Raw genomic sequence first — 72,089 nt, 5'->3', positions numbered from 1 at the left:
AAGATCAACTTCCTAAAACTTTATGCACATTGACAATGAAGACATTGGATATCCAGTAAAGCTCTCTCTTCCCAATGAAAAGGGATCGACCATAGTCAACTCGGTTGACCAAATGGTAAAGAGAAATACTAAGTCTGTGATAGTCCCATGTACCATTATTAAAGAGCCCATATTTAAAATTGCCAAAAGAAGGGGCATTGGTTACGAAGCTGCCAAACTTACCTAAGGATGGTAAAGTCTATCGGTTTGACTTTATTTCAGGTAATGTCCGTTCTCTAACTCTGTTAAGTTTCTACTATGAGATTCTTATTACATGAGGTGACTGGGTCATATAGTGATGTTTTAAGAATCAAAGAAAAAGTGGAGAAGGAAGTATATGTTGATTCTGTTCGCGAAGATGGATTTCGATCGCGTGGTTAATGATCATAATTTTGAGCAGGTGCTTAAGAGTTGTGATAAATTGCTTAGGAATAAATAACAACAAGTTTTCATATACATTTGCATTGTAAGGATTAGTTTTTCCGCAAAGTTTTAAAAATAAAAGGAAAATTTCTAATTTTATTTATTTTAAAATATCCTTACAATGGCATCTGTGAAAATTTTTGTTGCTTATAAGATTCCATTAATAACAAGACTGGAAATACGAAATTGATTCTTTTATTTGTGGTAATGTATATATTTACCAAATAAGGAAAGATTCTCATCACCCAAGTTTCAATTGGACCGGAACTTGGAATCATGCAAGTTGTATACTATGATGAATGAGAACTTTCAAGCATTGGAAAATTAAGACTAATTACTTGTTCACATGGATGTGTGAGTCAAGTAAAGGACTAAGGGATCGAGTACACATTCTTGTGCACTGATCAAGCCCACCACAAATAATCGATAAGACTATTCATCATGATTTACTAAAGCTTAGTAAATATGGTTATACTTACAGGCTTAAGCGTAATTCTGATACATTGGAAAATTTTCGATATATGGCAGAAAGAATGAGAAGAATCAAATTAGGCAGAAGGATAAAAGTTTCTCAAATCTGAAAAGATGGGAGAGTACTTTAGTATCATGTTATATGATCATCTTAATGATTAAGAGACCTTATCACAGTTCATCCTCTAAGTGCATTTTGATAGCTAAGAAGAGGAGCTATTTGAAGTGGTCAAATCAAGAAGATGAGTCATACTTCATTCCAAAACAAGTCTTAGAGTCATAGTCCAAGACTGTAAGTTGAGTGACATATCCAAAAGAAAGGTTTTAAACACTTGTCAAATGTAAGAGTAAAAGTGTCCTACTCTTGTACATTTGAAATTGGCAAGTTGTGCTATTTTGGAGAAAACAAAGACCAACTTAGGCCAATTGTGTCAAGTGTTTGTCTTGATAAAGAATCCGCACTATATCTTGAATATTTGGCAAGATAGTCTTATATGTCAAGAGGATAGTGGGAGTCTTAAAGATCCTAAAACGAATTTCAAGATCTAATCAAGAATAAAAAACCTATCGTGTTCACATATTCTGTGCCCATTCCAGTTAAAGTTGGCTTTGCATACGAGTTCTTAGAGTCCTCAATTGGTTGCACAGCTACTTGGAAGCTATGGCAGGCCCTCGTGCTGCCAAATGGCAAGAACTTAAGATTACACAAGTTCAATCCATATGAGTTTGGATTTGTCACTAACCTCGTCTTGTAATTATGGTTTTGACAAATTCATATGGGTAGGAACTCATACACCATAAAAATCTAGGTGTCATAATGTTTCTCTCCGATTCATGAAAATGATGGTGAGGAAAGACTTTCACTAAGTAGATTTTTAAGTAGATAGTAATCTTTGCATTCTCAAAGTTGTTAGTAGGCACACTAACATGGACTTATGAGAAATAGAAAAGGTCTAACCAATTGAGACTATGATTACAACATTCCTTTTCATAGTTCTGAAATTGTTTAGACACACATGTGAGCTATCTAAGATAAGGTGTATGATTTTGATAAAGTCTTATCAAAGCAATCTTGTATCAAATATCTGAACTTTGGTAAAAAAGTCAATAGCTGATTTCTGAGTACATGTCAAAGCTAGTGGGAGCATAAGTGTTATGCTAATAATCATCATGTTAGTGGGAGCATGATAATTATGATAAGTATTGCAAGTTAGCAATGTTAATTATAGAAAACAAAAGTTTCAATTCGTGAGGTTGCTGGGGTTGAAAAAGTTGTTTTGTTATAATTAAGGGAGAGGAAATTATACTTCATTTCAATTATGAAAAGCTTAGATTGAGTTTATAATCATTCTAAAGAGCTTATATTGAGATTTTAATCACCTTTAGTCAAGAATATATATGTGAATTTCATGTTGGATTGGTTCAATTTAAGAAAATTCTATATATTGCGTTCTCAAAATTCGATTATGATTACGACATCCCTTTTCATAGTAAAATTTTGAGAATATGGAAAATAAAAAATTATTATGGCAAAAGACTGGTCTAGAACCATGTCTTTATGTGAAACATCATGAATCGTGTCCCATTTACTTTGGGTACACGATCGATTACTTGTGTTATAATATTTATTCTTTTTGAAATTTCAAAATGCCTTGGGGAATTAAGGAGGGAAATGTCTAGAATTGGATATGACTAAAGTGATTAAGCAATTGTCGAGGACAATCTAAGGTTTAACAAAGATTGGTTGCTCAAGGACAGTTGGAAGTATAGTGTGAATTTTGGAAGGGCCATATTGACATAGTCTGAAAAGAGGCAACTCTTGTTGAGAAGTAGTATTCAAAATGGGAATATAGAGTTGTCTCTATAGATAGAAGCAATCTGTGTAAGATTAGATAGAACTTAGTGAAAGAAGCATGTTCAAAGCAATGCGTACTTTGAACATAAGGCTTTGTGTCCATGGAGTAGGTCTTCATTGGAATACCCTGTAATGGTTGTTGACAAGTCTTTGTGACTTTATACGCATTCATTGCAAGAGGGTAGTGCATTTAAGTTTAAATCCTAACAAGATTTCGATTTGGGAGTGTGAAATTAGAATCATTGAAAGTTTGGTCAATGGGTTTATTTCACAAAGTAAGGATCACAGATAAACATAGAGTGCATACTTAGTGTATGGCAAAGCTATTGTTTAGGAAAACATAGTGTACATGCTTGGAGCATGGGATACCTAGTGTTATAATTCAAGTATTAAGTTGATAAAACTGAAACAATGAATAATGAGTAATCAGTATGGTGATAAATAGAAGTGGTCTATTTATATTCATAGGGTTTGATACCATATTTGATTCATTTATTCTTGTGTTTCACTTTGCATGTTTTGACTTCCATAATAACTAGGTTATTCTTCCGGAATGACTAAGTTATTTAAACCATCCACAGTTGGTCATATGTTGGAAGTAGATATGAATCAAGACTGTCATGGGTTGGCTTGTAGAGGTCCAAGATGGTGGACAAAGTTGTGCTACAACGCTCATGAGTGCTCATTAGTTCTGAGTAATGGATTCAACCCGCACTCATTTGAATCACTTCATGGACTTTATCACGAGTGATCAAGAGACGATAATATCTTATATTCTTCAAACCTAGATATATGAGTTGTTACTATGAGTTGATTATACATTGATTGCACGAAACCGCATTGGTAACTCGATGTTATAAAACGTGTCTTTGTGTATGATTCAACAAGTAGCAGAACAAGCCATATGAGTCGAAGTTTATCCATTCCTTTTACCTTCCAGATAAAAGCGATATCTGTGGGCCCCTCGATGATTTAGCGATGACACATGTGAGTGCTTGGCGAAGACAGGACTGATTTGATTTGTTCAATTAGTCAGTCGTCATAAATCGGAAATCGGGAAACAACAAATGGACAGAGAGAATGATTTATAATCCATGTCTCAGTCCATATGATATCTAGAATGGAGGAATATATGATCCCTTATCTAATGGACAAGTCATTGATAAAGGTCAGAGATCATCGACAAGGTCAGAGTTCGACGGAAGCTTTTGAGAGCTACGATTGCCAGTTGGTTCATGAAGTCATACGCAATAATAGTTTCAGACTTATCCAAGTGGGAGACTGTTGGATTAATTTCTAAGTCCATAACTATAATTGGTAAGACTTGACCTGACCCGGCAAGATCCATTTGGGTTGCATGGCATCATGCATTTGGATAGACTATAATGAGAGAAATAACACTTAAGGTTTGTTAATATATTATAAGTTATAATATATTAATAAGATTATTTAATTAGTAGTGATCAAGAATTAATCTAGAATTAATTAAGTGATCAAAAGAAGACTAGTTAAATATATGGGTTGATTGTGTAAATCATCCATACTTGTATAGTGGGCTAATGCTCCATGGATTAGCAAGTTGGGCTAAAACCCATATGATGCTCCATGGATGCTCCATGGTGTATTTGAACCCATGGATACAAGGAAATGGAAATCCATGACAATTAGGGTTTACCCTAACTGTAACAACTATATAAAGATCATACTCTTGGAAAAATTGGCACTAAGTGATGAAGAGAAGGGCTAGCCGATTTTAGACGTGTTCAAGTTTCTCTCAAGTTATTCCAAGTGCATTTGGTGTTGTGTGAACCATTTGAGGTGTCATACTTGGGGCACTAGGCACTCAAGCTTCATAAGGACATTATACATCATAGAGGTATGTATTCTATCTTGTTATATTCATTGTTTTGTATGCTAGATTAGGATAATACCTTGGATGTTCATACTTGCATGTATAATAGAGAAAACATAGATCCAAGGTATTTAGGGTCGTATGTACACTTAGGAGTGATAGAATGCTCAAAACCCAACACACCCATCCTAAACCAGGATGAAACCTAGCATGGCAATAACAAAGCAACCATCCTAAATCAGGATGGAAATCATAAAGGGCTGGCCTTGGTGTCGTAGACCCTGTCAATATAGTGAGGATAACTCACCTCGCAGATGTCGATTGAAATGCAAACTCCTACTATCAGATCACTTGACACCGGCTCCACCACCTATAACCATAACACAATATACTCATAAGTTCTTACTCTTATGAGACACCCCATAACCCCTTAGTAATTCCTGATCAAGGTCAGAGTCCTTAGTCAAGGTCAACAGTCCATGTTGACCTCAACTCGCCGAGTGCACTCGGCCACTCGTCGAGTCCATGGAGCACATTCCAACTCGCCGAGTCATCGTAGTGACTCATCGAGTTCCTTCGAATCCCAATCAATCCTTAATGGCCATCCGTCGAGTTTCCTCCTTGCAACTCGACAGGTACACACACATGCCTATCCAAGGGAAAAGCCATCCGACTCGCCGGGTTGTTCTTCAACTCGTCGAGTTTTATGGTGATCTTCATCGGACTCGCCGAGTTGTTCATCCAACTCGTCGAGTTTAGTGAGCATCTTCATGTGACTCGCCGAGTCATCCTTGAGACTCGCCGAGTCCATCTAGTTCTCTTTCCATACAGACTTGTTTTGAGCCATGCAGCGGCTCCAAATCACAGATCCAAGCCTCTAGGGCACACTTACCACGTAAAGTTGCAAACTTTACGTGTATGCATGGCTATAAAGGCTCCAAATGTGTATTTTAAGTTCTTAATGGAGCTTCTAGTCCAAGAGGGACTCCAACCACAACCAATACAACAACTTTATGATTCAAGCATCCAAGGAGGGTCCAGATTTGATAATACAACTTCAGATCTAGCCCATAGCTCAACATCCCAACTTGAAAATACATAAAAAGCCCTAGAATCAACCAAAGGGAAGAAAAGGAAGTATGAATGGTACTTTGATACCTTCAAACGATGCTAGATGAGGCAAAACCCGCTTCCTACTCCTTTCTTGCTTCAATTTCCTTTGCACTCTTAGCTTCCTTCCTCCAAGATCCTCTTTTCCAAGCTTCAAACCCACACCAAGGCACACACACACGAATTAGGGTTTCAAGGGCTCTCAAAGACTGTTAGGAGTCCCAAAGGAGGCTGAGGCTCCTTTAAATAGGGGTGCAAACCCCGGGATTTAGGGTTTCATCTGCCAGCTCCTACTCGCTGAGTCCCAATAACGGACTACCGAGTAGGTCACTAGACACGCGTTCTTACCCCGCTGCTACTCGACGAGTAGGTCGACCAACTCGTCGAGTAGAGCTTTATCCCGAAATTCTTAATTAATTAATATCTGAGGATCGGGGCATTACAATTCTCCCCCACTTGAACTAGACTTCGTTCTCGAAGTCCGTTGAAGAAAACAACGTCAGGTAATGCTCGCGCATTACCGCTTCCGGCTCCCACATCCACTCGGATCCCCTCCGGTGTTTCCCACTACACCTTTACTAAGGGTAATTCCTTGTTCCACAGAATCTTCTTCTTCTTTTCCAAGATAGCTACAGGCCTCTCCACATAGTTTAGGCGCTCATCGACCTGAATGTCATTCAATGATACCACTGCCTCCTGGTCCATGACGCACTTTCGCAATTGCGAAACATGAAATGTGTTGTGGATCCGACTAAGTTCATCCAGAAGCTCTAGCCTATAAGCCACCTTGCCAACCCTGGCAACAATCCTAAACGGACCGATGAATCGGGGACCCAATTTTCCCCTCTTCCTGAAACAGACCTTCAGGATAACCATGTCACCCACCTGAAATTCCAACTCAGATAGGCATCGATCAACATAACTCTTCTGTCGACTCTGAGCGGTCTTCAGCCGCTGTCTAATCTGCTATATCATCTCGGTAGTTTGCAGAACTACCTCTGTCCGACCCATCACCCTGTGCCCAACCTCACACCAACAGACTAGGGTCCTACACTTCTGCCCATACAACAGCTCGAAAGGCGGGGCGCCAATACTGGAATGGTAGCTGTTGTTGTAGGCGAACTCTACAAGCGGTAGGTGGGAATCCTAACTCCCACCGCAATCAATGACGCACGCCCTCAACATATCTTCGAAGGTCTTAATGGTCTGCTCACTCTGCCCATCAGTCTGCGGATGGAACGCTGTACTAAAGTGCAACCTCGTTCCTAGTTCCTCGTGGAACTTCTGCCAAAAACGGGAATTAAATCGAACATCCCGATCGGAAACTATGGAAACTGGTACCCTATGGTGAGACACAACCTCGTGGACGTATATGTAAGCCAACTTCTCCGCCGACGAACTCTCCCGTATAGCTAAGAAATGGGCGCTCTTGGTCAATCGATCCACGATGACCCATATTGATGGGTTTTGAGCATTCTAACACTTCCTAAGTGTACATGCAACCCTAATAACCTTGGATCTATGTTTGTCTAATTATCATGCAAAGTTGAATTTCCAAGGTTATATTCCTATCTAGCATACATGGGGAACAATTTTAACTTGAATGAAAGATAGAATAACTTACCTTGTTGTTGCTTATGTTCCTTGAAACCTTGTGAGCCTAGCACCCCAAGTGTGATGCCTCAAATGCTTCATACAACACCAAATGCTCTTGGAAAGACTCTTGAGATATTACACACCTCTTCAAATCGGCCAAGCCCTCTAGTTTCTTATGTCTAACCGATTTTGGTGGAGAATGGGACTCTTATATAGTGTTGACACATCTAGGGTTACACCATGTAAACCCTAATGTGTCATGACTCTTCATTTCCATGACCCATGGGTTTGTAACTCCCATGGAGCATCCATGGATCATCCTATGGGTAGAACCCAACTTGATAATCCATGGAGCCTCTTAGCCCACTATACAACATATGAATGATTTACATAATCAACCCATATATTTAATTAGTTATTCTTTGATCACTTAATTAATTCCAAATTAATTCTTTGATCAAACTAATCAAATAATATTATTAATATATTAGAACTTATAATATATTAATAATCTCCAAGTGTTATTTGTCTCATTTAGTCTATCCAATTGCATGGTGCCATGCAACCCAAATGGACCATGTCGGGTCGCGTCACGTACACACCCGAATTAGTTATGGACTTAGACACTTTATCCAACAGTCTCCCACTTGGATAAGTCTAATAACTATAACTCTAGTACTTCAGGAACCGACCGGCAATCGTAGCTCTTTCAATGTCTCTCGAAACTGAGAAGATGATGGTATACCATTTAAGATAAGGGATCATATAATCCTCCGTTCTAGATATCAACCGGACAAATACATGGAACAATGTCGTACTTATTGTCCAGCAGTTTGTTTCTCGATTTCCGATTTTTTTTTGACAAAGAACTTAATTGAACACATCAACTTAGTTCTGACCGGGCCCGGTACATAGGTCAAAACAAAATCATCGAGGGGCCCAGATATCAGCTTCTAAGCCAAGAAGGAACAGATAAACTTCGACTCATATGTTTGTTCTACCACTCGTTGAATTACACACAAAAGCACGTTTTATAACATCGAGTTACCAATGCGTTTTCGTACAATCAATGCATAACCAACTTGTAAGTAACAAATCATATCTCTAGGTTTGAAGACTTATATGATATTATCGTCTCACGATCACTCGAGATAGAATTCCATGAAATGATTCCAGTGAGCGTGGGTTGAGTCCAATACTAAGAACTTATGAGCACTCATGATTGTTGTAGCCTTGTCCAACACCTTAGACCTCTACAACCCATCATGACAGTCTTGATTCATAACTACTTCCGACATATGACCGATTGTGGAGGTTTGAATAATATGTTATACCAAAAAAAATTATTCTGGAAGTCAAAACATGCAAAAGAAATATAGTAAACGATCGACAAGAGATAGCAACACTTTACTCATAATTAAAACACCTTTTATTCGTCATCTAATGTCAATTACACTTTACAAATTTCAGGGTTATCTACCTACTAAATCTAATATCATCCTTCAGCCCTATGCTCCGAGCATGTTGGAGATGCTTAACCCGAGTTAGTCCCTTCGTGAGGGGATCTGCTGGGTTCTCATCCGATGATACCCTCTTTGCCACGAGGAGTCCTTCTTCTATCCGATGTCTGATAAAATGGTATTTTCTGTCGATGTGTCTGGATCTCCCGTGATCCCTTGGTTCCTTGGCTAAGGCAACATCACTTTCACTATGACATAAAATCTCCATTGGCTCTTTGATAGCTGGTACAACTCCAAGGTCTCCAATGAAGTTCTTCAGCCATATCGCCTCCTTTGCCGCCACGCTAGCTGCAATATACTCTGATTCACAAGTTGAATCAGCCACTGTCTCTTGCATGGAACTCTTCAAAGAAATTGCTCCTCCATTTAGGGTAAAGACCCAGCCCAGCTGAGAGCGGAAATTATCCCTATCAGTCTGGAAGCTAGCATCACTATACCCTACAACTCTCAAGTCATCACTCCCACCGAGGGTAAGGACCCAATCCTTAGTCCTCCATAGGTACTTGAGGATATTCTTTACCGCAGTCCAGTGTGCCTTGCCAAGGTTCGCCTGATACCTGCTAACCATGCTCAGGGCAAAGGCTACATCAGGTCGAGTACACATCATAGCATACATGATCGATCCTACAGCCGAAGCATAAGGTATTCGACTCATTTTTGCTATCTCAGCCTCAGTGCTAGAACTTTGTGTCTTACTTAATCTGGTGTTACTCTGGATGGGTAACTCTGCTTTCTTGGAATCCTGCATGCTGAATCTCTTCAACACCTTATCCAAGTATGTACTCTGACTAAGTCCAATTAGTCTTTTACCACGATCTCTCAAGATCCTTCTCCCTAGAATATAGGTAGCTTCTCCAAGATCCTTCATAGAGAAACACTCCTATGAGTAGTATGTCATCCACATACAACACCAAAAAGCTAACTATACTCCCACTAGCCTTGACATACACGCAAGACTCATCTTTACTCCTAGAAAAGCCAAATTCCTTGACCTTTTCATCAAAGCAAAGATTCCATCTACGAGGTGCTTGCTTCAATCCATAAATGGATTTCTCAAGCTTACACACTCTATTAGGGTACTCGTTGCTGACAAAACCCTCTGGCTGACTCATGTAAACATCTTCAGCCAACTTTCCATTAAGGAAAGCGGTTTTGACATCCATTTGCCATATTTCATAGTCATGAAATGCAGCTATGGCCAACAGAAACCGAATAGACTTAATCTTGGCTACTGGAGAAAAGGTCTCATCATAGTCCACTCCAGGAATTTGAGAGAAACCCTTTGCAACCAGTCTAGCCTTATATGTGTGTACATTACCATCCATGTCGGTCTTCTTCTTGAAGACCCATTTGCACCATACTGTCTTACGACCTGGTACATTCTCAACCAAGTTCCAAACTTGATTGTCATACATGGACTGTATTTCACTGTCCATTGCCTCTTTCCACTTGGCTGACTCAGGGCCTGCTATGGCTTCCGCGTAACTGTTAGGTTCATCCAGACCTATAAGTGTCTCATCACTGATAAGTGTATCTCCTTCTGCAGTAATATGGAATCCATAGTAATGCTCAGGAGCATTCCTAATCCTTGTGGAACGCCTCAGAGGTACAGACTTGTCAATTGGTTCAACAGGAGTTTCCTCCTCAAGTTGAGTGCTAGGGTTTGAAGTTCCTTCACTGCTTGACTCTTGAATTTCTTCAAGATCAACTTGCCTCCCACTGTTTCCTTGGCTTATGAACTCTCTTTCTCTAAAGAAAGCCCTCCTAGCTACAAAGACCACATTTTCACTAGGTCTGTAGAAGAGGTAACCAAAGGATTGTTGTGGGTAGCCGATGAAAATACACCTCTCGCTTCGGGGTTCGAGCTTATCATGAGTCTTGCGTCTCACGAAAGCCTCGCAACCCCAAATCATGATGTGGTCTAGTTTGGGTACCTTACCAGTCCACATCTCGTGAGGAGTTTTGGCAACTTTCTTTGTAGGGACCAGATTAAGAATATGGGCGGCAGTCTCTATGGCATACCCCCAAAATGAGATTGGTAGCGAAGCTCGACTCATCATGGAACGAACCATATCCAACAAGGTTCGATTACGCCTCTCAACTACACCATTCAACTGTGGTGTCCTGGGAGGTGTCAATTGTGAGACAATCCCACATTCCCTAAGATAGTCGAGGAACTCTGAACTAAGATACTCACCACCACGATCGGATCGAAGCATCTTAATGTTCCTGCCCAATTGATTCTCGACTTCCTGTTTAAATTCCTTAAACTTCTCGAAAGTCTCTGACTTATGCTTGATCAAGTAGACATATCCATATCTACTATAATCATCGGTGAAAGTCAAATAATAACGATTAGCATCCCTTGTGGCATGTTTGAATGGTCCACACACATCCGTGTGTACAAGGTCCAACAAACCTTCACCCCTCTCACACGAACCTGTGAAGGGTGACTTTGTCATTTTTCCAAGTAAGCATGATTCGCAACTATCATCAGACTTTAGGTCAAATGACTCCAAGACTCCATCCTTTTGGAGTTGGCCTATGCGTTTCTTGCTTATATGTCCAAGACGACAATGCCATAATGATGCTTTATCCAAGTTATTATTATTAATAGAATCAATACACAAAACATTATTTCCTAAGTTATCTATAACAGATACAGCTTCATACACACCATCACAAGGTAATGCTTTAAAATAAAGAACATTATTAAAGAAAGCATCAATCGAACCAACTTCATTATTAAATGAAAAGGTAAACCCTTTTTTGTACAAAGCATGAAAGGAAATAATATTTCTTGCCATTCCTGGCGAATAACAACATTTATTCAAATCTAAATTAAACCCACTACTTAGCGATAAAGTATAAACTCCAATGTTGGTAACAGGTAAAGCTTTCCTATTCCCAATGACTAAGTTTATTCTTCCTCGCTCCACATTCTCACTTCTTCTTAGTCCCTGCAAGTCACAACAAATATGAATACCACAACCGGTATCAAGGACCCAAGATTTAGAATGGGGTGAGTTATTAGAAATGATAGTGTAAATACCTGCATGGTTGGGTTTAACTTTCCCATCCTTCACATCTTGCTGGTATTTTGGGCAGTTCCGCTTCCAATGTGATTTTTCATGGCAATAGAAGCATTCAGCCTCTTTTGGGTCTGGAGAAGGAGTGATGAAACCTTTCTTGGTTCCACTTGAAGAAGAGCCATCAAGGGTCCGAGACTTGGTACCCTTCGAAGAGCTCTTTCTTTTCTTCACTCGACTTTTCCCGATTGCCAAAACCAGAGTAGAGTTTTGAGTAGGAGTATTAACAACCGACTTCCCCTTAAGACCTGTTTCTGTGGTCTTGAGAAGTCCCTAAAGTTTGCTGAGTGTGACCTCTTCCTTATTCATGTGATATGTCATGCGGAATTGATCATAGCACGATGGTAAGGAGTGCAAAATGATATCTATTGCAAGCTCCTCCGGGAAGTTCACATTAAGCTTCAGCAAACGATCCACATACCTTTGCATTTTCTGCATGTGGCTCGTGACGGATTCCCCGTCCTTCATCATGGTTGTTATCATGGAGCAGATAATTTCATACCTCTCTTGTCGTGCACTTTGATGGTATCTTTCCATCAAATCTTGGTGCATTTCATAAGGGTAGAAATCCTCATAAGACTTTTGGAGTTCCGCTGTCATCGTGGCCATCATGATGCATGCCACTTTCGTAGCATCCCTTTCATGTGCCTGAAAGTCAGCGATCTCCTGAGGAGTTGCAGTGGTCTAATCAATCTCCTTAAGCTCCTTGTCAAGGACATATTCTTTGTCCTCGTAGCGGGTAATCTTCCTGATGTTTCTGATCCACTCATTGAAGTTGGACCCATCAAAAGTGACTTTCCCACACAAGTTCATAAGGGTAAAGGAGCTATTAGGGTTAGAGCCAGAAGCAGCATTGTTTGAAGATATCTGAAGGAAGAGGACAAGATTAGTTTAGATATTAAGAGAGTCCTTAATAAAACACCCAAATGTAATATTAAGGCTAGGATCCAATCACAATATATTATAACTTGGAAGAGGTATGCCGTAATCCAAGCTATAACATATTTGAAAGGTAGGTGAATGACGATTCACCAATTTCCACCACGAAAAACGAAATATTAAATATTAGGTTTTTGATTGGTTCTTAGAAATTCCTAGATTCTTTGAGATTCAATGAACTTTTCAAAGGCATGTTTCAATCTCGAGTGTGCCCTCCAAGTTTTGTGACTGGGATACCGAGGATCACAAAACGAGGTGTAAAGTAACCATGCAAATCACTTGGTACCCTTAAAATTTATCACTCAATCGATGTGCCGGTAAACCACACACGCTCCATCGATATTATAATAAACCTTAAGTCACCCTTTACCTACCTTGTTAAGTCCATGTTAGTGTGCCGGTTAACCACACATGCTCCACCAACGACTTAAACAAAGTGTAAAGTGTAATTTCATGGATTAGCACCTTATTCACATTTTTCCTAAAGTAACTAAGATTGGGAATTTAATAAAAACATTTAGTTACTTTATAATATTCATCATACTTTTAATGAGAATTTATAAGTCCTTGTCTTACCCGTTCGGCTAACGACCCTCCACCGATCAAGCAAGCGGTGGGTGAGAGTGGACACCCATTAAGTTGCCATTTTATAGGCAACAACCTTATACCCACCTTATAGACCGGTTTCGTGAATGAGGCGTACTAGCGGTAAGACGACTTTGTTCTTATACACACATATATATATATATATATATATATATATATATATATATATATATATATATTAAATCATAATAATATAAGTATAAGGATTGAATTTTAACTTTTAAAATTCTAAGGGTTGGAACTAAAGTGTTAACTTGACTTTACTTGTTCCAAAACTTGAGGGCAAATTTTGTAAACTTTCAAAACTTTTCATTTCTTGTAACTTATGAGTTTAATAGAGTAATAAAATGAAGACTCTTCATTTTGCTAACTCTTGTGTTCTTTTAATGGTTTTTAACTCAAGTGACTTTTGGTTTTCCATAACTTGAGGACAAGTTATGGACTCCATTAAAAGACATTATGATCAAGAATTAAACTACCACATAGGTTACAAATAATTCCTATGATCATCTAAACATCATAAGATGAAGAACATGAACATAAGCACTTTCATGAATCAAAACAACACTTAAAACTTTGTAATTTTGATAACTAGTTGTTGTAAATGAATTAGCAAGACATTACACCATCTAAAACAAGTTTTCAACTACCAAAACAGTTTAGGGTAATGTTTCTAATCTATTTCCAGCAACTAAAGTCGAAAATCTGCACTCTGTCGACCATACTCGCCGAGTGCATGAACCTACTCGCCGAGTAGGTTGAAGATACAAGTAAACTCGACGAGTCCCCCCATGGACTCGCCGAGTCCAGCAGTCAGAAAACAAGTTTTTCGACTTTCTTTAACTTTTAAGCACAAATAACAAACAAACAAACCTAGCTCTGATACCACTGATGGGTTTTGAGCATTCTAACACTTCCTAAGTGTACATGCAACCCTAATAACCTTGGATCTATGTTTGTCTATTTATCATGCAAAGTTGAATTTCCAAGGTTATATTCCTATCTAGCATACATGGGGAACAATTTTAACTTGAATGAAAGATAGAATAACTTACCTTGTTTTTGCTTATGTTCCTTGAAACCTTGTGAGCCTAGCACCCTAAGTGTGATGCCTCAAATGCTTCACACAACACCAAATGCTCTTGGAAAGACTCTTGAGATAATACACACTTCTTCAAATCGGCCAAGCCCTCTAGTTTCTTATGTCTAACCGATTTTGGTGGAGAATGGGACTCTTATATAGTGTTGACACATCTAGGGTAACACCATGTAAACCCTAATGTGTCATGACTCTTCATTTCCATGACCCATGGGTTTGTAACTCCCATGGAGCATCCATGGAGCATCCTATGGGTAGAACCCAACTTGATAATCCATGGATCCTCTTAGCCCACTATACAAGATATGAATGATTTACATAATCAACCCATATATTTAATTAGTTATTCTTTGATCACTTAATTAATTCCAAATTAATTCTTTGATCAAACTAATCAAATAACATTATTAATATATTAGAACTTATAATATATTAATAATCTCCAAGTGTTATTTCTCTCATTTAGTCTATCCAATTGCATGGTGCCATGCAACCCAAATGGACCATGGCAGGTCGGGTCAAGTACACACCCGAATTAGTTATGGACTTAGACACCTTATCCAACAGTCTCCCACTTGGATAAGTCTAATAACTATAACTCTAGTAATTCAGGAACCGACCGGCAATCGTAGCTTTTTCATGGTCTCTCGAAACTAAGAAGATGATGGTATGCCATTTAAGATAAGGGATCATATAATCCTCCGTTCTAGATATCAGCCGGACAAATACATGGAACAATGTCTTACTTATTGTCCAGCAGTTTGTTTCTCAATTTCCGATTTTTTTTGACAAAGAACTTAATTGAACACATCAACTTAGTTCTGACCGGGCCCGGTACATAGGTCAAAACAAAATCATCGAGGGGCCCAAATATCAGCTTCTAATCCAAGAAGGAACAGATAAACTTCGACTCATATGTTTGTTCTACCACTCATTGAATTACACACAAAAGCACATTTTATAACATCGAGTTACCAATGCGTTTTCGTACAATCAATGCATAACCAACTTGTAAGTAACAAATCATATCTCTAGGTTTGAAGAATTATATGATATTACCGTCTCACGATCACTCGAGATAGAATTCCATGAAGTGATTCCAGTGAGCGTGGGTTGAGTCCAATACTCAGAACTTATGAGCACTCATGATTGTTGTAGCCGTGTCCAACACCTTAGACCTTTACAACCCATCATGGCAGTCTTGATTCATACCTACTTCCGACATATGACCGACTGTGGAGGTTTGAATAATATGTTATACCAAACAAAATTATTCTGGAAGTCAAAACATGCAAAAGAAATATAGTAAACGATCGACAAGAGATAGCAACACTTTACTCATAAATAAAACACCTTTTATTCATCATCTAATGTCAATTACACTTTACAAATTTCTGGGTTATCTAACTACTAAATCTAATATCATCCTTCAGCCCTATGCTCCGAGCATGTTGGAGATGCTTAACCCGAGTCAGTCCCTTCGTGAGGGGATTTGCTGGGTTCTCATCCGATGATACCCTCTTTGCCACGAGGAGTCCTTCTTCTATCCGATGTCTGATAAAATGGTATTTTCTGTCGATGTGTCTGGATCTCCCGTGATCCCTTGGTTCCTTGGCTAAGGCAAAAACACTTTCACTATCACATAAAATCTCCATTGGATCTTTGATAGCTGGTACAACTCTAAGGTCTCCAATGAAGTTCTTCAGCCATATCGCCTCCTTTGCCGCCTCGCTAGCTGCAATATACTCTGATTCACAAGTTGAATCAGCCACTGTCTCTTGCTTGGAACTCTTCCAATAAATTGCTCCTCCATTTAGGGTAAAGACCCAGCCCGACTGAGAGCGGAAATTATCCCTATCAGTCTGGAAGCTAGCATCACTATACCCTACAACTCTCAAGTCATCACTCCCACCGAGGGTAAGGACCCAGTCCTTAGTCCTCCATAGGTACTTAAGGATATTCTTTACCGCAGTCCAGTGTGCCTTGCCAGGGTTCGCCTGATACCTGCTAACCATGCTCAGGGCAAAGGCTACATCAGGTCGAGTACACGTTATAGCATACATGATCGATCCTACAGCCGAAGCATAAGGTATTCGACTCATTTCTGCTATCTCAGCCTCAGTGCTAGGACTTTGTGTCTTACTCAATCTGGTGTTACTCTGGATGGGTAACTCTCCTTTCTTGGAATCCTGCATGCTGAATCTCTTCAGCACCTTATCCAAGTAGGTACTCTGACTAAGTCCAATTAGTCTTTTACTCCGATCTCTCAAGATCCTTATCCCTAGAATATAGGTAGCTTCTCCTAGGTCCTTCATAGAGAAACACTTCCCAAGCCAGGACTTAACTTCCAGCAGAGTTGGGATGTCATTTCCTATGAGTAGTATGTCATCCACATACAACACCAAAAAGCTAACTATACTCCCACTAGCCTTGACATACACGCAAGACTCATCTTCACTCCTAGAAAAGCCAAATTCCTTGACCTTTTCATCAAAGCAAAGATTCCATCTGCGAGATGCTTGCTTCAATCCATAAATGGATTTATCAAGCTTACACACTCTATTAGGGTACTCGTTGCTGACAAAACCCTCTGGATGACTCATGTAAACATCTTCAGCCAACTTTCCATTAAGGAAAGCGGTTTTGACATCCATTTTCCATATTTCATAGTCATGAAATGTAGCTATGGCCAACAGAACCCGAATAGACTTAATCTTGGCTACTGGAGAAAGGGTCTCATCATAGTCCACTCCAGGAATTTGAGAGAAACCCTTTGTAACCAGTCTAGCCTTATATGTGTGTACATTACCATCCATGTCGGTCTTCTTCATGAAGACCCATTTGCACCCTACTGTCTTATGACCTGGTACATTCTCAACCAAGTTCCAAACTTGATTGTCATACATGGACTGTATTTCACTGTCCATTGCCTGTTTCCACTTGGCTGACTCAGGGCCTGCCATGGCTTCCGCGTAACTGTTAGGTTCATCCAGACCTATCAGTGTCTCATCACTGATAAGTGTATCTCCTTCTGCGGTAATCTGGAATCCATAGTAATGCTCAGGTGCATTCCTAATCCTTGTGGAACGCTTCAGAGGTACAGACTTGTCAATTGGCTCAACAGGAGTTTCCTCCTCAAGTTGAGTGCTAGGGTTTGAAGTTCCTTCACCGCCTGACTCTTGAATTTCTTCAAGATCAACTTGCCTCCCACTGTTTCCTTGGCTTATGAACTCTCTTTCTCTAAAGAAAGCCCTCCTAGCTACAAAGACCATATTTTCACTAGGTCTGTAGAAGAGGTAACCAAAGGATTGTTGTGGGTAGCCGATGAAAATACACCTCTCGCTTCGGGGTTCGAGCTTATCATGAGTCTTGCGTCTCACGAAAGCCTCGCAACCCCAAATCTTGATGTGGTCTAGTTTAGGTACCTTACCAGTCCACATCTCGTGAGGAGTTTTGGCAACTTTCTTTGTAGGGACCAGATTAAGAATATGGGCGGCAGTCTCTAAGGCATACCCCAAAAACGAGATTGGTAGCGAAGCTCGACTCATCATGGAACGAACCATATCCAACAAGGTTCGATTACGCCTCTCAGCTACACCATGCAACTGTGGTGTCCTGGGAGGTGTCAATTGTGAGACAATCCCACATTCCCTAAGATAGTCGAGGAACTCTAAACTAAGATACTCACCACCAAGATCGGATCGAAGCATCTTAATGTTCCTGCCCAACTGATTCTCGACTTCCTGTTTAAATTCCTTAAACTTCTCGAAAGTCTCTGACTTATGCTTGATCAAGTAGACATATCCATATCTACTATAATCATCGGTAAAAGTCAAATAATAACGATTAGCATCCCTTGTGGCATGTTTGAATGGTCCACACACATCCGTGTGTACAAGGTCCAACAAACCTTCACCCCTCTCACACGAACCTGTGAAGGGTGACTTTGTCATTTTTCCAAGTAAGCATGATTCGCAACTATCATCTGACTTTAGGTCAAATGACTCCAAGACTCCATCCTTTTGGAGTTGGCCTATGCGTTTCTTGCTTATATGTCCAAGACGACAATGCCATAATGATGCTTTATCCAAGTTATTATTATTAATAGAATCAATACACAAAACATTATTTCCTAAGTTATCTATAACACATACAGCTTCATACACACCATCACAAGGTAATGCTTTAAAATAAAGAACATTATTAAATAAAGAATCAATCGAACCACCTTCATTATTAAATGAAAAGGTAAACCCTTGTTTGTACAAAGCATGAAAGGAAATAATATTTCTTGCCATTCCTGGCGAATAACAACATTTATTCAAATCTAAATTAAACCCACTACTTAGCGATAAAGTATAAACTCTAATCCTGGTAACAAGTAAAGCTTTCCTATTCCCCATGACTAAGTTTATTCTTCCTTGCTCCACATTCTCACTTCTTCTTAGTCCCTGCAAGTCACAACAAATATGAATACCACAACCGGTATCAAGGACCCAAGATTTAGAATGGGGTGAGTTATTAGAAATGATAGTGTAAATACGTGCATGGTTGGGTTTAACTTTCCCATGTGATTTTTCATGGCAATAGAAGCATTCAGCCTCTTTTGGGTCAGAAGAAGGAGTGATGAAACCTTTCTTGGTTCCACTTGAAGAAGAGCCATCAAGGGTCCGAGACTTGGTACCCTTCGAAGAGCTCTTTCTTTTCTTCCCTCGACTTTTCCCGATTGCCAAAACCGGAGTAGAGTTTTGAGTAGGAGTATTAACAACCGACTTCCCCTTAAGACCTGTTTCTGCGGTCTTGAGAAGTCCCTGAAGTTTGTTGAGTGTGACCTCTTCCTTATTCATGTGATATGTCATGCGGAATTGATCATAGCACGATGGTAAGGAGTGCAAAATGATATCTATTGCAAGCTCCTCCGGGAAGTTCACATTAAGCTTCAGCAAACGATCCACATACATTTGCATTTTCTGCATGTGGCTCGTGACGGATTCCCCGTCCTTCATCATGGCTGTTATCATGGAGCAGATGATTTCATACCTCTCTTTTCGTGCACTTTGATGGTATCTTTCCATCAAATCTTGGTGCATTTCATAAGGGTAGAAATCCTCATAAGACTTTTGGAGTTCCGCTGTCATCGTGGCCATCATGATGCATGCCACTTTCGTAGCATCCCTTTCATGTGCCTGAAAGTCAGCGATCTCTTGAGGAGTTCCAGTGGTCTCATCAATCTCCTTAAGCTCCTTGTCAAGGACATATTCTTTGTCCTCGTAGCGTGTAATCATCCTGATGTTTCTGATCCACTCATTGAAGTTGGACCCATCAAAAGTGACTTTCCCACACAAGTTCATAAGGGTAAAGGAGCTATTAGGGTTAGAGCCAGAAGCAGCATTGTTTGAAGACATCTGATGGAAGAGGACAAGATTAGTTTAGATATTAAGAGAGTCCTTAATAAAACACCCAAATGTAATATTAAGGCTAGGATCCAATCACAATATATTATAACTTGGAAGAGGTATGCCGTAATCCAAGCTATAACATATTTGAAAGGTAGGTGAATGACGATTCACCAATTTCCACCATGAAAAACGAAATATTCAATATTAGGTTTTTGATTGGTTCTTAGAAATTCCTAGATTCTTTGAGATTGAATGAACTTTTCAAAGGCATGTTTCAATCTCGAGTGTGCCCTCCAAGTTTTGTGACTGGGATACCGAGGATCACAAAACGAGGTGTAAAGTAACCATGCAAATGACTTGGTACCCTTAAAATTTATCACTCAATCGATGTGCCGGTAAACCACACACGCTCCATCGATACTATAATAAACCTTAAGTCACCCTTTACCTACCTTGTTAAGTCCAAGTTAGTGTGTTGGTTAACCACACACGCTCCACCAACGACTTAAACAAAGTGTAAAGTGTAATTTCATGGATTAGCACCTTATTCACATTTTTCCTAAAGTAACTAAGATTGGGAATTTAATAAAAACATTTAGTTACTTTATAATATTCATCATACTTTTAATGAGAATTTATAAGTCCTTGTCTTACCCGTTCGGCTAACGACCCTCCACCGATCAAGCAAGCGGTGGGTGAGAGTGGACACCCATTAAGTTGTCATTTTATAGGCAACAACCTTATACCCACCTTATAGACCGGTTTCGTGAATGAGGCGTACTAGCGGTAAGACGACTTTGTTCTTATACATATATATATATATATATATATATATATATATATAATTATTAAATCATAATAATATAAGTATAAGGATTGAATTTTAACTTTTAAAATTCTAAGGGTTGGAACTAAAGTTTTAACTTGACTTTACTTGTTCCAAAACTTGAGGGCAAGTTTTGTAAACTTTCAAAACTTTTCATTTCTTGTAACTTATGAGTTTAATAGAGTAATAAAATGAAGACTCTTCATTTTTCTAACTCTTGTGTTCTTTTAATGGTTTTTAACTCATGTGACTTTTGGTCTTCCATAACTTGAGGACAAGTTATGGACTCCATTAAAACACATTATGATCAAGAATTAAACTACCACATAGGTTACAAATAATTCCTATGATCATCTAAACATCATAAGATCAAGAACATGAACATAAGCACTTTCATGAATCAAAACTACACTTAAAACTTTGTAATTTTGATAACTAGTTGTTGTAAATGAATTAGCAAGACATTACACCATCTAAAACAAGTTTTCAAGTACCAAAACAGTTTAGGGTAATGTTTCTAATCCATTTCCAGCAACTAAAGTCGAAAATCTGCACTCTGTCGACCCTACTCGCCGAGTGCATGAACCTACTCGCCGAGTAGGTTGAAGATACAAGTAAACTCGATGAGTGCTCCCATGGACTCGCCGAGTCCAGCAGTCAGACAGCAAGTTTTTCGACTTTCTTCAACTTTTAAGCACAAATAACAAACAAACAAACCTGGCTCTGATACCACTGATGGGCTTTGAGCATTCTAACACTTCCTAAGTGTACATGCAACCCTAATAACCTTGGATCTATGTTTTTCTAATTATCATGCAAAGTTGAATTTCCAAGGTTATATTCCTATCTAGCATACATGGGGAACAATTTTAACTTGAATGAAAGATAGAATAACTTACCTTGTTGTTGCTTCTGTTCCTTGAAACCTTGTTAGCCTAGCACCCCAAGTGTGATGCCTCAAATGCTTCACACAACACCAAATGCTCTTGGAAAGACTCTTGAGATAATACACACTTCTTCAAATCGGCCAAGCCCTCTAGTTTCTTATGTCTAACCGATTTTGGTGGAGAATGGAACTCTTATATAGTGTTGACACATCTAGGGTTACACCATGTAAACCCTAATGTGTCATGACTCTTCATTTCCATGACCCATGGGTTTGTAACTCCCATGGAGCATCCATGGAGCATCCTATGGGTTGAACCCAACTTGATAATTCATGGAGCCTCTTAGCCCACTATACAAGATATGAATGATTTACATAATCAACCCATATATTTAATTAGTTATTCTTTGATCACTTAATTAATTCCAAATTAATTCTTTGATCAAACTAATCAAATAATATTATTAACATATTAGAACTTATAATATATTAATAATCTCCAAGTGTTATTTCTCTCATTTAGTCTATCCAATTGCATGGTGCCATGCAACCTAAATGGACCATGCCGGGTCGGGTCAAGTAGGCACCCGAATTTGTTATGGACTTAGACACCTTATCCAACACATATAGCGTCGAAACCCTTTGCCGTCTTCGACAACTTCGTGACGAAATCCATCGTAATCCGTTCCCATTTCCACATGGGAATCTCCAGGGGCTGCAACTTACCATGCGACCTCTGGTGCTCGGCCTTGACCATTCTGCAGGTCAAGCACCTTTCAATGTACCAAGAGATATCTCGCTTCATACCAAGGCACCAATAACCTAAACTCAAATCTCGGTACATCTTGGTAGCCCCCGGGTGAATAGAAAAACGAGACTTATGATCCTCCTCCATTACTGTCTGCCTAACTCCTCCGGTCATCGGAACCCAAACCCGACCATACCGGGTCAATAGCCCGCGGCTATCATGAACAAACTGGGCACTTTCGCCCTTAATCCTTTCCAGTTTCCCGTTCTCTGGTTTCGTACCCTCGATCTGAGCATCTCTGACCAAACCCACCAGCGGGGAATCCACCGCTATCCTCATCCATCTGGCTGGGGTAGAAGACCCAGTTGACTTGCGGCTCAGGGCGTCCGCAACCACATTCGCTTTACCAGGTTGGTAAAGGATCTCACAATCATAGTCCTTGACTACATCCAGCCACCTGCGCTGCCTCATATTCAAGTTCAGTTGATCCATAATGTGCCTCAAACTCATGTGATCCGTGTATATGGTACAACGGACCCCGTACAGATAATGCCTCCAAATCTTGAGAGCGAAGACCACCATTCCAAACTCAAGATCGTGCGTGGGGTATCTCGTCTCATGCGGCATCAACTACCACGATGCATTAGCTATCACTCGCCCCCTCTGCAATAGGACTGCCCCTAAGCCTGTGATGGACGCGTCACAATATACCACGAAATCCTCCACTCCCTCGAGGAGTGTCAACACTGGCGCCTCGCATAACCGTTGCCGGAGGGTCTCAAATGCCCTCTGCTGCTCCGGGACCCACTGGAAATCTACTCCCTTCCTCGTTAGATGAGTGAGGGGGTACAACAACCTTGGAGAAATCACGAATGAATATCCAATAATACCCTGATAAGCCCAGAAAACTCCTGATGTCTGAAGGAGATTTCGTAGTCTCCCACTGCATAATCGCCTCCACCTTGGCCGGATCGACCAAAATCCGATCCTAGTTAACGAGATGGCCAAGGAACTGAACCTCCTGCAACCAGAACTCACATTTCGAGAACTTGGCATAAAGTCGTTCTCGTCGCAGCACCTCCAATAGCTCCCTGAGGTGCTCTTCATGCTGCTCTCGGGTCTTGGAATATACCAAGATATCATCTATAAACACAATGACCGAGCTATCGAGCATCGGTCTGCAGACTCGGTTCATCAGATCCATGAACACTACTGGTGCATTGGTGAGTCCAAGTGGCATCACCATGAACTCGTAATGACGATAACGACTCCGGAACACTGTCTTCTCCACATCTTCCTCCCTCACCTTGACCTGGTGGTAACCTAATCTCAAATCAATCTTGGAAAACCAAGATGTACCCTGCAGCTGGTCGAAAAGATCATCTATCCCCGAGAGCGGATAATGGTTCTTCACTGTTTACTTATTCAACTCCTTATAGTCAATGCACATCCTGTGCGAACCATCCTTCCTCCTGACGAAGAGGATCGGTGCTCCCCAGGGTGAGCTACTTGGACGAATAAACTGCTTACCCAGTAGTTCTTGCAACTGAGATGACAGCTCCTGCATCTCTAGCAGTGCCAAACGGTACGGTGCCTTGGCGATAGGGGCCGCAGCTGGCACTAGATCAATCCTAAACTCAACCTACCTCACCGGAGGCACTCCCTGTAACTCCCGACCTGGTGCCCTCACCATATACCACCAGTTCTCCCCCACTTGGGGTTCGAACCACCACCCGCTGTCCCTCACAGTCGATCATGGCGCCAAAACGGCTAAGCCAATCCATTGCTACAATCACACATACATCCCCCATGGGGATAGGAATCAAATCTATCAGGAAAGACACCCCGAAAATCTCCAACTTGCATCCTCGGTAGACCGAAGAAGCAGAAACCCCGTGCTCGTTGGCGATCGAAACTCGCAACGGAATCTCAAGATCATCTATCATCACACTGAACCCTCTAGAGAAGGTCTGAGATACGAACGGCCGACTCGCCACCGAGTCAAATAAAACCAAAGTAGGCAAAGAATTTACTAAGAACGTACCAGCAACCACATCCGTTGTTCCCTTGGCCTCCTCGGCCGTGAGCTGGAAGACGTGACCCTAAGCCTTTGGAGGCTCCATCTTGACTGGCCTCATATCTCCAGTCCTCACAGTAGCTGGCGCGGAACCCTGCACCGGCTTGGCGGTTAGCTGCGGACAGTTGGTCTTTACATGACCAACCTGATAACAATGGTAACAAATCCTCATATCTGCTGGAGGAACGGACTGATGGCAGTCCCTGACATAGTGCCCCTCCTTGCAACATTTGTGGCACCCACCTCCTGCTCGACAAACCCCCGAATGAGCCTTGCTACACTTTCCACAAGTGCAACTCTGATGACCCCCGGACCGTGTATCGGCGGTTTTAGACCACTTAGGCGTCGGATAAGACTGTACCACCTCATAGCCCGAATGGCATCCTGTGTACCATCAAATGTTGGGGGCTTCGTATTGTCGAAGTCCCAGTACTGGATAGTCCTGCCGGCTCCTCCTCCTCCAACCCCTGCAGCAGTTACAGCCGAAGTGGCATAACGGCAGCAGTCTTTGCTAGAGCGGCATACTGCTCATCAAAATACTCAACCATCGCGGTCTTAATCGACCCAAACATCTCTGGCAGCTGCGCTCGGAACGCAACAGCAATCTCATCGTGCATGATCTCCCGAATCCGGGCTTCCAACTCCTCAGTCCCTATCTGAACCATGGGCTCAGGTGCTACCGTCACCTCTAAGCCTCTGTCTCCTAACCCTGATCCTGATCCTGATCCTGATCCGGACCCCAAAGCAACACGTCTCGTCACCACCATACTGCAAACACACTTAATGTCTCAGACATATCATATAATGATGGAAGACCAATTACCCTCAATCCCTAGGGGTTGTGACTTCCTTGAAACGTGTATGGGTCTTATGCTTTCAGTAGTATGGGCCACTACTACCTTCCAAACCTACCTATATTTGTCTCAAGCATCACCACAACGCCCTTAACTATATTTAACATAATATGTGCTCAATCCTCAGTAACACGGGACATCGCCTAACTAGTAACTGATCCTGCAGTTCTGCACCACTCACACATCCATGAAACTTCCATCATCCCCTGCAGCGCTAGTGTACACTGGCTGCACATAGCGTTAGACCTGATAGACTTTCGAATATCCGATCCTACACTAAGGTCGAATCGGACATTCTCAGGATATATGATCTTGACTATCCATAGCTGTAGTGCATACACTAATCATCTACAGTTATGATGTCAATCCCAAATACAAGAAACCCTAGGCTAATATGTATCATACAATCAGGCCACTCTATCATGTGATTCCTGAAAATACCTAGCCTAGCACTAGCATGTTGTTCTAACGTGTCAGAATATCAAATAACTGTACGGTATTTTGGGGCTTACTTATAGGTTCCGGCTGATCGTACCCTCTGCATCCTCCATCCTTTATTTTGAAAACCATTTTAAAAACTTAATTTACAAAAATCTCCTTGGTTTGAGACTGGATTCACACGAGTGTTCCTCCAATTCACTCAAACCAAGGCTCTGATACCAACTTGTAACACCCATATAATTTACGCCAAATTTAAACTTTTAATACTAACAAAAGAGTCAAATAGTAATTGTTTTTACAAAACATTTCCAATTCATTTATCATCAGAGTGTCCCAAAATAGATCATGAGGATGAGGAGCGGTACGGTCACGCCTTCACCTTCCCTCGCTCTCCTAAAGTACCTGAAACAATAAACTAAAAACTCTAAGCCCGAGGGCTTAGTGAGCTACCCCCAAAATAGCAATACCACATTGGCAGAAGCCATAGCCATAACGATCAATCAAACAACATACATATTGGGCCATCGCTGGACTGGTCCGCCCTACTAGGCCTACAGTCTATCTAAATCTATCCCGAGCCTTCGGCATGACTGGTCCGCCGCATGGGCCTACAGTCTCCCCGGACCGCTCAGAGGGTGTGTTGGCCTTTAGTACAAACCAGGACCGCCTCAACCCAACCAACAAGCAACTAACCATGTACACATACTATCATATACTGGCATACACACATAGAAAACATATCTATCTTATTGACCATCAATCATAGAGTTTCACTCGTAACTAGAGTATCGACCTAACATGTCACTAACATACCAATCCTTACGGATCATAAAAGCATAACATACTATCTATCCTGATTCTGATTTAACAGATCAGAATCATACGTAGCATACCATAACAACTGATCTAACTGATCTCTAGTATAACAACCATCCTAAACAGGATGGTTTCTAACAAAGCAATAACATAACACTGTAAGTCTCTAATTTTCATGTGTATCAATCAGATCCGTTTGATGGTGCGGAATCCCAATCAAACGGATGAAGTCAGATCAGATAGAATAGAAGGAGAAGAAGAATAATATGAATCTTCAATGTATTGAATAGATTGGAATGATGCTCCTTTACATGATATTATACACACACACACTTAAGCTCCCGTTTCTCTCTATTTTGTTCATCAGATCTACTCCTCAACCCTAACACCTATATATATATATACTAGGGAATATGGGCTTGTTGAACATGGGCCGTAAATGGGTTTACGGTTGTAAACACAGACCGTAAACCCCACCTGACCGTAAACTAGACTGTAAGCTCATAAAATATTACATAAAAATATAATTGCCTAGAAAAGCAAAGTATAAACCATATTTTGACTCAACAATCTCTCCCTTGGTTTATAACTTTTTTTTCTTAATTGACCCAACCAGCTCCCCCTAAAAAGTAGATGGCTTTTCTTGTTAATCTTCATTAGGAGATTGGCTTCAGCATTTATCTTTAAATTCTTCACAACTTCAAGATGTACTTGATGAATCTTCAATGAATGACTTCATCTTGAGCACTTGAGCTTTTCTTTAGGATTTGACTTTGAACGCACATTGGGTGAGGAGGTTTCTTGTACTGATTCTTGAAAGATGGCGCTTTCAGCTTGAGAATCTTCAGAGAGAACATCAGAGAGAAATAATCTTCTGGATCGCTTCAGCGGGTTTTAGATAGCAGCAGACTGATCGATGAGGCTTTAATGCAATCCATCACATAATCTTCAATTTCAGCTTCACCTTGCTTTTGGGGTTGAAGGATTGAATGTTGGAAGAATAATCTTCATTTCTTGCTCCTTCGAATGAGAATTCTTCGATGCACACGGACGAAGCCTTGGCTCAGAAATCTTCGACACAAACTCCATGAGTTTCATCTTCACCTAAATTCACTTTCCAAGACAAAAAAAAAAAACTAAAAGAAAACTTAAAACAGAAACAAAACAAAAATAACACTATTTGTGGATTTTTAATTTTCTGATTTTTCTTTGAGTTTTAATTTTTCTGATTTTTGAATTTTTTTTTCTTTTTATTATTTTTCAATTCTCCCCTAATATTTAAATTAGAAGAAACTATGAACAAATTTAACAAAAATAAAATGATATCTAACTTTAAGAGTGATTTGGGATCAAAGTTTTTGGACAACCTTTATGCGTTTATCAGTACCTCTCCCTTCATGAATAGATCTGGTCAATTGCCGGTATTGAGGTCCACTTAAACACGAGAGATTGTGACAAAATTAGGACATACTATAAGTGACAAGACATAGTGATTCTAAGTTCCTAGATAATATTCCTTAAGGACCATTCAGCTTACGACGACCAAAGATATTGTTGTCCACCTAAATTGAGCAGCGAGATCTACAGACAATCTGTATGTGTTCAATTTTAATTGTACTAGAACATGTTTCCCGCTTCCTGATATGCTCCAGCCATCAAGGACTTCCAGAATACTCCTTACACCGGGTGAGCAGACAATTATTAAAAGAGAAGATAGATTTAGAATGCATATGTTGTACATCCAGGTCGAATCTCTTCCAATCACGCAAAGGATGAAACATATGACTTACTGAGGTTTTTAGAGAGATTGAGAAGAGAATGGTGCATATACTGTGTACCAGGTCGGATTATGAGTCACGCAGAGGAGACAATATATGGCTAACAGATAGAAAGAATTGCATAGATAGTAGATGCAGAGAGATAGAGTTGCATATGTTACAGTCCAGGTCGGATCTCTCGATCACGCAGAGGAGGCAACATATGACTAACTGACAGAATGAAAGAAAATAACCTTCTATGGACCTCGTTTATCGGAATTCCCCAGTCACCCCATCCAACCGGAATTAAGGACAGAATCCGCACATCGAGGAAAAGTGAATCCACAGTTCTAGACACGGGTTATTTAATGTGACCGGAAGATTCCCATGTATATCTCCCTGCTCAACCTATCCAAGCGTCGTGAAGTTAGGCTAAACAGATCTAATTAGTTCAAGGTTTGTCAAGTCCTTAAATTTATTAGATTCAACTTTCCCTAGTCAAGTCCGTTTAAAATCTTTCGTGCCTACCAGCACATCGAACACAGAGCTTAGACAATTCAGATTCAGTCCCTTACATAGATTCAGATTGCCTGTTATCACATGATTACATCACTTCCCAAAACATCTCCTACAAGCACATTCCATTAACACCATTTTAATTTTCTGATTTTCTAATGTTTTTGGATTTTTTAAATTAAAATTTTCTAATTTTCGTTTTGTTTTTATTTCTCCCCCTAAATTTGTGCATATGAGAGAAACGAAAGTAAATGCGCAAATTTAAGCTATCCTAAAACAAAAATTAGTCTTTAAAGCGAATCAGCTTAAGAAAAACTCAGGAATATAGAAAAGAAAATTCAAACCGTAAGTCACCGATGAATATGCATCTAGAGGGTCTGAGAATAGCACGCATAATCTCATAACAGATCCAAAAATTCTTCATGTTATTAAGCACTAACCCTATTTGTGAACTCTTCCTTTCTTCCTTTCCCTCAAGGACACATACTCTCAAACAATGTTCTGAGTGTTGTACAGTTGAGAGATGTCCCCTATCATGTACCAGGAACAGCCACTACCAACAAATCGAAGTCTGATGATATGCCTCCATAGCTGCTCCGACACAGAGCAGGATCAGTTGGTCTTTGGAACACATTCCATTTTGAAACTGGGTCGACCTTTGTCATCAACGCACGATACTCTCTCCCATGACATATCCTACTTATCACAAATAGAAGATGTAGACTTATTAGAAGGATTAGGAGATTTGGGAGAGTGAGCCTTTGGAACCCATGTGTAGTTGGGTTTAACCCATTTCTTTTTCGAGCCGATGGGTGCCTCGGCACTTGCTTTTGATCTTGATGTCGTCCGTTGAAATGACTTTGACCTAACCGGTCTTTGTTTCACTGGAGCATCTCGTGGATTAGGCTTCTTGGCCGGCATTTCCTTCTTGTTCTTGGGAGTTGGATGCTTGGCCTTCATGGCATTCCAGTCGGCATTGTCTGAACGTGACCTTGATGGGTTTCTTTTAAAAAATCTCCCTCTTTGCGCGTTCTGTCGGCCTTGTGCATAGTAGGGAACGTATGCGCGATTTGGACAGTTTCGGGCAATTTGTCCAGGTGTTCCACAGTGAAAACATGTTTTTTGCTTCACTGTAAATTTATTTCTTCCTTCCCTTGGTGGCATATCTTTTCCTTGTCTCTTATGGTTCCCACAAGCACAATTACAACAGGCACTCTGTTTCACTGGAATTGGAGGCCTGTATTTCTCAACGACATGTTTGTTAGGAGTAACAGAATTCGAAGCAACATATTCTATGTTCAAGGAGTCATTGGTTTGTTCAGTAGTGCTCTCCTTGTTCTCATCTTCTACTACTTTACCTGCACATAAAGTAGAAGCATTAGTATTTTCAACTGGAATACCTCCTTACACAAATCCAGCTGGTTTTCCATATTGAAGATGTGCCTCCCTGTCAATTTCTTCCTTTGTTATAGGGATGAATGTGTAGTTATGATTGAAAGGTGGATGAACACTATCATACCCTAGACCCTTGTTTTGATTATCTTTGAATTTTAATTGGGTTTCAAATAATGACTCGACTGTCTGACTTGACGCAGTATAATTTTTGAAACAAACGTCTGTTTTTCCACACTTAATTTTCAAAGTGTCAAGTTCTTCAGTTAAAGCAGCAAGTTGTCTCTTAATATAGTCATAATTTTCACACTTGTTGTTATACTCTTCCTGAAATTTCCTAAAGTCCTTGGTTTTTGCTTCTAATTCAGCCTTCAAGGTTTCTGTCCTTTCCTGAGTTGATATCCTTCATATCTCAGGTCCTCAACTTCTCTTTTTAATAAATCAATTTGTTCTCGAAGAAATTTAATCGTAGTTTCACAAGCTGAAGTACATGTAACTTTAGTGACCGGAATGTTTTCAGAACTCATTGTTTTTCTACACTTCAAAGCATCAAGTTCTTCAATTACATCAGCAAGACTAAGATGATTGAGATCTTTTGTCTTCTTGATGATAGTCACGTTCATATCCCACGATTTCAGAAGTGAATTCAGTAGCTTTTTTTTTATCTCAAACTTAGACAAGAAGATCCCAGCTATATTCATCTCAGTAGTAAGTGTAGTAAATCACTGCTATATTCTCTAGGGATATAATCGAAAATGTTGAAATTTTGTCTTAACATATCCTGACGATTCTCTTTCATGTTTTCAACTCCCTCGTAGACCTTAAAATCAATTAAAAAGCACAACTCGAAGCTAAAATAAAACTTAAACGTCAAATTTAAAAATTCACTTTTCCTGAAAAATCAACCTTAAAAGTCAAATTTAAAAAGTCAAACTAAAAAGTCAAACTTGAAAAAGTCAAACTTAAAAGTCAAACCGAAAAGCTAAATTTGAAAATTTAAAAGTTAAATGAAAAAGTCAAAGTTTAAAGTCAAAGGTCAAACATGGAAGTCAAAATCAAAATTTAAGGTCAAAAGTTAAAGAATAAAAGTCAGAAATTAAAATATAATTTTATTTATTAATTTTAATTTTGGATGAAAAAGGAATTTAAAATTTAAAAGGAACTGAATTCTGGATTAAAAGTGTCAAATTTTGAAAGTTGAAACCGCGAATAACGGGTTATAGTTTAAATTTCAATGGAAAGAAACAAGGATTCGGCTAGTTGAGTTGGGTAAGGCGTTTGGTAGAAGACTTTGAGGTCGCGGGTTTGAAACCCAGCACCGTCAAAATCGCGCCCCTCTTTTTTTTTTTTTTATTAAAGTGCTATGGGGCTTGTTGCTGCTTAGCCGGCTCCCCTAGCCGCGATCAGAGTCGAGTCGAAATCTGAGCCGAGGCCGCAAACCTCCGGCGACCGTGAACAGTTTCCATACGTCAACTCCGGCCCTGAACTCCGAAACCCTAGCCACCGGCCGCAAACTCTGCCACACCCTCGAAGGTTTCGACCAAAACCATCGATTTTTCGACTTTGAAGCTCCAAAACTCGATCAAAAACCCTTTTTTATGAAAAACACGAAGAACAAAACCCCTTGTTTTTCAGAGATCTATCCAAAAACACAAGAATATTTCGAAAATAAGATCAAATTATGCTCCAAATCTAACAAAATTGACTGATACAACCAGGCGTTGATACCAATTATAAGTCCCTAACTTGCCTATGTATCAATGAGATCAGTTTGATGGTGCGGAATCCCAATCAAATGGATGAAATCAGATCAAATAGAATAGAAGGAGAAGAAGAATAATATGAATCTTCAATGTATTGAATAGATTGGAATGATGCTCATTTACATGAGATTTACACACACACACACACACACACACACTTAAGCTCCCGTTTCTCTCTATGTTGTTCATCAGATCTACTCCTCAACCCTAACACCTATATTAATACTAGGGAATATGGGCTTGGTGAACATGGGTGGTAAATGGGTTTACGGCCGTAAACACAGACCGTAAACCCACCTGACCGTAAACTAGACTGTAAGCTCATAAAATATTACATAAAAATATAATTACCTAGAAAAGCAAAGTATAAACCATATTTTGACCCAACAAACACCCATCCTAAACCAGGATGAAACCTAGCATGGAAATAACAAAGCAATCATCCTAAATTAGGATGTAAATCATAAAGGGCGGACCTTGGTGTCGTAGACCCTGTTGATATAGTGAGGATAACTCACCTCGCAAATGTTGATTGAAATGCAAACTAAAACTATCGGATCACTTGACACCGGCTCCACCACCTATAACAATAGCACAATATACTCATAAGTTCTTACTTTTATGAGACACCCCATAACCCCTTAGTAATTCCTGATCAAGGTCAAAGTCCTCAGTCAAGGTCAACATTCCATGTTGACCTCAATTCGCCGAGTCCATGGAGCACATTCCAACTCGCCGAGTCATCGGAGTGACTCGTCGAGTTCCTTCGAATCCTGATCAATCCTTAAGGGCCACCCGTCGAGTTTCCTCCTTGCAACTCGACGGGTACACACGCATGCCTATCCAAGGGAAAAACCATCTTCATGTGACTCGTCGAGTCATCCTTGAGACTCGCCGAGTCCATCTAGTTCTCTTTCCATATAGACTTGTTTTGAGCCATGCAGCGACTCCAAATCACAAATCCAAGCCTCTAGGGCACACTTACCACGTAAAGTTGCAAAGTTTACGTGCATGCGTGGCTATAAAGCCTCCAAATGTCTATTTTAAGTTCTTAATGGAGCTTCTAGTCCAAGAGGGACTCCAACCACAACCAATACATCAACTTTATCACTCAATCATCCAAGGAGGGTCCAAATCTGAAGTTACAACTTCAGATCTAGCCCATAGGAGGGAACCTGTGATCACAGGTTTGACTGTTTTTGACCGTTGGGCACATTTTCCAATGCAAGGTAACTGATAGATTATAATAAACGGATACATGCGATCGCTAGGGGGAAACATGCTATCGCAGGTTTTGAAAAACATCCTCAAATTGATTTTTTTTCTTTCAAAAGTAAGCCGGGAACAAAAACGTGATACATGCGATCACAAGGGCTATACCTGCGATCGTAGGTTTGCTTTTTTGTAAAAAACGACCCAAAAAATCCTCGACCTCGTGCTGCGACCCTAATCCGTATAACCTGCGATCGTAAACACTAGACTCGCGGTCGCAGGTTCCACAAAAACCTTATTTTTCGACTTTTTACAAAATCTCTCTGTTCCTTTTTATTTTAAAAGCACGATTCAATTAAAAGAAACGACCTAAGTAGCTAAAAACACACAAAAATTAAAAAGAAGTTTCAAAAACAAAAACCAAAGCAAACGCCCGAGTTGCCTCCCAGAAAGCTGCCCGTTTTTATTGTCGTTGGCTCGACATTGTTACTTAGTTTCCTCAATTGCGGTAAGTCGGGACCTTGACTACCTATACTTCTTCATTTGTAACATGAAACCCCTCGTAAAATGGTTTGAGATGGTGACCATTTACCTTAAAAATCTTTCCTGTTTGTTCACTCTTAATTTCTATAGCACCATGATCAGACACGTTATTAACAACAAATGGTCCCACCCAACGATACCTCAATTTACCGGAAATAAGTTTGAATGAGAGTGATATAAGAGTACCTTTTGATCGGTAGTGAATACCTGTCGCGAGATCATCTTATCGTGAAACGCTTTCGTATTCTCTTTATAGATTGCCTCGTTCTCGTAAGCTTCATTCCTGATTTCTTCTAACTCTTGAATATCCAAACTTCTTTTCTTCCCAGCTTCATCCATGCTCATATTCAACTTTTTGATAGCCCAATATGCTCGATGCTCCAATTCAACCGGTAATCAATAAGGTTTGCCAAAAACAATTGTATATGGTGACATACCAATAGAAGTTTTGTATGCTGTCCGATGAGCCCATAACGAATCATCGAATTGAATACTCTAATCTTTCTTGACCGGATCGATGATTTTCTCTTTAATGCCCTTGATCTGTGTGTTTGAAGCTTCAGCCTGCCCATTGGTTTGTGGGTGATATGATGTGGATACCCGATGTGTGACACCATATTTCTTGAGGATTGCTTCGAGGGTGCGATTGCAGAAATGTGTGCCCCGATCACTAATAATAGCATTTGGTGTCCCAAACCTTGCAAATATATTGGTCTTGACAAAATCAACCACAACCTTGGCATCGTCTGTTCGTGTAGCTTTTGCCTCGACCCATTTGGATACATAATCCACAGCAAGTAAGATGTATACAAACCCAAAAGTAGGAGGAAACGGACCCATGAAATCTATACCACAGACGTCAGAAATTTCACATACCAAGATCGGAGTAAGTGGCATTTGATTACGAGATCTCAAAGACGCAGTCATTTGACATCTTTCACAGGTTCTGCAAAATAGAAAAGATTCACGAAAAATATGAGGCCAATAAAAGACCGATGTCCAAGACCTTGCGTGCAGTACATTGTGGACCATAATGCCCTCCACAAGCTTCTGAATGGCATAAATTGATGGGTTTTAGACATAAGACATCCTATGTGCTCATACAAACCCTAATGCTTGGATCTAGGTTTCTCTATTGTACATGCAAGTTATCCAAGACTATAAACCCTAATTTTAGCATTTAAGTAATCATATTAACATGAGAATAGGTTTATAATGTTACCTTGATTGTTATGTAGCAATAACAATCCCAAATCTCCTTGTATTGACTTTGGAAGGCTTACAGTCACAAGTGTCACTCCTCTAATGGTTCACAAACACCATAAGCAAGAGGATGAAGAGGAGAGAGGATGGAGGCTACCAAAACTCGTGTGAAACCCTAGCAAGAAGCTTAGCCACGTTTTTGGTCCTTAAGGGATCTATATATAGTTAGGCTATTAGGGTTATCTAACAAGGAAACCATAATTTGGTTACTTAAGCCCTAATCAACCCATGGAGCACTTTCCTTAAGCCCTTGGACAATTTCATATGGGCTTCCCCCATAGAATTCGTCCACCTTATAATATAAGGCAAAACTAATTACCAATTAATTCTTGACTAATATTAATTAAACAATATGATTTCTCCTTTAATATATTATTCCCATAATATATTAATAAATCATATTTAATCCTTTCTCTCCATAATTCATCCTATCAAGTTGCTTTGGTGAAGGCAACCCAAAAGGACCATGCACCATCGGGTCAAGTACATACCAAAATAGTTATGGACTTAGACACTAATCCAATAGTCTCCCACTTGGATAAGTCTAATAACTATTAAGCGTATGACTTCAGATCCTGATCTGCAATTGTAGCTTTCCAAAGCTGTGACAACCCGAAATTTCCATTTGTACGAAATTTCCATTCAGTTTCAGTGATTTTCAAGCTTTTCCGAACAAGTTTGTGTACATTAGGGTTTATGTTTTAGATGATATCAGGAGAGTGGATACTCCTGGTTTTGTGAAATTTGGGCATTTCAAGTTTCATAATGTTACAGTCCAACATCAGGAATAAAAATATTTTCTGCCAAAATATTCCAGGACTATAAATAGTTTTCTGAATTAAATTAATTCATTATTCACAATTCCAAATAGAGAGAAGCCATATTCTCTCTGACGGATCTTCGGGTTTTCATCCCATATTGTGAGTCTACTTTACTAAATGTGTTTCAATACTTCTTAGGTGCTTATTAACATAAATTACACGTTTAGATTACAAGATCCGGGAGTTTACCGCCCAAGAACGTTCTTGGGGAGTAAACTCCAAAATGGAACATAAAGGCTTCCTAGTCCCGATTCCTTGTTAGACAACTTGTTTAGGGGTTAGGGTATAATCTTTATAGGCCAAAAAGCATCCAAGAAACACAAGTCATTGGAGTTTACAGCCAAGGAACTTCCTTGGGCCGTAAACCCCTTTTAAAGGGGCATAAGTGCCCTAAACTTCCCCCTAATGCTTAAGGACTTTACCCACTAATACTTGTGCTTATTTAGAACATCAAAAACCCATCAAAATCACAAGTTTGTAGGAGTTTACGGCCAAGGACCCCTCTTGGGCCGTAAACCCCTTTTTGTAGGGTAAAAATCATTCCAAGCACACCTTAAGCCTTAAGACAATTTACCTTGAATACTTGGGACTAGAATGGAGAGTAGAACACATAAAAATCACTCCTTGAAAGGAGTTTACGGCCAAGGAACATATCTTGGGCCGTAAACTCCAAGTGAAGGCACAAAAGTGTGCCTCTTGTCCCCATTAGCCTTAGATAAATTCATGGAAGCCATCCTTGATGTTTAAGGGCCTCAAAACAATTAAAAGCCACCACCCCATAGGAGTTTACGGCCGTAAACTCTAGGGTGAATGGACTTTAGGCCGTAAACTCCACAATGGAGTATTCTAGAGCCTTAAACTACTTCATGTGTTATTCCAACAAAGCTAGGAGTGTTCTAGAAGCAAGATAGCACCACAAAACACCCAAAACCACCATTTGAGGAGTTCACGGCCATAAACCCATGAGTTTACGGCCGTAAACTCCAAGGTGTGGGGTTGTTGGATGGTGAACTCCTATACAAGGCCATTTGATGTTTCAAACCCTTTTGCCTTGTCCCGTAGCAACTTAGATGCAACCATTTGAACCTTAAACACTCATAAAAGTGTTTACATGTTTTCTAAGTGTCTTAACTTATTTATTGAAGTTATTATTTGTCTAATTAGTTATATATATGCTTATTATATGATAACTAGGCTCGTGCGTGTAAACCAGTCTCCGTTTGCCACCTAGCACGGTATCCGACACTGCAATTCAAACGACTCACCACAATTGAGTTCATACCCCTTGAATCAACCTTTGAGAAGATTTTAAATGTTTTAAGCACTTTATGGGGGGGATACAAGTCAAATACTTATAGTTATTGTTGCAATCACATGTGATTGCATTTAATCACATGTGATTAATAACTAGGAAAACAACGATTTTTACCACTGTTCAAACTGTTTATCAAACTGCTTTACTTTGAAATGTTTTACAAACTGTTTTACTATCCAAACTTACTTATAGATTGTGATTCAAACAAATGCTTCTTATACTTAAATGATTTTATCAACTTATGCCTTCAAATTGTTTTATAGATCGACATCAAGTCGATCTCTTCTGGAAATTATATTTATGCTTCAAATGTTTTAGGAAAACTTATTTATGCTTTTATATATTCAATTGCATGCCCATATATGTATAGATGTATAAATAATGTTTAAAGGACTTAGGAAAGCCATCCGCCCTATTTCCTTTTCGCGCCTTGAGATGTGGTCTGGTGGGATTTCGGGTGACCATCCGAAGGTCGTTTCAATATTACTTATATATCATATATACATATATAGACATAAAAGTACTTCCATATTCATACTTATCAGTACATCATTAGTTAGTTACCATCGGGGTAACACAGGACAAGTACATATACAGATATACTAGAAACAATACATATACAGATATACTAGAAACAATACATGTACAGATATACTAGAAACAATACATATACAGATATACTAGAAACAATACATATACAGATATACTAGAAACAATACATATACAGATATACTAGAAACAATACATATACAGATATACTAAAAACAATACATATACATATATACTAGAAACAATACATATACAGATATACTAGAAACAATACATATACAGATATACTAGAAACAATACATATACAGCTATACTAGAAACAAGTACATATACAGTCATACTAGAACGAGAAACGATACATATACATAAATACGTTGATAATCGTGATCCACTGTGTCGGAGCATGCCTTAAATGTCATGGCCCGAGTTGTAGCCAGAATTCTCTTGGAGGGAGAGCGTGAGTTTGCGTATAGATCTATACTGGATTGACTATCCTACACCTTGCTGCTAGCTACAGCCGGACCTGCAGGTCTGCGGGTGCCAAACGTCATTTCTTTTATTACGACCATTCATTATGTCGTTGTTACCAGTCGATAGCATGGTGCAATTTATCACGATATACCTTAATATAAATCCGGTTTAAGGTAGTAGTATTTAGTACAAGAGTAGTCTTATTATACAAAGCTACAGTACTACAATGATTTACCCATTACATATTTTAGTGATAATCTCACTTAAGCATTAATGTACAAACTATATTTTATCAAATGATAGTTATACTTGGGAAATCACACACTTTTACAACAGACAGATTTACAAAACAGTTTAGCCTTGGTAGAAGGTTACTTTTATAGAAAATATAGGATTTTCTGAGAGATTCAAATTTTTACAAACACTTTTAAACATTTGCTTACATTTTTACAGACTTATACATTGAGAAAGGTTCAAACATTTTTACAAGAAACATTGACACTAAAATACTTATGAACTCACCAGCTTAATGCTGATAAACTCTTTCAAAATAACTTGTATTCTCAGGTCATCAGTAGACAGGTACCGAGGCCAGCTTTTGAGAAGATGGAGTGCATTCAAGACTCATCTCATATTATTTTGTGTTACATTATTTTGGTGTCTATAACTGTACAGAACACACTTGTATTAAAATTATATATTTAATGGAATGGATGATGTTGTTTGCTTATTTACATTTACTGTGTTGTGATACTATACATGACGTCCTCCGCCCCAGAACGTTTCCGCCGTTCTTGGTTTTGGGGTGTGACAAAAGCCGCTGTCAACTCTGATCCTATCAGATACACGTGTCCTTAGATAAGGGATCATATATTCCTCCATTCTAGATATTGTATGAGATATGATTTCAAATCATTCTCTTTGTACTATATCTCGATTCCCGATTTATGACGACTGACTAATTGAACAAATCAAATTAGCCCTAGCCCGGCCAAGCATTTACATTTGTCATCACTAAATCATCAGGGGCCCAAAGATATCGCTTTTTATCCTACTTTGGATAAAAGGAACGGATAAACTTTGATACAATGCTTGCTTGCACTCACTCACCGAATCACACACAACTATATGTTTTATAACACCAAGTTACTAGTGCGTTTACATATTATCAATGTGTAACCGATTTGCAAGATACAACTCACACATCTCGGATTCAAGAATATAAATGTTATCGTCTCACACTCGTGATACAATTCATGGAGTGATCCAAGTGAGCGTGGGTTTAATCCAATGCTCAAATTCATATTCATAAGCACTCTTGAACATTGCAGCAAACATTTGCTTATGTCTAATTCTCTTTAGACAATCCACACACCAATTCATGATAGTCTTCATTCATACCTACTTCCAACATATGAATGACTGTGGCCCGTTCAAATAATTTAACTGTTCTTAACCAATTAAATTATTCTGGAAGTCAAAACATGCAAATGTGAAACACAAGAATAATACTAATCCCATATGGCCTCAAACCTTTGAGTATAAATAAAACACCTTTTATTTATCACCATATCGATTACTCATTATTTGTTGTTTCGGGTAATCAACTTCTTACTTGAATTATTACACTTGTCCCATGCTCTTATCATGCACACAATGTTTGCCTATGGTTCTTACTTTGTGAAATTGATCAAATAAACACATTTTCAATCATACTTATTTCACAACTCCAAATCCTTTTTCATAAGTGAAAGAATATCAAATTCTTGCCACTTATAGAATATGCTAGATTCTACCATTCTATGCAACTATCCTTTCGTAATGTCACTGCACCAAAGTAACAAGGACTATTGCCGATGATATTACAAAGTCTTCTATCGGAGATTGTTACAAGACAATTCCATAGACGTGATGTCTCTCACTTAAAGTACATTCCTTTGAATATCCTTTTGCATAAAAGTTTCTAATCTAGTAATAGATTTTTCATTTTAATATTCAATTCCCAATATGGAGACGCTTCCATATTTTCCATATGACAACTCATTCTTAATAGAATCTTATCTATTCGTAATGATGTCGATATGGTCCATTCCATACCATGCTTCCAACTACTCACAAGCGACTTATCGTCGTCGAACTTTGGATTGTCCTTTGATAGTTGTTTAATTATTTTAGTCAAAACCGATTCTAGTCCTTTTTCCCTCTAAATGCGCTAGACATTTGGAAAAATTTTAGAATGGTCAAACATTAAAGCATTTGCAATCGATCCTATACCCGAAGCGTATGGGACACGACGGATAATGTTTTATTTGCTATGTTCTCAAAATTCGAATTGTGAAGAGGAATGCCGCAATCATAATCGAAATTTTAAGAACACACTATGTACCTTTGACTAAATTTATTAACTTTCCACAACCTAAGCCTTTAGATTTGAAATGAAGCATAATATTCTCTCCCTTAATTATAGCTAAACAACTTTACAACCCTTACTACTTTGCAAGGTATGACTCTTGTTTTTCTATAATTAATATTGCCAACTTGCAATACTTTCCATAATAATCATATAATCATAACTTTTATGCTCCCACTATCATGATGATTACTATAAATGTGACAACCGTCAATTTTCAGTCAAGTCAAAGTCAACTAAAGTCAACAAGTCAAACCGGTCCACTCATTTTGCCGTGAGTACTAGAGTTTACGTTAAGTAACTTCTAAACAACTCTCTGTTCTAATGAGAAATCATAAATTGAAAAGTGCGTACATCTAGATCTCCTTAACCTAAAACTGTGGTACGTGGCGAGCCAAACCGATAAAACAATGTTGCATACTCATCGGGAGTATGCAAGATCCTTAAACAAGGCTTAACGGGGCATACGGACCCTGCATTGCAAAGCCGAACACTCAAAAAGGTCACCAATGAAACCTCTCTCAATCGTTTTCACTTTATCTCTCTCTATGAGAAATCTCTCCTAAATCTCTCTAAGTATGTCAAATCTCCCCCAAATCTCTCTAAGTATGTGAAATCTCTCCCAAATCTCTCTCTGAATGAGAAATCTCTCCAAGAATGTCAAATCTCTCCCAAATCTCTCTAAGTATGTGAAATCTCTCCCAAATCTCTCTTTGTATGAGAAATCTCTCCAAGTATGTGAAATCTCTCCCAAATCTCTCTAAGTATGTGAAATCTCTCCCAAATCTCTCTCTGAATGAGAAATCTCTCCAAGAATGTCAAATCTCTCCCAAATCTCTCTAAGTATATGAAATCTCTCCCAAATCTCTCTTTGTATGAGAAATCTCTCCAAGTATGTCAAATCTCTCCCAAATCTCTCTAAGTATGTGAAATCTCTCCCAAATATCTCTCTGTATGTGAAATCTCTCCAAGTATGTCAAATCTCTCCAAAATCTCTCTAAGAATATGAAATCTCTCCCAAATATCTCTTTGTATGTGAAATCTCTCCAAGAATGTCAAATCTCTCCCAAATCTCTCTGAGTATGTGGAATCTCTCTCAAATCTCTCTCGAAATCTCTCCCAACTTTCTATAATCACTCGGGGCATCCCGACCCTCGAATTTGGCGAAAACAGCCCAAAAACGGAAGTCTACACGAAAAACGGACCTTAGGAACCGAAACCCCTCTTAGGAACCGAAACCCCTCTTAGGAACCGAACCCTCCTGATGAAGAAGGCTGCTGATCCGAACCGAAGGTACTGTTCACTAACCGAACCCGAAGGTACTGTTCACTACTGTTCACTACAGTTCATTCGGTTCTGACTTCTCGCCTTCTATCTCCGAACCGAACCATCTCTTCTGAGGACCGAGGACCGAAGCTTCCCTCCTGACCTTCGCTTCTGACTTCTCTTCGGACCGAACCCTCGCCCTTCGCTTCTCGCTTCTGGCTCGCGCCTCTCGCTTCCGAATCAGCACCATCCTGACCGAACCTCGGCCTAGGGACCGAACCTCGGCCTAGGACCGAGAGGCCTCGCTGGGAAGCCTTTTTCTCCCGGTTTTCGATTAAATTCACGTTTTAAGCCCGTTTTTAATTGTTTTGACATAGGATTTTCACCAAAAACTTTATTTTAAAATATAAGACCCCTAAATTAATGATTTAATCACATTTTAAGGATAAAACTTTATCCAAAAGAGAGTAGGTAAAGTACAAAGGTAGAGTGTTGACCTTACCTTATTTTATGACACAAGCAACCCCATACCCACTCCATGATTAACCCACACTCCTCCCCACCATACCTTGTCATTTCCTTGTACTTTTTACCCCTCTCACAAGCCATCCCCACGTTCTAGGGCTGGTCACTCAACCTCTCTCCTCATTTTCTTTCAATCACTCTCATTCCACCAAAGATTCAACTCCAACTTTTTCTCTCCAACTTTTCTCTCTAATTCAAGATCTCAAGGCTGATCATCAAGTGTTCTTCCACTCTTGGTAAGTGTAATTCATCCTCCTTGTGATTTTTACACTTCATTCTACTCAAATCATTGATAGCTTATACAAACCCCATAACTATGATGCTAGATTCTCAAAAATCTTCAAGGCATCTCCAAGTGTTCTTGAGTTAAACACCTCCATTCTTCAACAATCATCTACTGAAAACACGTAAGGTGAGTTCATACCCCTACATTTTCATGTTTTATCAAGTTTTTAGGGGGGAATACAAGTTAAAACACCAAGAACATAGCTAAATTTTTCTAACAGCCTTCATCAGAAAAGTTCAACCCCATTCACGGACTGTTTTGGACAACTTAAACATCTTAGTTTTCAAAACTGTTTTAGGTGCATGTAGTTCCACTTCTTAGCTTTAAAATGACTACTTGCACATCTCCATACGATTTTTCTACAATTTATGGTGATTTTTACAAAACTGCCTATCATTTCAAACATCAATCCGGACCAGTCTGTGATTATGGACTTTTTCACATAAGTAAGAAGTCATTAAAAATTATAATAAAAATTATGAACAAACTAGACTCATTTTCCAAACTCTCAGAAGTTACAGAACTTGATTTGGACATTTTATGATTTTTCTACAATTTTTCCAATAACAGTTACAGAAAATGTTATTAACAGAAAAACACTATAAATTTCATTTCACCTTGTAACATGTTGAGCAAGGTATACATCATTATGTGATTATGTGTAGTTGCAATATATGACAATTTTGTATTCTTATATAGACATACATCAGAAAACAAATGGATTTACACCTCCACAAGTATGGTAAATATATAAATGATATTACAAGGCTATATCCATTAAAATATAAACTCTGGTAAATTATGACAAGTAAGGCTTATGCTCACTACCCACACAAATAATTGATAAACTATAATAGGTATAGTTTAGGGTTATTTATATAACAAACACATTATTAAAGGTTTTACACATACAAAAGAGATATTACCACTATGGATAATTATGATAAACTGTAATAAATATAGTTAAGCCATTATACCCCCACAAACGAACACGTTAGTTATATTCGGTATAGTTATGGAATATATATATTACAAACAAAGTGATAAACTATAATAGGTATAGTTTATGTTTCATCTACACTATGAACTTAATTACAAGTAAGGAATTCACCGTCACCACCACTTTTGATAAGCTATAATATGCATAGTTCATGTTCACTAATCACTATTACTATCCGATGAACTATGATATGTATAGGTTATATTCACCGTCACCGCCACTTTTGATAAGCTATAATATGCATAGTTCATGTTCACTAATCACTATTACTATCCGATGAACTATGATATGTATAGGTTATATTCACCGTCACCGCCACTTTTGATAAGCTATAATATGCATAGTTCATGTTCACTAATCACTATTACTATCCGATGAACTATGATATGTATAGGTTATATTCACCGTCACCGCCACTTTTGATAAGCTATAATATGCATAGTTCATGTTCACTAATCACTATTACTATCTGATGAACTATGATATGAATAGGTTATATTCACCATCACCACCACTTTTGGTAAACTATAGTATGCATAGTTTATGTTCACAGTCACTATTACTATTCCGTGCACTACACCAGGATTGGTTCCGGTTATTGGGTTTAAGTCCACATTCACTTTCGCATTGTTAGTTTTCAGCTATAATTTCTAAGTGTATATGTTAGAGTTATATAGAATCTAGTCGTGATTGGCTTAGAATTGGTGGGCCCGCCTCATCTCTTGTTCCTTGTTTGGTTGTGGACCTAGGGCAGACCCATTATATTCAACGTTTTATCTAACCTAAATCTTATATAACTTATAGACGCTGGACGATTATAGGGGAAATCTACAGGTCAATCTAGGGTTCATTAATACATCATATAGGAATATTCTGTTTACACTTAGTTAAGAAAATATTGGATTTTCTGGAAATCAACTCTATCGATTTTATAAGGAAAACGGTTTCTACTCCAAACAAAACTCTTATCAACTCACCAACTTAATTGTTGACACTCTTTCAAAACTACTTGTATTCTCAGGAAATCAGTGAAACAGGAAAACTTCAGCGCTTTGAGGATGGGACGTTAAACCGTCAGCAATTTATTTTTTTCATCATAATGTAATTGATTTTGAAACATGTAAACATATACTTGGTGTAACTTTTTCAATTATATTTATGATGGTTGTATTTACTTTGAGCACTATTATACACGTTGTTGTGATACTGTACATGAAGTCGTCCACCCCTGGACGTTTCCGCCATCCTTGGTTTGGGGGTGTGACAATAAAACATAACACTTATGCTCTTACTAGCTTCGACATGTATTCATAAACATCTTGACTTCCAAAAAAACAATACCTATTGAATTTCTTAAGTCCATGTTTCTAATACTTAATGCTTTGATAATCTTTTATCAAGGCCTCTTAAACTTATGCACCTTTGCCTTAGATAGTTCATATGTGTGTCTAAACAATTAAGACTAATTGCCAAACCTCACAATTCAAATTATGGAAAGGGATACCGTAACCATAATCGAATTTGAGAACGCAATTTTACAATCACTATATTCTTAAAATCTTTGTTAGTGAAAGCATTTCCTCACAATCATTTTCATGAAGGAGGAAATCTTATGACACTTAGATTTAAACGGTGTATGTGTTCCTATCCATGTGAATTTGTTAAAACCAAAGTTTACGACAAATTCAAACTCATATGGACTGAACTTTCTTAATCTTGATTTCTTGCCTTATGGTAGCACAGCTGCCCACCATGTCTTCCAAGTAGTTAAGCAGCTCACCCTTTCCTATCAATGTACCTTTCATTGATTAAGGTGCCTTGCCTTTTATGCGTTCAAAATGAGAACTCATAGAACTCACATGCATAATTAACTCAATTGGAACAACACAAAAATAATGTCAACACGATAGGTTGTAAACCTCAACTCGTGTGCTAGTGATGATCGATAAGGTTTATTTGATTTGTTCTTGAAACCCTTCAAGACCATTAAGACTCCCACTGACTCCTTGACATATAAGATTCTCTTGTCAATAAGCATTTCTTGACAAACAAATATTCAAGAGTTAGTGTAGCTTTTATCAAAACACTTCATAAATTGGTCCTAGTTGGTCTTGTTCTTATCCAAGACATCACAACTTTCCTCATTTGATGAATGTTATAAACCTTCTTAATACTTTTTCACTCAATGTCACAATATTAACTTTAAGACTTGTTATTGGAATGAAGTATGATTGACTTCTTGATTTTAACCATTGCTTCAATTCTTGATTCCTCTTCTTAGACAAACAATTGTACTAAGACTCACTTAGAGGATCAATTGAGATATGGTTCTTAATCATTAAGACCTATCATAAAGCATAAAAGGTACTCTCCCTTCTTCTTAGAATGGAGAAACTTTTATCTTTCTGCCTACTTGATTCTTCTTATTCGTATTGCTACTGATTTAAACTTTTCCGATCAATTCAGAATTACACTTAATCTTAAGTATAATCATATTTACTAAACCTTTAGTAAATCATGGCGAATATCTTTGTTACTCTTATGGTGGACTTGATCAATACGCAACTTTGTGTACTCGATCTCCTAGTCCTTCATTTGACACTTTGTCAACGAATTAGTCTAATTTCCAAATATGAAATTTCTCATTCATCGTGCAACCAAGTTGCATGATTCCAAGTTTCTGTCCAATTGAAACTTGTCCTTACAATTTTTCCTTACAATGAAATTCATTGAAAAACTATGCTAATACATTTTTCTTAGCAATCTTATTCTAACTCTAAGTAGCAGCTCAAGAATCCAATCTTCAAGTAATGCGATCGAAATCCATTTCTTCACGGTTAGATTCTGCTCACTTCTTCCCCTAAGCTTCCTTTCTTTTCTTCGATCCTACAAAACATCAATTGTAATCTTATCACATTATGTATTAAGAATCTAGGATAGGAGCTTAAAAGAGTTAGTCAATGGATTTTACCTAAATCAGAGCCATACGTTTTGACTCGCCCATCTCTTAGATCTCTTAGGTAAATAGGGCAGCTTCGTATCTAATGCCCTTTCTCTTGGCAATAAAAGCAAATTGACTCTTTTGGAACATGACATGGAACTACTTCAGACATTGCCTTTCTCTTATGATCAAACTTTTCGATCATAGCATGTCTTTTGTTGCCATTGTCTATATCCATAGAGGTCTTGAAGGCAGATTCACCAATCAACTTTGCTTTTCTATTGCACCAAACCATTGGTGATTCAGCAACAATAAGCATATAGGTGAGATCAATAAGAGTCACATCGCGGTTCATCATATAGTACTCTCTTACGAACTCACTATATGAGTTAGGAAGTGACTGAAGAACCCAATCAACAGCCATTTTCTCACAAACAACGGATCCCGACATTCTTAACCTATCAATGTGTGACTTCATCCCTAGGACGTGTGCACACACCAACTTTCCTTCTTTATGTTTACTTGCCAAAAGGGCTTGAGTGATCTTGAACTTTTCAAGCCTTTGAACTTGTGGGTTAGCGAGAATAATTGGAGGAGGTGGAGGAAGTGAAGCATGATCTCTTGTTTCTTGATCGAATCGTGGAATATCATCTTCATGTGGAATGTTTGTTCCATGGGATTTAGGAAGACCATAGTTGTCGAACTTTGACATCTACAAAACGGGAGAAAAACGAATTCAAGTTAGTTGATAGATTGAGTCCTTATCAAATCACCCAAATGAAATACTAAGGCTAGGACCCAACACACTATTCTACAACTCGGGAGAGGGATGTCGTAACCCTAATTACAGAATATTTGAAGGTAAGTGAATGACGATTCACTAATTTCCACCATGAAAAACGAAAAAGAAATTTAAGTTTTAAATCTATGAAAACTCCTAGATCCTTTGAGATTCATTGAACTTTCAATGGCATGTTTAAATCTCGATATTCCCCTCTTGTTTGTGACTGGGATGCCGAGGATCACAAAGCGGGTGTGAATAACCATGCAAACTACATGGTGCCCCCACATGTTACAGTCACCTATTCGATGTGCCGGTAAACCACACATGCTCCACCGAACTATGACAAACATTGAGTCACTCTTTGCTACCTTTGCTTGGAACCATTTAGTGTGCCGGTAAACCACACACGCTCCACTAACGTCTTCGCAAGGGCACAAAGTGTAATTTCATGGAATTGCATCAATTCACCTTTGCCTAAGTAACTAAGATTGGGAATTTTATGAAAACATTTAGTTACTTTTATACTTCATTATACTTATAATGGAAGGTTTCGTCCTATCCTACCCGTTCGGCTAACGACCCTCCACTAGTCAAGAGTGCGGTGGGTAAGAGTGGATACCCATTCAATCGCCATTTTATAGGCAATTTCCTTAAACACCCCTTATAGACCAGCTTCGTGAATGAGGCCTACTAACGGTAAGACTAACTTTTACTCATACATATATATAATGTTAGACTTTTAATGTTATATATATAGTATAGGGTGTATTTTACACTTTTAGAATACTAGGTGGTCTAATTTAACACTTATACTTTTAATTCAATTAAATTGTAAACCTAAACTTTATGGATTTATTCAACCTCTTTTAATTATACACCTTAATTAAACTTTTAATCAACTTTTAAATTCCAAAACTTGAGGGCAAGTTTTGAAACATTTCAAAACATTAGGGTTTAGAATTTAAATATACATCAAAAATTAAACTATTAATCAAAAGTTAAATTCCAAAACTTGAGGGCTCGTTTTGAAACCTTTTCAAAACATTAGGGTTTTAACTATTTAAATTTCAAAACAAAAAAACTTTTGGGTTCAAATTTAAACTATAAAACCTAAGGGGAAAATATGAAACATTTCATAACATAAGGATCAAATAACAAATAATCTAAATTAACAATTAATCACATAATTATCCATATTTGATTTATTTAATGATTTCTTGCAAAACAATTTACCAATTTAATCAAAATAATTAATCAATTATCACATAAGGAAACAAATATTTTATTAATTGATAAATATCTTCAATTAGATCAAGAATATACTCATATATATAAAAAAAATGGATCTATATTGATCTAATGTGATAAGGCAACTTTCCATAAGCAAAAAACAGCAAGAAATCGCGAAGATATCCCCATCTGACGAGTTGACTCGTCGAGTCAAGCTTGGACTCGTCGAGTCTGCATGGACTCGGCGAGTCCAGCCTCCAGAAACCAAAAAATCGAATTTTTAAACATATCAAACATCAATACAATAGAAACCAGTCAAGGTTCTGATACCACTGATGGGTTTTAGACATAAGACATCCTATGTGCTCATACAAACCCTAATGCTTGGATCTAGGTTTCTCTATTGTACATGCAAGTTATCCAAGACTATAAACCCTAATTCTAGTATTTAAGTAATCATATTAACATGAGAATAGGTTTATAATGTTACCTTGATTGTTATGTAGCAATAACAATCCCAAATCTCCTTGTATTGACTTTGGAAGGCTTAGAGTCACAGGTGTCACTCCTCTAATGGTTCACAAACACCGTAAGCAAGAGGATGAAGAGGAGAGAGGATGGAGGGTACCAAAACTCGTGTGAAACCCTAGCAAGAAGCTTAGCCACGTTTTTGGTCCTTAAGGGATCTATATATAATTAGGCTATTAGGGTTATCTAATAAGGAAACCCTAATTATGTTACTTAAGCCCTAAGCAACCCATGGAGCCCTTTTGTTAAGGCCTTGGACGATTTCATATGGGCTTCCCCCATAGAATTTGTCCACCTTATAATATAAGGCAATCCATGGCCCAAATTGCAATTATCTTATAATTACAATTCCAGTCCCTTAAGTTTAATTAATCTCTTTTAGTCACAAAACTAATTACCAATTAATTCTTGACTAATATTAATTAAACAATATGATTTCTCCTTTAATATATTATTCCCATAATATATTAATAAATCATATTTAATCCTTTCTCTCCATAATTCATCCTATCAAGTTGCTTTGGTGAAGGCAACCCAAAAGGACCATGCACCATCGGGTCAACTACATACCAAAATAGTTATGGACTTAGACACTAATGCAACATAAATTCAGGATTGACTTGACTTCATCTTGACGTACACATCTTCTAATCACTTGATCATCACAGTGTTTCCTTAGATACGATTCGTCCCAAACATATCTTTTCGCCTCCTTCTTTATTTTATCTTTCTGGGCCCGAGTAAGATCTGAAGGGAGTTCTCTGGAGAGCAAGTATTTCACAATATCAGCAAACCAAGGAGGGTTCTGAACAGCGAATAGATGCTCGTCAGGAAATGTTTCGCGGATTGGTGTCGGATCTTCAGGTGGGGTGAGCCGGCTCAATTGATCAACTACTAAATTTTATCTCCCACTTTTATCCCTAATCTCTATATCAAATTCCTATAGCAGCAAAATGTTGGATAAGGTGTCTAAGTCCATAACTATTTATGGTCAGTACTTGACCCGACCCAGCATGGTCCATTTGGGTTGCATGGCACCATGCAATTGGATAGACTAAATGAGAGGAATAACACTTGGAGATTATTAATATATTATAAGTTCTAATATATTAATAATATCATTTGATTAGTTTGATCAAAGGATTAATTTGGAATTAATTAAGTGATCAAAAGATAACTAATTAAATATATGGGTTGATTATGTAAATCATTCATATCTTGTATAGTGGGCTAAGAGGCTCCATGGATTATCAAGTTGGGTTCTACCCATAGGATGCTCCATGGGAGTTACAAACCCATGGGTCATGGAAATGAAGAGTCATGAAACATTAGGGTTTACATGGTGTAACCCTAGATGTGTCAACACTATATAAGGATCCCATTCTCCACCAAAATCGGCTACACATAAGAAACTAGAGGGCTAGGCCAATTTCAAGTAGTGTGTATTCTCTCAAAAGTCTTTCCAAGAGCATTTGGTGTTGTGTGAAGCATTTGAGGCATCACACTTGGGGTGCTAGGCTCACAAGGTTTCTAGGAACATAGCAACCACAAGGTAAGTTATTCTATCTTTCATTCAAGTTACAAATTGTTCCCAATGTATGCTAGATAGAAATATAACCTTGGAATTCAACTTTGCATGATAATTAGACAAACATAGATCCAAGGTTATTAGGGTTGCATGTACACTTAGGAAGTGTTAGAATTCTCAAAACCCATCAGTGGTATCAGAGCCTAGGCTTGTTTGTTTGTTATTTGTGCTTAAAAGTTGAAAAAAGTCGAAAAACTAGCTGTCTGCCTGATGAACTCGCCGAGTCCATGGCGAGACTCGCCGAGTCCATGGGGAGACTCGCCGAGTTCACTGGTATCTTCAACCTACACGCCGAGTAGGTTCATGCACTCGGCGAGTAGGAGCCACAGAGTGCAGATTTTCGACTTTAGTTGCTGGAAATGGACTAGAAACATTACCCTAAACTGTTTTGGTACTTGAAAACTTGTTTTAGATGGTGTAATGTCTTTGCTATTCCATTTACAACAACTAGTTATCAAAATTACAAAGTTTTAAGTGTAGTTTTGATTCATGAAAGTGTTCATGTTCATAATATTCATGTTCATATTCTTGATCTTATGATGTTTAGATGATCATAGGAATTATTTGTAACCTATGTGGTAGTTTAATTCTTGATCATAATGTGTTTTAATGGAGTCCATAACTTGTCCTCAAGTTATGGAAAACCAAAAGTCACTTGAGTTAAAAACCATTAAAAGAACACAAGAGTTAGAAAAATGAAGAGTCTTCATTTTATTACTCTAATAAACTCATAAGTTACAAGAAATGAAAAGTTTTGGAAGTTTACAAAACTTGCCCTCAAGTTTTGGAACAAGTAAAGTCATGTTAAAAACTTTAGTTCCAACCCTTAGAATTTTAAAAGTTAAAATTCAACCCTTATACTTATATTATTATGATGTAATAATTATATATATATATATATATATATATATATATATATATATACATATATATATATATATATATATATATATATATATATATGTATAAGAAGAAAGTCGTCTTACCGCTAGTACGCCTCATTCACAAAGCCGGTTTATAAGGTGGGTATAAGGTTGTTGCCTATAAAATGGCGACTTAATGGGTGTCCACTCTCACCCACTGCTTGCTTGACCGGTGGAGGGTCGTTAGCCGAACGGGTAAGACAAGGACTTATAAATTCTCATTATAAGTATGATGAATATTATAAAGTAACTAAATGTTTTATTAAATTCCCAATCTTAGTTACTTTAGGAAAAATGTGAATAAGGTGCTAATCCATGAAATTACACTTTACACTTTGTTTAAATCGTTGGTGGAGCGTGTGTGGTTAACCGCCACACTAACTTGGACTTAACAAGGTAGGTAAAGGGTGACTTAAGGTTTATTATAGTATCGATGGAGCGTGTGTGGTTTACCGGCACATCGATTGAGTGATAAATTTTAAGGGTACCAAGTGATTTGCATGGTTACTTCACACCTCGTTTTGTGATCCTCGGTATCCCGGTCACAAAACTTGGAGGGCACACTTGAGATTGAAACATGCCTTTGAAAAGGTCATTGAATCTGAAAGAATCTAGGAATTTCTAAGAACCAATCAAAAACCTAATATTTAATATTTCGGTTTTCGTGGTGGAAATTGGTGAATCGTCATTCACCTACCTTTCAAATATGTTATAGCTTGGATTACGGCATACCTCTTCTAAGTTATAATATATTGTGATTGGGTCCTAGCCTTAATATTACATTTGGGTGTTTTATTAAGGATTCTCTTAATATCTAAACTAATCTTGTCCTGTTCTTTCAGATGTCTTCAAACAATGCTGCTTCTGGCTTTCAGATGTCTTCAAAAAATGTTGCTTCTGGCTCTAACCCTAATGGCTCCTTTACCCTTATTAACTTGTGTGGGAAAGTCACTTTTAATGGATCCAACTTCAATGAGTGGATCAGAAACATCAGGATGATTACCCGCTACCAAGACAAAGAATATGTCCTTGACAAGGAGCTTAAGGAGATTGATGAGACCACTGCAACTCCTCAAGAGATCGCTGACTTCCAGGCACATGAAAGGGATGCTACGAAGTGGCATGCATCATGATGGCCACGATGACAACAGAACTCCAAAAGTCTTATGAGGATTTCTACCCTTACGAAATGCACCAAGATCTGATGGAAAGATACCATCAAAGTGCACGACAAGAGAGGTATGAAATCATCTGCTCCATGATAACAACCATGATGAAGGACGGGGAAGCCGTCACGAGCCACATGCAGAAACGGAAAAGGTATGTGGATCGATTGCTGAAGCTTAATGTGAACTTCCCTGAGGTGCTTGCAATAGATATCATTTTGCACTCCTTACCATCGTGCTATGATCAATTCCGCATGACATATCACATGAATAAGGAAGAGGTCACACTCAGCAAACTTCAGGGACTTCTCAAGACCGCAGAAACAAGTCTTAAGGGGAAGTCGGTTGTTAACACTCCTACTCCAAACTCTACTCTGATTTTGGCAATCGGGAAAAGTCGAGGGAAGAAGAGAAAGAGCTCTTCTAAGGGTACCAAGGCTCGGACCCTTGATGGCTCTTCTTCAAGTGGAACCAAGAAAGGTTTCGTCACTCCTTGTTCTGACACAAAAGAGGCTGAATGCTTCTATTGCCATGAAAAATCACATTGGAAGCGGAACTGCCCAAAATACCAGCAAGATGTGAAGGATGGGAAAGTTAAACCCAACCATGCAGTTATTTACACTATCATTTCTAATAACTCACCCCGTTCTAAATATTGGGTCCTTGATACCGGTTGTGGTATTCATATTTGTTGTGACTTGCAGGGACTAAGAAGAAGTGAGAATGTGGAGCAAGGAAGAATAAAATTAATCATGGGGAATAGGAAAGCTTTACCTGTCACCAAGATTGGAGTTTATACTTTATCGCTAAGTAGTGGGTTTAGTTTAGATTTGAATAAGTGTTGTTATTCGCCAGAAATGGCAAGAAATATTCTTTCCTTTCATGCATTGTATAAACAAGGTTTCACCTTTTCGTTTGATAATGAAGCTGGTTCGATTAATGCTTTCTTTAATAATGTTCTTTATTTCAAAGCATTACCTTGTGATGGCGTGTATGAAACAGTATCTGTGGTTGATAACTTAGGAAATAATGTATTGTGTATTGATTCTGTTAATAATAATAACTTGGATAAAGCGTCATTATGGCATTGTCGTCTTGGACATATAAGCAAGAAACGCATAGGCCAACTCCAAAAGGATGGAGTCTTGGAGTCATTTGACCTAAAGTCAGATGATAGTTGCGAATCATGCTTACTTGGAAAAATGACAAAGTCACCCTTCACAGGCTCGTGTGAAAGGGGTGAAGGTTTGTTGAACCTTGTACACACGGATGTGTGTGGACCATTCAAACATGCCACAAGGGATGCTAATCGTTATTATTTGACTTTTACTGATGATTACAGTAGATATGGATATGTCTACTTGATCAAGCATAAGTCAGAGCCTTTCGAAAGGTTTAAGGAATTTAAACAGGAAGTCGAGAATCAATTGGGCAGGAACATTAAGATGCTCCGATCCGATCGTGGTGGTGAGTATCTTAGTTCAGAGTTCCTTGACTATCTAAGGGAATGTGGGATAGTCTCACAATTGACACCTCCCAGGACACCACAGCTGAATGGTGTGGATGAGATGCGTAATCGAACCTTGTTGGATATGGTTCGTTCCATGATGAGTCGAGCTTCGCTACCAATCTCATTATGGGGGTATGCCTTAGAGACTGCCGCCCATATCCTTAATGTAGTCCCTACAAAGAAAGTTGCCAAAACTCCTCACGAGTTGTGGACTAGTAAAGTACCCAAACTAGACCACATCAAGATTTGGGGTTGCGAGGCTTTCGTGAGACACGAGACTCATGAAAAGCTCGAACCCCGAAGCGAGAGGTGTATTTTCATCGGCTACCCACAACAATCCTTTGGTTACCTCTTCTACAGACCTAGTAAAAATGTGGTCTTTATAGCTAGGAGGGCTTTCTTTAGAGAGAGAGAGAGTTCATAAGCCAAGGAAACAGTGGGAGGCAAGTTGATCTTGAAGAAATTCAAGAGTCAAGCGGTGAAGGAACTTCAAACTCTAGCACTCAACTTGAGGAGGAAACTCCTATTGAGCCAATTGACAAGTCTGTACCTCTGAGGCGTTCCACAAGGGTTAGGAATGCTCCTGAGCATTACTATGGATTCCATATTACTGCAGAAGGAGATACACTTATCAGTGACGAGACACTGATAGGTCTGGATGAACCTAACAGTTACGCGGAAGCCATGGTAGGCCCTGAGTCAGCCAAGTGGAAAGAGGCAATGGACAGCGAAATACAGTCCATGTATGACAATCAAGTTTGGAACTTGGTTGAGAATGTACCAGGTCGTAAGACAGTAGGGTGCAAATGGGTCTTCAAGAAGAAGACCGACATGGATGGTAATGTACACACTTATAAGGCTAGACTGGTTGCAAAGGGCTTCTCTCAAATTCTTGGAGTGGACTATGATGAGACCTTTTCTCCAGTAGCCAAGATTAAGTCTATTCGGGTTCTGTTAGCCATAGCTACATTTCATGACTATGAAATATGGCAAATGGATGTCAAAACCGCTTTCCTTAAGGAAAGTTGGCTGAAGATGTTTACATGAGTCAGCCAGAGGGTTTTGTCAGCAACGAGTACCCTAATAGAGTGTGTAAGCTTGAGAAATCCATTTATGGATTGAAGAAAGCACCTCGCAGATGGAATCTTTGCTTTGATGAAAAGGTCAAGGAATTTGGCTTTTCTAGGAGTGAAGATGAGTCTTGCGTGTATGTCCAGGCTAGTGGGAGTATAGTTAGCTTTTTGGTATGGTATGTGGATGACATACTATTCATAAGAAATGACATCCAAACTCTGTAGGAAGTTAAGTCCTGGCTTGGGACGTGTTTCTCTATGAAGGACCTAGGAGAAGCTGCCTATATTCTAGGGATAAGGATCTTGAGAGATCGGAGTAAAAGACAAATTGGACTTAGTCAGAGTACCTACTTGGATAAGGTGCTGAAGAGATTCAGCATGCAGGACTCCAAGAAAGGAGAGTTACCCATCCAGAGTAACGCCAGACTGAGTAAGACACAAAGCCCTAGCACTGAGGCTGAGATAGCAGAAATGAGTCGAATACCTTATGCTTCGACTGTAGGATCGATCATGTATGGTATGACGTGTACTCGACCTGATGTAGGGTATAGTGATGCTAGCTTCCAGACTGATAGGGATAATTTCTGCTCTCAGTCGGGCTGGGTCTTTACGCTAAACGAAGGAGCAATTTCTTGGAAGAGTTCCAAGCAAGAGACAGTAACTGATTCAACTTGTGAATCAGAGTATATTGCAGCTAGCGAGGCGGCAAAGGAGGCGATATGGCTGAACAACTTCATTGGAGACCTTCGAGTTGTACCAGCTATTAAAGAGCCAATGGAAATTTTCTGTGATAGTGAAAGCACTGTTGCCTTAGCCAAGGAACCAAGGGTCACGGGTGATCCAGACACATCGACAGAAAATACCATTTTATCAAACATCGAATAGAAGAAGGACTCCTCGTGGCAAAGAGGGTATCATCGGATGACAACCCAACAGATCCCCTCACGAAGGGACTGACTCGAGTTAAGCATCTCCAGCATGCTCGGAGCATAGGTCCGAAGGATGATATTAGATTTAGTAATTAGATAACCTCGAAATTTGTAAAGTGTAATTGACATTAGATGGTGAATAAAAGGTGTTTTATTTATGAGTAAAGTGTTGCTATCTCTTGTCGATTGTTTACTATATTTCTTTTGCATGTTTTGACTTCCAGAATAATTTTCTTTAGTATAACATATTATTCAAACCTCCACTGTCGGTCATATGTCGGAAGTAGGTATGAATCAAGACTGTCATGATTGGTTGCAGAGGTCTAAGGTGTTGGACAAGGCTACAACAATCATGAGTTCTCATAAGTTCTGAGCATTGGACTCAACCCACGCTCACTGGAATCACTTCATGAAATTCTATCTCGAGTGATCGTGAGACGGTAATATCATATAAGTCTTCAAACCTAGAGATATGATTTGTTACTTACAAGTTGGTTATGCGTTGATTGTACGAAAAGGCATTGGTAACTCGATGTTATAAAACGTGTTTTTGTGTATAATTCAATGAGTGGTAGAACAAACATATGAGTCGAAGTTTATCTGTTCCTTCTTGGATTAGAAGTTGATATCTGGGCCCCTCGATGATTTTGTTTTGACCTATGTACCGGGCCCGGTCAGAACTCAATTGATGTGTTCAATTAAGTTCTTTGTCAAACAAATCAGAAACCGGGAAACAAAGTGCTGGACAATAAGTAAGACATTGTTCCATGTATTTGTCCGGCTGATATCTAGAACAGAGGATTATATGATCACTTATCTTAAATGGCGTATCAACATCTTCTCAGTTCTGAGAGACCTTGAAAGAGCTACGATTGTCGGTCGGTTCCTGAAGTACTGGAGTTATAGTTATTAGACTTATCCGAGTGGGAGACTGTTGGATAAGGTGTCTAAGTCCATAACTATTTCTGGTCAGTACTTGACCCGACCCGGCATGGTCCATTTGGGTTGCATGGCACCATGCAATTGGATAGACTAAATGAGAGGAATAACACTTGGAGATTATTAATATATTGTAAGTTCTAATATATTAATAATATCATTTGATTAGTTTGATCAAAGGATTAATTTGGAATTAATTAAGTGATCAAAAGATAACTAATTAAATATATGGGTTGATTATGTAAATCATTCATATCTTGTATAGTGGGCTAAGAGGCTCCATGGATTGTCAAGTTGGGTTCTACCCATAGGATGCTCCATGGATGCTCCATGGGAGTTACAAACCCATGGGTCATGGAAATGAAGAGTCATGACACATTAGGGTTTACATGGTGTAACCCTAGATGTGTCAACACTATATAAGGATCCCATTCTCCACCAAAATCGGCTACACATAAGAAACTAGAGGGCTAGGCCGATTTCTAGTAGTGTGTATTCTCTCAAAAGTGTTTCCAAGAGCATTTGGTGTTGTGTGAAGCATTTGTGGCATCACACTTGGGGTGCTAGGCTCACAAGGTTTCTAGGAACATAGCAACAACAAGGTAAGTTATTCTATCTTTCATTCAAGTTAGAAATTGCTCCCCATGAATGCTAGATAGGAATATAACCTTGGAATTCAACTTTGCATGATAATTAGACAAACATAGATCCAAGGTTATTAGAGTTTCATGTACACTTAGGAAGTGTTAGAATGCTCAAAACCCATCACAAAATCAATCTAATCAACCTTGGCTTTGAGTCCTTTTTGGCAAGAAGGTACCAAATGGCTGCATGATCTGAAAAGATTATGACTTTTGTGCCCAACAAATACTGTCTGAATTTTTGTAATGCAAAAACAATTGACAGCAACTCTTTTTTAGTGGTGGAGTAATTTGCTTGAGTGTTGTCCAAAGTATTTGATGTATAATATATAACGTGGGGGACCCAGTGTTTTCTTTGTCCTAGAACAACTCCAACAGCAGTCTTACTGGCGTCACACATTATCTCGAATGGCAAACTCCAATCTGGGGGCTGAATGATGGGGGCAGAAGTAAGAAGATGTTTCAGCACATTAAAATCCCTTTTGCAATCTTCATTGAAGTCAAATTCAACGTCTTTTTGCAATAACTGACACATGGGAACGGATATCTTTGATAAATCTTTTATAAACCTCCTATAAAACCATGCATGGACAAGAAAGGAACGCACATTCTGAATATTCTTCGGGCAGCGTAAGCTCTTTATGTTGGAATAGTGTCTAAGGCTGCAACTATATTAGGCAAGTATTTAACCCGGTTGTGCATGGTCCTTTTGGGTTGCCTTCACCATAGCAACTTGATAGGATGATTTATTAAGAGAGAGTAAATATTATTAATATATTATGAGAATAATATAAAGAATAATATATTGTTATTTAATTAATATAAGTCATAGAATTAATTGGAATTAATTTGGTAACTTAAAGAGATTAATTAAATAAGAGGGTATAAACTGTCAATTGTTTGATAGTTAAACTTTAGACAGTAAATCCATATAGATATGGATTGGACGGATTCTAGAAGCTAAAGGATAGCTCAAATCGTCCATTGCTTATCTAAGGAAAGGATTTGGATAGCCTTAAGAGAAGATTATCCAATTAGGGTTTAGGTTGTAACCCTTAAGGAGTCTACAAGTATAAATAGACCCTATGGCTAAGGGAAATCGGCACTTCATCTAAAGCATAGAAACCCTGGCTGATTTCCTCCCCTCTCCTCTCTCCCAAATCATCCTCCTTGCTATTTGGTGTTTGTAAGCCATTAGAGGAGTGACAATTGTGACTCTAGAAGCTGCAAGACAACAAGATCAACAAGGAATTCAAAGGTATGATTCTAGATCTGTTTTATCATTGTTCTTATTCCTAAATAGTCATTAGAAGTCTTGGATTCAAAGAATGTTTAATTAGAAAGCCTAGATCCGAGCATTAGGGTTTTGCATGCGCACATAGGAAAGTTCTTATGGCTAAAACCCATCAGTGGTATCAGAGCCTAGCTTGGTTTTCATTAAATTGTTGCTTAATTGTCTGAAACTTAACTGCAAAATCGATTTTTGTGTTTCTGAGTCATGGACTCGGTGAGTTGGCTTGACTCGGCGAGTCCCTTTGTGCACTCGGCGAGTTCAAGCGTCAGGAATGGCCAGATTCGGGATTTCTTCATGATTATCTTATGGAAACTTACCTTAATCATATTATATCAACCCGAATCCGATTTTCTGATATATATGACTATAATCTTGATCTAATTAAAGATATTTATCAACTAATAAAATATTTAATTTCTTTATATGATAATTAATTAATTATTTTGATTATTTTGGTAATTATCTTGAAAGAAATCTTGAATAAATCAAATATAGATAATTTAGAAATTAATTGTTAATTGAAATTATTTGTTATTTGATCCTCCATGTTTTAAATGTTTAAAACTTGTCCTCAAGTTTTGAAATTTATATTTTGTGATTAAAAGGTTTTAATTTAGACAACTTAAATTTCAAACCCTAGATTTTTAAAAGATTTAAAATACAACCCTATACTAATATGATATTACTAGAATAATATATATATATATATATATATATATATATATATATATATATATGTATAACTAAATGCTAGTCTTACTGTTAGTAGGCCTCATTCACGAAGCCGATCTATAAGGTGGGTATAAGGTTGCGACCTATAAAATGGTGCTTAATGGGTGTACACTCACACCCACCGCTTGCTTGATCGGTGGAGGGTCGTTAGCCGAACGGGTAGGATAGGGCAACCTCATCCTCTCATTAAAAGTATAATAAGTAATACAAAGTAACTACACATATTTTAAAATTTCCCAATCTTAGTTACTTTCGGAAAAGTGAATTGATGCAATCCCATGAAATTACACTTTGCACCCTTGCTAAGAAGTTAGTGGAGCGTGTGTGGTTTACCGGCACACTAATTGGTTCTAAGAAAAGGTGGCAAAGGGTGATTCATTGTTTATCATAATTCGATGGAGCGTGTGTGGTTTACCGGCACATCGAATAGATGATCGTTACAATGAAGGCACCATGTGAATTTGCATGGTAATTCACACCCGCTTTGTGATCCTCGGTATCCCAGTCACAAACAAGAGGGGCATATCGAGATTTAAACATGCCATTGAATAGTTTCAATGAATCTCATCCGAACCTAGGAATTCTCAATACATTTAAGTCTAACAGTTAGGTTTTGTGGTGGAGAATTAGTGAATCGTCATTCACTTACCTTCAATTTATTTGCATGTTAGATTACGGCATCCCTTTTCTAGTATGTAAATGTTATTGTTGGATCCTAGCCCTAGTTTTTCTTATTGGGTGATAATTAGGGATTCTTATTCTAATCTATCTTTGTGCTTTTCTATTTGTAGATGTCGAACGCTAACAACGTTGCTGCTAGTTCTTTCACATTGATGAGCCTTTGCCAAAAGGTCACCTTCGATGGAACTAACTTTAGCGAATGGATAAGATACATTCGCACCATTGCTCGCTATGAGGATAAGGAGTATGTCCTCGATGAGAAGCTCGAGAAGATCTACTCTGAAATCGCTACTCCGGTTGAAATTACCTCTTTTGAAACTCATGAGCGAGATGCAATGAAGGTACATTGCATCATGATAGCCACCATGAACTCCGAATTCCAAAAGTCCTACGAGGACATGTACCCGTACGAGATGCATCAAGACTTATTGGAGAGATACCACCAGAACGCGAGACAAGAGCGTTATGAGATTTTCACTAACATGATTTCCGCTAAGATGGGTCATGGAGAATCTCTTACCGTGCACCTGCAAAAGATGCAAAGGTATGTCGACCACCTTCGCAAGTTAAATGTTGACTTTGGGGAAGACTTGGCAATCGACATGGTGCTTCACTCTTTGCCTCCGATGTACAATCAATTTAGGATGACCTACCACATGAACAAAGAGGAGGTCACCCTAAGCAAACTCCAAGGTCTCTTGAGGGTCGCTGAGAGCAACTTCAAAGACAAGTCTGTTGCACCAACTCCCAATCCACCCGCTGCTCCTGTCTTGGCTATTTTCAAGGATAGGGAAAGAAGAGGAAGGCTTCGTCTAAGAACTATCGCAAGGTTAAAGCCCAAGATGGTGCCTCTTCTAGTGGGACCAAAATTGATCCCGCTAAGCCTTGCCCTAACCCTAAGGAGCCAGAGTGCCACCACTGCCACAAGATAGGATATTGGAAGAGAAGCTGCCTAGAGTACCTGCAAGCCATCAAGGAAGGAAAGATCAAGCCATCTTTCGCAGGTATATACACAATTAAATCTAACGATTCTAATCATGCTAATTCTTGGGTTCTTGATACCGGTTGTGGTTACCACATTTGTTCTAATGTGCAGGGACTAAGAAGAAGTAGGGATGTGGAGCAAGGAAGAATCAATCTAATCATGCGGAACAGAAGATCGTCGCCTGTGACCAGGATTGGAGTGTATTCTTTAGTGCTTAGGAATAATTTGTGTTTAGATTTGAACAATTGTTGCTATTCGCCAGAAATGGCTAGAAACATCATTTCATTTCATGGTTTATATAGACAAGGTTTTAGATTTTCTTTTAATAATGAGAATGGTTCTATTTTGGCTTATCTAAATGGTGTCTTTTACTTTGAAGCTATACCATGTAATGGAATTTATGAAACTGTTATGATTGTTGATAACTTAGGAAATGATGTTTTGAACATTGATTCTTCCACTAGTATGGATAAAGCATCCTTGTGGCATTGTCGTCTTGGACATGTCAACAAGAAACGCATAGCCCAACTCCAAAAGGATGGAGTGTTGGAGTCATTCGACCTTAGGGAAGATGACACGTGCGAGTCTTGTTTACTTGGAAATAGGACCAAGTCACCCTTCACGAGTTCGTGTGAAAGGGGTGAAGGTCTATTGGACTTAATACATACCGATGTATGTGGACCGTTTAGATCAACCACGAAGGATGGGAACCGCCTCTACGTGACTTTTACCGACGATTATAGTAGATATGGGTATATCTATTTAATCAAGCAAAAGTCAGAAACTTTTGAAAAATTCAAAGAGTTCAAGAATGAAGTGGAGAATCAATTGGGCAGGAAAATCAAGATGCTTCGATCCGATCGAGGAGGAGAGTACCTAAGTCTTGAATTCCACGATTATCTCAAGGAGTGTGGAATAGTTTCGCAATTGACGCCTCCTAGGACACCGCAGTTGAATGGTGTGGCAGAAAGGCGTAAGCGAACCTTATTGGATATGGTTCGGTCTATGATGAGTCGTGCTTCACTACCTATCTCTTTTTGGGGGTATGCCTTAGAAACTGCCGCTCATATCCTTCACCGAGTCCCTACTAAGAAGGTTGCCAAAACACCTCATGAAATATGGACAGGGAAAGCTCCCTCGTTGGCACATATCAAGGTTTGGGGTTGCCAAAACACCATACGCTTCCGCAGTTGGCTCAATCATGTACGCTATGACTTGTACTCGCCCTGATGTAGCCTTCGCTTTGAGCATGGTTAGTAGATATCAAGGGAATCCTGGCAGAGCACATTGGATTGCGGTGAAGAATATCCTTAAGTACCTTCGGAGGACAAAGGAATGGTTCTTAGTCCTCGGAGGGTGCGATGACTTGAAGGTGCGAGGGTATAGTGACGCCAGTTTTCAGACCGACAGGGACAACTACCGTTTGCAGTCGGTCTGGGTCTTTACCTTGAACGGAGGAGTAGTGACATGGAAGAGTTCCAAGCAGGAAACCGTAGCTGATTCAACGTGCGAATCAGAGTACATTGCAGCGAGCGAAGCGTCGAAGGAGGCAATATGGCTAAAGAACTTCATTATTGACCTTGGAGTTGTACCTGCCATAAAGGAGCCCATGTAGATTTTCTGTGATAATGAAGGAGCGGTTGCCTTGACCAAGGAACCGAGAGATCATGGTAGATCACGACATATCGACAGAAAATATCATTTCATTAGACATCGTGTAGAAGAAGGACAACTCGTAGTGAAGAGGATATCATCAGAAGATAACCCAGTAGATCCGCTTACGAAGGGACTGAGTAAGGTTAAGCACTTGCAGCATGCTAGGAGTATTGGGCTGAAGGATGATATTAGCATAGATTAGATAGTGTTAGAAACGTGTAATAGATAAATGTAATTAACATTTGATGATCAAATAAAGGAGTTTTATTTATGAGTAATGTTACTGTCTTATGTTAATTGTTTAACTATTATTTCACTTTGCATGTTTTGACTTCCAGAATAATTGAGTTTATTAGGAATAATCGAATTATTCGAATTGTCCACAATCGTTCATATGTTGGAAGTAGATATGAAAGAAGATTGTCATGAATTGGAGTGTAGATTGTCTAAATGGTGTTAGACATAGCAAAGGGTTGCTATAACATTCATGAGTGCTTATGAACTAGGTTTGAGCATTGGAACAAAACCCGCGCTTGCTGGAATCACCTTATGGAATATGATATAAAAGGGTGATCGCAAGACGATAATATCATATAGTCCTAAAACCTAGATATATGGTTTGTTATTTGTTAATTGATTGTACATTGATAATGCGAAAATGCATCAGTAACTCGGTGTTATAAAATGCATTGTTGTGTATAGTTGGGTAATGAATAAGTAAATGCATATAAGTCGAATTTTATCTGTAACTTTTATCTAAAAAGGTAAAAGCGATATCTCGGCCGCTCGATGATTGGATTTGACTTATGTGCCGGGCCCGGTCAGAACTGAATTGATGTGTTCGATTAAGTTCTATGTCGAATAAATCAGAGATTGAGAAACCTAAATGCTTGACTAACCATTCCATAGGATTGTCAGCATGATATCTAACAGAGGACTGTACGATTGAGAAACCTACAAGATTGATTAGATCAGAGTTTGACAGCGTCTTTGAGAGCTACAATTGCAAGCCGAATTGTACTTGTGCATATAGTTACTAGACTTATCCAAGTGGGAGACTGTTGGAATAGTGTCTAAGGCTGCAACTATATTAGGCAAGTATTTGACCCGGTTGTGCATGGTCCTTTTGGGTTGCCTTCACCATAGCAACTTGATAGGATGATTTATTAAGAGAGAGTAAATATTATTAATATATTATGAGAATTATATAAAGAATAATATATTGTTATTTAATTAATATAAGTCATAGAATTAATTGGAATTAATTTGGTGACATAAAGAGATTAATTAAATAAGAGGGTATAAACTGTCAATTGTTTGATAGTTAAACTTTAGACTGTAAATCCATATAGATATGGATTGGACGGATTCTAGAAGCTAAAGGATAGCTCAAATCGTCCATTGCTTATCTAAGGAAAGGATTTGGATAGCCTTAAGAGAAGATTATCCAAGTAGGGTTTAGGTTGTAACCCTTAAGGAGTCTACAAGTATAAATAGACCCTATGTCTAAGGGAAATCGGCACTTCATCTAAAGCATAGAAACCCTTGCCGATTTCCTCCCCTCTCCTCTCTCCCAAATCATCCTCCTTGCTATTTGGTGTTTGTAAGCCATTAGAGGAGTTACAATTGTGACTCTAGAAGCTCCAAGACAACAAGATCAACAAGGAATTCAAAGGTATGATTCTAGATATGTTTTATCTTTGTTCTTATTCCTAAATAGTCATTAGCAGTCTTGGATTCAAAAAATGTTTAATTAGAAAGCCTAGATCTGAGCATTAGGGTTTTGCATGCGCACATAGGAAAGTTCTTATGGCTAAAACCCATTACTTTATAACATCTATTTTTGCTTTATCGACTTCCAAACCTCTTTTTTAAAAAATATGTCCAAGAATCAGACCTTGGTAAACCATAAAGTGACATTTTTCAAAATTTAAGACCAGGTCTGTTTCTATACATCTTTGTAAAATTTTCGTGAGGTTTTTTAAACAAATATCAAAGGAGTCTCCATAGACGGTAAAGTTATCCATGAAGACTGATGGGTTTTGAGCATTCTAACACTTCCTAAGTGTACATGCAACCCTAATAACCTTGAATCTATGTTTTCTCTATATACATGCAAATTTCTTTTTCAATGTTATTTCCTAACTAGCATGGCATGGGGAATATATGAAACATAAAAACTAGTAGAAATACATACCTTGTTGTTGTTTGGATTCCTTTGAGACTTTGTGAGCCTAGCACCCCAAATGTTGTGCCTCAAATGCTTCACACAACACCACAAAACTTGGAATAACTTAAGAGAATACTTCTAGCACTCAAAATTGGTTATGCCCTCTCTAGTAACCTCACTAGGTCCGATTTCACTAGCCAAAGGGTCCCTTTTATAGTGGTGTCACAATTAGGGTTTCATTAAGAAGACCCGTAATTGTCATGACTCTTCATCTCTCATGATCCATGGGTTTGTAACTCCCATGAACTATCCATGGAGCTCCAAGTGGTTATATCCATAACCCATAAAACATGGATCATTAATCCACCATAAAATAATTGATGATTGTCATAATCAACCCTATATATTTAATTAGTCTCACTTGGATCACCAAATTAATACTAGATTAATACTTGATCAATACTAATTAAATAACACTATTATTAATATATTAGAACTTATAATATATTAGTAATCATAAGTGCCATATTCTCTCATTTAGGCTATCCAAGTATTGCAATGCCATGCAACCCAAATGGACCATGCCGAGTCGGATCAAGTACATACCAAATAAAGTTATGGACTTAGACACTATATCCAACAATCCATTCACACCTGTCCACGCAGATCAAGGAAGCCTAAATGGAAGCCTTAAGATCTGAAAATGTGGCAGAGGAAGCCTTAAGGAGAATGGATAAGAAACTTGAATACCAAAAGCCCTCGGGATTGTTGCAACGACCAGAAATACCCGAATGGAAGTGGTAGCGGATAACCATGGATTTCATAACCAAATTACCCAAGACAGCAAACGGGCATGACACCATCTGGGTGATCATCGACTGGTTAACTAAATCAGCGCATTTCCTACCAATCAAAGAAACGGATAAATTGGAAAAACTAACTAGAACATACCTCAGAGAGATTGTACGACTGCATGGTGTGCCCATATCCATTATCTCGGACCGAGATAGTAGATTCACCTCCAGGTTCTGGCAGTCGCTACAAAAATCTCTAGGAACAAGACTAGACATGAGTACTGCTTATCACCCACAAACTGACGGCCAGAGTGAAAGAACCATACAAACCCTAGAGGATATGTTGAGATCTTGCGTAATCGATTTTGGCAAAGCATGGGACACCCATCTACCCTTGGTCAAGTTCTCGTACAACAATAGCTACCACACTAGTATCAAGGCTGCCCCGTTCGAAGCCCTCCACGGCCGTAAATGTAGATCACCTCTGTGCTGGGCTGAAGTGGGGGACACACAACTACCTTTGTAGTGATGAGCGAGGTAGATTATGTAACCGAACCTGAACGTTCGGTCAAGTTCGCTTCTTACGTTTGAGGTTGAGAGGTAGTTTGAGGTACTGATTCTGATTCCATCATACCTAGCCCTTGTAAAATTTTGTTGAATGATGCTTCAGGAAGAGCTTTGGTAAAGACGTCAGCCAGTTGATTAGTGGTTCTGACAAAGTGTACTTCGACGTTTCCATCTTCCACGTGATCTTTGATGAAGTGATACCTCAGTGCTATGTGTTTGGTTTTAGAGTGTTGCACTGGGTTATGACAGATCCTAATTGCACTTTCAGAGTCACAATATAATGGGATCTTCTTCATATTGAGTCCATAGTCTCGAAGTTGAGTCTGGATCCAAATCACTTGGGAGGTGCAGGATGCAGCGGCTATGTATTCCGCTTCGGCAGTAGACAACGACACGCACGTTTGTTTCTTGGATTGCCAGCTGACCAACTTCCCGTCAAGGAATTGACAGCCACCAATGGTGCTTTTTCTGTCGAGTCCACATCCTCCAAGGTCATCATCTGAATAGGCTTGAACGAAGAAGCCTGAGTTGGAAGGATACCATAGACCTAAGGAGGTGGTTCGCTTGAGATATCGTAAGATGTTCTTCACTGCAAGCATGTGAGGTTCGCGTGGGTTTGCCTGAAATCGAGCATAATAACATACAGAAAACATGATGTCAGGCCTGCTAGCAGTAAGATACATTAGTGAGCCTATCATTTGACGATAGAGCGTGATATCAACAGCCGGTTTGTCTAGAGATGGAGTTAGCTTGGTGCTGAATGCCATTGGGACTTTGACTTTGGAGTCTCCCATCATACCAAACTTTACTAGGAGAGTCTTCGTGTAAGCTTCCTGATTGATAAAGATGCCTTCAGGTCCCTGTCTAATATTTAAACCAAGAAAAAAGTTAATAGGACCCATTGAGCTCATTTCAAATTTAGTCTCCATCAGCTTTCTGAATTCAATTGTTAGGCTGGAATTCGTAGAGCCAAAGATGATGTCATCGACATAAATTTGAACTATCATAAGGTGGTTACCTTCCTTTTTGCGAAAAGAAGGTTGGGTCAACCGAACCTTGTTTGAATTTGGACATCTTTAAGAATTTAGTTAGTGTTTCATACCAGGCTCTCGGAGCTTATTTGAGGCCATTCACAGCTTTATCCAGAATGTAGCAATGATTTGGATACTTTTCGTTTACGAACCCAGGAGTTTGCTCCACATACACGGTTGCTTCGATTTTTCCATTTAGAATTGCACATTTGACGTCCATTTGGAAAACATTAAAGTTTTTGTGGGCAGCGTAAGCCAGAAATATTCTAACTGATTCCAGCCTAGCTACGGGAGCGAAAGTATCTTCATAATCAATTCCTTCCTCCTGACAATATCCCTTTACAACCAGACGAGCTTTGTTCCTTATAACATTCCCTTCCTTGTCCATTTTATTCCTAAAGACCCATTTGAGACCAACAACCGAGGCATCTGGAGGAGTTAGAATGAGGCGCCAGACTTTGTTCCTTTCAAATTCGTTCAGTTCGTCTTGCATTGCTTGAACCCAATCAGAGTGATCGAGAGCAGTGTTAACTGTCTTCGGTTCAACTTTTGAAACGAATGAGTTAAACATACAAAACTCAAGCTTTGAAAATAAAGATGTCTGTTTTGCCTTCAGTTGTGATCGGGTCAGAACCTTTTCGGAGACATCACCAACCACTTGAAAGATAGGATGATCTCTGATCCATTTGGTGAGAGGAGGGTAGTTTGGATCAAAGGTGGGGTCTAGTTCAGCGTTGATCATTTCTTCTGGCTCAGATTGGCTTTTGTAGTCGAGCGTCATATCACCATGCTCCCCCTCGGTTGATGAGCTATGAGAAACTTGAGGATCAGAGGTTTCTTGTGGTGCTGAATTTTCAGGCGTTGATGCACCTTCGATTGGAGAAGCACATTCGGTTGCAGTTAGACTTTCGGTAGTAGAACTTGGCTCCCCCTCAACATGTGAGCATGGTTCCTCCTCGACATGTGAGCTTGTCTCCCCCTCGACTGAAGCATCGTTGGATGGAGGTTCATCAGAATTCGATCCTCCTTCGTTCATTCTCCTGGCAGCTTCTTCGAAAATTTGCTTCATGTGGTCTACCTTGTTGTCTGCTGCACCGGCTTCTGAGAGAGTAGCTTTCTCTGGTTCGTCAAAGAGCTCCAGAAACTTCTCGTATAGATTAGCGATCGAGACTGTGACTTGGCCAGTTTGTGGAAAGATGTCCCCAGCTGTGTCTTCTTTGGCCTGTAGCTTTTTGACATAGCTATCGTCAAAAGTCACGTAATAGGTCTCTTCGATTTTTCTCGAACGCTTGTTTAAGACTCTGTATGCTTTGGAAGTGAGAGAATAACCCAGAAAGATTCCTTCGTCGGCTTTGACATCGAACTTGTTGCGGTGTTCTTTAGAGTTAAAGATGAAACACCGTGAGCCGAACACATGGAAAAATTTCACATTGGGTTTTCTGCTGTTGAGAATCTCGTATGGTGTTAGTGTGAATCGCTTGTTGAGATAGGACCTGTTCTGTGTAAAACAAGCAACAGAAATAGCGTCAGCCCAAAAATAAAGAGGTAAGGAAGCAAAACTTAGCATAGTTCGGGCAGCTTCACACAAAGATCGGTTTCGTCTTTCGACAATTCCGTTCTGTTGAGGTGTGTAAGGAGCTGAGAAGTTGTGACTTATTCCCTTTTCTGCTAGAAATCCTTCAAATTCCCTGTTCTTGAATTCCAGACCATTGTCGCTTCTGATGTTGCGAACGACCTTCTTGAGCTGTACTTCTATCTGCTTGATGAACACTTTCAGCTTATAAGTCGCTTCTGATTTGAGCTTTAGAAAGAACACCCATGTAAATTGTAAAAAGTCATCAACAATAACAAGAATATACTTGCTACCACCGATGCTTTCGATAGATGATGGACCACACAAATCAGTATGAAGTAATTCGAGTGGTTCAACAACTTTTGTGTTAATTATAGATGGATGACTTTGACGACTCTGCTTCCCCATTTCGCATGCAGCACACAAATGATCTCTGTCGAACTTGAGCAATGGAAGGCCTCGAACATGACCTCCAGTGACAAGTTTGTTGATATCTTTAAAGTTGAGATGAGAGAGTCTTCGGTGCCACAACCAGCTTTCGTCAGATTGAGCTTTTGATAACAAGCATATAGCTGGGTTTCCTTTGATGGGTTTAAGTTTTAGGGGAAACATTTCACCCTTACGCTCTGATTTGAGAATTACTTTCTTCGTCTTCTTCTCAATAATTTCAGAACCTTCATCGTCGAATGAGACTTTGAGACCTGTACCTCCAACAAGCTGAGATACACTGATGAGGTTGTGTTGTAGTCCTTCCACATAGGCCACCTTCCTTATAGTAAAATCACCATTAGTTATCATTCCGTATCCCTTTATGGTGCCGAAAGAATTGTTTCCGAACTTGACGTTGCCACCGTTTGAAAGAGATCTGTATTCCCTGAGCTCTTCTTTCCTTCCTGTCATGTGACGCGAGCAGCCACTATCTATGTACCATTCTCCGTCGAACTGCTCGTCACTTATAACCTGCAAAAATTAAGCAGATTTAGGAACCCAAAGTTTCTTGGGTCCATGTGAGCTTCTCATAGGAACAGGAATAGTTAGAGAGATGTCAACAAGATATGTTCGTTTTATAAGTGTTGTTTCATCTTTCTTTTTGATGGTAAAGACTTTTATTTTATTAGGTTTAGGTGCGTTCGGTTTAGACTCTGGATTGGATGCATTGACCTTCTGTTTGCCTTTTTGTTCAGCTGACGAATGAGATTTTTGAGATCGAACAGAGTGAGCTTTAGAGCAAGATGGAGATGATTTGGAAGAATTAGAAGAATTATATGAATGAGAAGGAGTGGGTCTAGATTGTGATGACTTGTTGGCTGGAGACTCTAGGTGATCCTTTTGCTTTTGATCATTGGTAGGACTGACCTTAGAGTTGTGATTTCCTTTGATTTCAGAAACGAACCTATGCTTTCGGTTGGAGTGGTTCTGTGAACCGAACATTTGCTTTTGGTTGGAGTCATTATGTGAACCGAACCTTTGCTTTCGGTTGGAGTCATTCTCAGAACCGAGCCTTTGCTTTCGGTTGGTATTCTCTTCTGAACCGAACCTTGGCTTTCGGTTGTTGTGGCTTTCATGCTTTTTGACAGGATTGTTCCTAAACTTCATATTCTTGTCTTGATGTGAGAAATATGCATTCTGGGATTGCCAGAATTGTTTCCTTTCAGAGAGATTCTTCCTGTATCTCTGGTTCCTTTCACGTTTCTTATTTCTCATCTGCTTCGGTTGATGATGAATGTTGGCTTTCATTTTCGGTTTCTCCTTGGTTGGTTTGCTTTGGACTGTGGGAGTTTCACTTTGAACTGAGGAACTAGAGGGAATGTCTTCTTGTACCGAACCTCCATTTTCTTGAGGAATATCTTTCATAGCACTAGTACTTGGCACATCGAAATTATCTGGCTTGTTCAAGGGTTCTGGTACGTATCGTCCTTTACTTTTCCATGAGGTCCTTTCAGATAACCCTACTGTTTCATCAGCATTATCGATTGGAGCTGTCCAGAAGAACTCATCACAGCCATCAGCATTGTCTTCGTTTACAATAGCCGTGAGTTCAGCAGTTTGATGTTCGGTTACTCCAGTGACCTTGTACACTTGATTTGGAGTGGTCCGGACCTTTTGATATACAACCGCTTTTTCTGCTAAGATCGGGGACTTTTGTTGGGACAATCGAGCGAACTCTACTGAATTTTCAGAAATTAGATTCTTGTGGTTTTCAGGTTCGTTTTTTACAAATTCTGAGCAGTTAACCGTGTCCTCTACAGAAATTTCATTCATATTGTCGTCCTCATTAAGCTCAGATGCATTTTCAACATCTATTTTGTTTTCTGAGCTCAAGTTGGCGTTTAAAGAGTCAAATTTTGTATGATTTCGGTTCTCAGTTTGAGTCTATCATTTTCATCCAAAAGGTTTTTGAGCATGTCCTTGTGGTCCTTGGATTTAATGAAAGATTCAATTTTGTCCAGTCCATACATATATGTCGGATTGACGTCATCAGATGATATCACACACTCACAATTATAAGCTTCGGCATCGATTTCATCCTCCTTAAACTCAAGGAAGGGCAAAATCATGCGATGGATCTTTTGGCCTATTTCACAGTTCAAGTGAAGCTGAGTAATATTAGAATAAAGA

The 72,089-nt window shown here is 38.9% G+C and overlaps 1 protein-coding gene across 1 annotated transcript; it reads right to left on the bottom strand.

Moving 5' to 3' along the window:
• Nucleotides 1-34,324: 34,324 nt before the first annotated feature.
• LOC145068284 (uncharacterized) lies at nt 34,325-58,522 on the bottom strand. Its single transcript, XM_079015234.1, has 2 exons — nt 58,134-58,522; nt 34,325-34,775 (listed from the first exon to the last, which is right to left on the bottom strand). Exons 1-2 carry the CDS (start codon nt 58,520-58,522, stop codon nt 34,325-34,327), a joined length of 840 nt encoding a protein of 279 aa, XP_078871360.1.
• Between the last annotated feature and the right edge of the window lie 13,567 nt (nt 58,523-72,089).

The sequence above is a fragment of the Lactuca serriola genome, chromosome 8 (genome assembly GCF_051521515.1).
Source record: "Lactuca serriola cultivar US96UC23 chromosome 8, Lser_US96UC23_V15, whole genome shotgun sequence".
In the NCBI taxonomy this organism is placed as follows: Eukaryota; Viridiplantae; Streptophyta; class Magnoliopsida; order Asterales; family Asteraceae; genus Lactuca; species Lactuca serriola.
Note: the sequence above shows the minus strand (reverse complement) of the source record. Positions and strands in the feature narration are given on the sequence as shown.

Coding starts and splice junctions, on each gene's coding strand:
- LOC145068284 (XM_079015234.1), bottom strand. CDS start 58,522: ATGTGTCAGTTATTGCAAAAAGACGTTGAATTTGACTTCAATGAAGAT. Junction 34,776..58,133: donor AAAAAGGACTCAAAGCCAAG/GTTGATTAGATT, acceptor TCTATTTTGCAG/AACCTGTGAAAGATGTCAAA.